Source organism: Dipodomys merriami, unplaced genomic scaffold (genome assembly GCF_024711535.1).
Source record: "Dipodomys merriami isolate MVZ:Mamm:240054 unplaced genomic scaffold, mDipMer1.0.p SCAF_37, whole genome shotgun sequence".
In the NCBI taxonomy this organism is placed as follows: Eukaryota; Metazoa; Chordata; class Mammalia; order Rodentia; family Heteromyidae; genus Dipodomys; species Dipodomys merriami.
In genome coordinates, this window is record NW_027205270.1 from 10294653 (window position 1) to 10366741 (window position 72089).

At 34.5% G+C, this 72089-nt stretch overlaps 1 protein-coding gene across 1 annotated transcript; it reads left to right on the forward strand.

Moving 5' to 3' along the window:
* Positions 1-2123: 2123 nt before the first annotated feature.
* Positions 2124-52236, forward strand: LOC138804604 (NADH dehydrogenase [ubiquinone] 1 alpha subcomplex assembly factor 4-like). The gene is given in 3 exon segments (XM_069988913.1): positions 2124-2259; positions 51708-51869; positions 51872-52236. Coding segments are annotated over 3 exon segments (663 nt in total).
* The last annotated feature ends 19853 nt before the right edge of the window (positions 52237-72089 follow it).

The window sequence follows — 72089 nt, forward strand, 5'->3', positions numbered from 1 at the left end:
ATTCATGACAATTAGTGAGAGTTATAAAGAAAATGTATCTCTAGTCATTGTATTAATAAATACTAACAAAATATTTTCTTCATTTAGGTTTAATATTATTTAATACAAATGGTTTAATCATTAATTTTTCTATGGTAATCTCATTGTTTTAGCTCCAAGTTTCATAAAATTAGAATAATTATACTATTTAAAAATCCAAGTAAATATAATCTTTGTTCAAATTGTAAATGGAATATGGAAAGAGTAAATGTAAATGTAAAATGTAAAGAGTCGTAAGCTCACTAGTTCACATATGTAACTGTAACCCCTCTGTATATCATCTTGACAATAAAATATTTTTTAAAAGAATGTGAAAATGCCAATTTGGAAATTGTCAATGTTAACACAAATAGCCATTTACATTTCATAGTCTGTCCATCAGTGTGTCTTCAGAAAGGAAAAGAAAAGCAGTTTTAAAGAGCTACCTCTTTAAGGACACAGATTCAAGCACTCCTGGTCTATGATTGCAGCAGTGGATGCGTCTGCTGCTGCTCAACACATGTCAACAGACAAAGCCCGGGACAAAGGCTCCAGAGATGTTTACTCACTGCCAGCAAGAATCAACAAGGAGCAGAAATATTCATTTTCTCGGCCACAGAGAGTAGCAGACTGTAGACATTGACAGCCTGGAAACCAAAGGAAAGCTGTGAGTACACCCAAGACATCACAGGAAGCAGAGGTGTGAAGGTAGCCCCTCCCCTACCACTGGATAAAAACTCCATCTTTGATATTGACACAGATCTAGCTAGAGCAGCTAGTGTAACTCATGCCTGGGAAGAAGACAATAGAAGCCATTCAACAGGTCAAAACAATTTGACATGTGGCAAGGCTCAGCTCCACCTTTGGGGAGAGTTGCCCTTCCCAAGCAGATGCAGCTCCCCATGGGTGGGCAGACTCTCCATAGGGGGTAAACAGAGCCAGAGGCTACCTTACCTAGCTGCTGCACAGGAAACAACTCCAGCCCTACAGCAATTGGAAACTTGTTACATATGAATCTTAGATTGGATCCAGGCTGGGCTGCTTGAGTCCCTCAGGAGCTAGCCTATCAGGATAAAGCTACTTATTGCTGACAGACCACAGACCTACCTACAATCTAACACCTGTCACAGCAACTCGATACTCAAAATAGATTGTCCTCCCACTGAACAGCCTGCAAGGAAGGACATAAACTCCTGGGTAAGGCAGAGCTTCCTTCAGCCTGCTCAAATAAACTGATTTAAGAAACAAAGCAAGCCACGGGACAACCAAACATCACAAACAAACCAGAGAATCCACCACCAAGAGAATGGTTATAGACACAGGGGAGACACAAGATCACCCCCCCAAAAAAAAAATTAGGTATTTTTTTCTATTTTTTTCATTTTTATTTTAGGTTTGTTTTTTGTTTTTGTTGTTGTTCTTTTTTCTAAATATTCTCTTTATACTCTTTTCCCTTTTGTTTTTTGTTTTTTGTTTTTTGTTTTGCCTTACTTAATTGCTGTTCTGTTCATCTGCAGTTATATACCTGTCTTCAGTTATGAGACCTTGTCCTTCATTTTGAGCACATTTAATTCAGATATTGATTACTCAATACACAAACTCCCAGCCATAACTCCATTAATTTTAGAATTATTTCTTTATACTTATATATATATATTGTGTTTCATTTTAAATGCTTTATTTTTTATGTTTTATTTTTTTCTCTCTTCTACTTTCCTGCTCTCCCTGTCCTTTCTCTGAATCACTCTCTCACTTTCCCTTCCTACATTGATCTAATCTTATTTTCTCCTCAAAATTCTCCCTAAACCTATTAATTAAGGGGACTGCTTACCCCTTCCTTGATTTTTCTTGGTCCATTGATACCTGGCTGTTTGTTATTGAACTTAGATTGCATCTGTTGAACTAGATTGTATTTGTACTGGTTGATGCTTGCCTTATAGCTTGAAATCTGTTTGGCTATCATACCCAAATGGGCAGACAAGCAGAAAGACAAGAAAAATGGCAAGTCCAGTTATTTCAACTGTTGCTCCTGACAATCAGGAAACAGAGCAATGAATAACTCAGAGGAGAGTTCCCCAAATGCTCTACAAATATTACTGGCAAACATGCTGAATGAAAAGTTTGAAAGCTGCAAAAGCTGTGAGCGTGATAGGGAAATGAATGAGTGTGATGAGGCTAACCAAAGATTAATACAGGAATTTCATGAGTGTGAGGTCAATGAACAATTAATAGAGGAATTGTGTAAGCTGGAAGAGAATAGACAAAGATTAATGGAGGCACTCTTAGGATCCACAACAGACAGTTCGAGGAATCCAGCGAGGCCACAAAGGGAATGCTGAATGAACCCCAACAGGAAAATAGGGAGTCCAATGAAACTATAGCCAGTCAATTAAGGATTTGAGAATGAACACCAAAAACAAAATTAAGTGAAAGAGTCCAGAGAAGATCTACAGCAAATCTCCAACAAAGAATTTGAAGCCATCAAAGCTGACCAATTAGAAGAAAATGAAATAAAATCCAAAGTAGTCTTGACAGTAGGTTAGATCATGCAGAAGATCAAATTTCTGGGATTGAAGAAAGCCTAGATATTATAGACAAGAACAGACCACTATTCAAGACAAAGCCAAGAAATATGATAGATCTATGCAACATATAGAATACACCATCAGAAGGCCTAATCTGAGGATAATGGGTGTAGAGGAGCACCTAGAGACAGAAGTTAATGGTCTAGGAAATTTAACAGTATCCTAGCAGAGAACTTCACAAACATGCAAAATGATAAGCCTATTCAGATACAAGAAGCTTTTAGAACCCCAAATAGACCACCATCTCATTGTATTCTGCACAGTATCAATTCAGACCAAAGAAAGGATCCTTAAAGCTATCAAGTATAAAAGAACAAACACCTATAAAGGGAAACCCATCAGAATAACCTCAGATTTCTAAGCAGAGACAATTAAAGCAAGAAGAGCCTGGAATGATGTATTCCACTCCCTAAAGAAAAACAACTATCAACCAAGAATAATGTACGCATCTAAACTCTCCTTCATAAGGGAAGGTCAAATAAAAACCTTCCACAGCAATGAGAAATTGAAACAATTTATCTCCAGCAAACCATCCCTACAAAAGATACTTAAAGATGCTCTACACATAGAAAACCAACAAGACCACAACAAAGGCAAAGAAACATCCCCCAAACAGAGAATCCAGGAAGCATAGGAAGAACCCAGTTGTAACAAACCTTAAGAGGGTGGATAACAGGGCAGGAACTACCAAACAACTCTCAGTTCTAACACTCAATATATTTTTTTATTGTGAAAATACTGTACAGAGGACTTACAATTACATGGGCAAGATAATGAGTAAATTTCTTATCAAGCATTGTAACCTCCTCCTTTGTTTCTCCTTCCCATCCCTTCTCACCCTGCCCCCACCCCCTCATCCAACCCTCCCCCCCTCCTCCCCGCACCAAAGTTGTAAAGTTCTTTTTCGATATAACAACTTGTACATCTCATTGCTGCAATGGGTCCAACTTGTATCCCTATTTAGACGATTTGTTTTCCCCTTCCCCTCCACAAATTATACCGACATCAAATAGTCAGATAAGGTGATGTTAGGGAAATGAACCCTAAGATATGTATTCAAATGTTTTTTTTTTCTTTCATGCGATTGTTTCTAACACATTTATGAGATTATTTCTTTGTTGCTTTGTATGTCCCTCCCCTGCAGTATAACCCCTACTTTCACTAATTCTCAATATTAATGGACTTAAATCTCCAAATTAAGTGACAGACTGTCTAGTTGGATTAAAAAGCAAGATCCTTCTATCTGCTGCCTTCAAGAGACACCACACACACACACACACACACACACACACACACACACACACACACACACACACACACACACACACACACACAAACATTCTGAAAATAAAAGGCTGGAATAAAATCTACCAAGCAAACAGAACCCATAAACAGGCAATAGTTGCAATCAGATAAAATAGACTTCAAAATAAAGTTAGTGAGAAGAGATAAAGAAGATCATTACATACATACTAATCAAGGGATCTCTCCTTCAAGAGGATATTACAATTCTAAATATATATTCACCAAATAACAGAAAACCCAAATTTACCCAAGAAACACTTTTTTCCTTAAAATCACACATTGATCAAAAAACATTACGTATTGGGTTATTAACATACCACTATCCCTGCTGGATAGGTCAACCCAGCAAAAACTCAACAGAGAAACCTTAGACATAAACAACTACATAGATCAACTAGACTTAACAGACATCTACTGAATATTTCACCCAGTAGCATCAGAATACACATTCTTCTCAGCAGCACATGGAACATTCTCCAAAATAGTCACATTTTGGGTAACAAAGCAAACTTGTCCAAATTCAGAAATATTCTGAATTCTGTGTTCTCTTACATCACAAGGGAATAAAATTAGAATTCATTACCAAAAGCAACAAAAAAAAATCCTGTAACCCATGGAGGCTGAACAACCTATTGTTGAACCAACAGTAGGTCATATAAGAGATTAGAAAAAAATTCAATGTTCATGATATTACCAAATAAAAAAATAGAGTCTAGAGGAAGAAGGCGGAGGAGAAGCTGAAGGCTAAACAAGCTCTCACATAGAAAGCCGTTTCAGTGTACCAGTGAGCAGTCCTAGACTAGAGAATCACACCAAGAATTGAAAAATCCAGGCAGCTTTATTGAGACAGATCTAAGCCCTTGCCAGTGTCCGTGGCAGTGGATGCTGCCACTGCCGCCATATCAAAAGAGAGAGAGCCCAGGACAAAAGTGACAGATGTGGTGAGCAAGCAGATTCTACTCACCACCAGCAAGAACTGACAAGGAGCAGAAATCTTCATCATGCTGATCACAGACCATAGACAAAAGTGACAGTTGTGGTGAGCAAGCAGATTCTACTCACCACCAGCAAGAACTGAGAAGGAGCAGAAATCTTCATCATGCTGATCACATACAATAAACAGCCAGGAAACAAAGAGGCTGGCATGAGTACACCCAAGACATGCTCACTCCTCCTAGAGCAGTGGGGGGAATGTAACCCCTCCCCACCACCAGAGAAGAACTCTATCTTTGATACTGACAAAGGGCCTGGCCCAAGCAACTAGCTCCAACTCAGTCCTTTGAAAAAAAACAACAGGAGCTATTCAACAGGCCAGGAAACTGACCTGCCTGGCTCAGCTCCACCCAGAGGAAAGTTGCCCCTCCCCAAGAGGCTTCTCTACCCCCAGAGTAGTGACTTTCTTCACTGGGTAAACAGAACCAGAGGTTGCCCTACCCCACTGTAGGCTAGGCAGCAGACCCAGAAGCATAAGGTGTAAAAGAAAAACAATTGAAACTTAGTAAACAAATCCTGAGAATGGTTCCAGGCTGGGCTCTATGAGTGTCTTAGTAGCCAGCCCTTCAGAGAAAAGCTACTGATTGATGATACCTCAACCTTACTCACAACTTAGCCTCATCACAGCAACTCCAACCTAGAGGAAACAGCCATCTCCCTCTTTTTTGATACTCAAAGCAGATTCCTCCTCTCACTGAACTAGCCTTGGAGCAGGATCACGAAGTCCTGGGTAAGACAGAGCTTCTTTCTGCCTGCTAAAACAAACTGACTTAAGAAACCAATCAAGCCACAGGAAAACCAAACACCACAAGAAAGAGACTCCACCAATGGACTGGTTACAGACACAGGGGAGATACAAGATCCTCCCAAGCCAAAAAAAAAAAAAAAAAAAAAAAAAAGAACTCTTTTTTCTACCTATCTTTTTTTAATTTAAAAAATTGTTTATTTTTTTCTTTCATAATTTTTACTTTAGGTGTCTGTGGTGTGTGTGTGTGTGTGTGTGTGTGTGTGTGTGTGTGTGTGTGTGTGTGTGTGTGTGTGTGTGTGTGTGTTAAATCTCTTTTAAACTTTTGGTCTTTTTTTTGTGGGGGGTGAATTAATTGCTATTCTGTTCAACCTCAAATATATATTTTTTCAAGATTCATCATATATTAGTACTTGATAAAATTGTGAAATTCCCATTGTAGATTATTTTTCTTTGTTTTTAAGTTTTTACTCTTTTCCGCCATACCTTTTGAATGGACCCAAGAGTTTATTGACTGATCACTGCTTATTTCATATTCTCAGAGGATTTAACTGTAAGGTCTGCACAGGAACACATACTTACCTCTTGGCTAAGTTTCCTCCCAGTATTTGTTACCTAGGTAACTGGCAGACCTGGAAGCAGTCACCTTCCCGTCCTGCTAGCTCACATCCTGGGCCACCTCTGGTCTCATGCCTCCCATCTGACCTTAGGAGGGTCCCAGACCCTGAGATCATATGTAGATCCAGTGGGGCCACACCTTTCACTCACCTGGTCACACTTCCTCTTGTCCCTGGCCTAAATAAGTCCTGGCCCAGGAGTTGGTTGCCCCTTCCTTTTTCAGCCAATCCTCTCCACCACAGTGGGGGCAGTAGTTCCATAACTAAACTTTTCTCCTGCCTGAATAGCACGTGGTGTTCTCTTCATCAGCTACCTAATGAAACCTACCTTTTTACTATACCTTACATATGGTGCCATGACTCAGATGGGGTTTTTGAGTTGGAAATGTTAGACTTTCCTAACTACCCCTTTTCTGCGAGCCGAACTGCCTTGAGACACCATGCAAGACTTCACCAATACCATTGCTAACTTTTATATCCATGTCCACACTACTACTCTACTCTGGTGAGTGAAGCTACTCTCTCTACAGTTCTCTGTTGCTCAGTCTCTGTTCAGATGTAGTGCCATGCCAGAGAGCTCCTATGACCTTTATCCAAAAGGCTGGTCATCACCGGAGCTGAGAACACTTAGTTTTGGGGGCTTGGCCATTTCCCTCTAGAGTGCTCTGGGGGAAGTTGGGACGCCCCTTCTGCCAGGTCAGCTCTCCTTTACTCACCAGACTGACTCTCCTACATATTTAATGGGGTGCTGAGAATCACATTCAAGCCGTAAAACACCTTTGAAATGCTTCCTGTGGTTCCTGGAAAGCCAGAGCACCTAATTTTTATGCCATTTTCAGACTTAGACAGTTTTTGCCACTGCAATGGTAAATGGTCAGAAGTCTGTTTACTTTCAGGCTTTCTTTGCTCTTCTTGCTTCTCTTAATATTTGTGTGTAATCAAGTATAAACCTAACAATATATTTGATTATATAATTTTTGAATTTTTTCTGTCAATGATATATCACAAATGCTTAAGAGAAATATAAATTTTGAGTGCATGTGAAGCTAATAAAGATGATCATATTTGTTAATCTTATGACCTAATTGTATGTTAATAATAAGACAACTTGTTGAATAGTATATTAATATGTAATACTCTTCTTTACTCATATTTATTTTCCAATCTAAATGTTCATAGTAACAAAACAGGATATATGAATTTCACAAATAATAAAATATCTTAAAAATTCATAATATTACTCAAACTGGAATAATTTTGAAAGCAAAAAAGTGCTATTAATATTCATACCTGAATAGTTAGGATGAAATGGCTTTATCCTCAGACAAAAAGAATGTAGTCTTGCTCTGTCTGAGTTTCTCTGATAATTTCATTCTGTGTTATTTTTTCTGAAATTTATGTTATTGAAGAGGCTTTCTTTTTTCCACACTATTTTTTGGCTTCCTTATTAATGATTAGGTGGCCATAGGTCTGCAGGTTCATTTCTCGGTCTTCAGCTCTATTCCATTGATCTGTCTGTCTGTTCTTGTGACAGTACCAAGCTGTTTTGATTACTATACCTTTGTAATAGAGTTTGAAGGTTGGTATGGATCTTCCTCCAGAACTTTTCTTTTTGCTAAGGATTGTTTTTGCTTTTCAGTGTTTTTTATTGTCCATATAAATTTTTGAATTGTTTCCTCTACTTCATTAGAGAATGATGTTGGGATATTGATGGATATTGAAATGAAGGTGTAGATAGTTTTTGGCAGTATTTTCATTTTCACAATATTAATCCTCCAAATCTAGGAGCATGGGAGGTTTTTTCACTTCCTGCAATCTGCTTTAATTTCCCTTTTCAGGTTTTTAAAGTTTTCATAAAAAATTAACACTCAAAAATTAGATTGCCATGTGCAAGTGGTGCAAGCATGTAATCCTAGCTACTCAGGAGGATGAGATCTGAGGATTGTGGTTCAAAGCCAGCCCAGTGAAGAAAGTCCATGAGACTCTTATCTCTTGTGGCTCAAGTGATAGAGTGCTCACCTTGAGCTGAAGAGCACAGGGACAGTGCTAAAGACCAGAGTTTAAGCCACACGATGGACAAAAAAAAGGCTTTCATGTATGAAAATAATGAGAATGATTGCATCTGAAATCAGGAAAACAATTCCTTTTGTAACAGCCCGACAAAAAATAAAATACCTAGGAGTTAACTAAAAAAGTGAAGGACCTCTATGATGAAAACTTTAAAATCCTGAAAAAGGAAGTTAAAGCAGAACTTTGAAAGGGGAAAATCCTCCCATGTTCCTGGATTGGGAGGATTAACATCATGAAAATGGCAATACTACCAAAGGCTATCTACAAATTCAATGTGATAACTACTAATATCCCAAATTCATTCCTCAAGGAAATAGAAGCAACCCAAAAATACATATGGAACAATAAAAGACCCTGAATAGCAAAAACAATCTTTAGCAGAAAGAACAGTGCTGGAGGAATATCAATACCAAATTTCAAACTCTACTACAAAGCTACAGAAATCAAAACAGCTTGGTACTGGCACAAGAACAGACGTGAGGACCATTGGAATAGAACTGAAGATCCAGAAAGGAGCCCACAGACATATAGCCACCTAATTTAGACAAGGGATCTAAAGAAATAGAATGGAAGAAAGACAGCCTTTTCAGTAAACGGTTCTGGCAAAATTGGTTAAACACCTGTAGAAAACTAAAGCTAGATCCTTATATATCACCCTGCACCAGAATCAATTCCATATGGATCAAAGACCTCGAAGTCAAAGCAGATACCTGAAAACATTACAGGAAGGAATAGAAGAAAAACTCGGGCTCCTTGACACAGGAGAAAATTTTCTTGATAAAGAACCAGAAACACAATAAATCAAAGAAAGGTTGGACAAATGGGATTGCATAAATCTACAGAGCTTCTGCATGGCAAAGGACATAGCAAGCAAGATCAATAGAAAGCCTACTGATTGAAAGAAGATCTTCACTAGCCATACAATGGACAAGGGTCTCATATCTAAAATATACCTGGAACCCAAACAACTAAATCTCACAACAACAAATCCTCAAAGAAACAAGCTTTGGATTCATAAGTGGGCTAAAGGCTTATAGAGAGACTTTTCTGAAGAAGAAATAAGAATGGCCAATAGACACATGAATAACTAGCTCAACTTCTTTAGCCTTAAAAAATGCAAATCAAAACAACATTGAGATTCCACCTCACTCCAAACAGAATGGCTATGATCAAGAAATCTAATAACAGCAGATGCTGGAGAGGATGGGTACAAAAAGGAACCCTACTTCATTTTTTGAGGGAGTATAAACTTGTTCAACCCCTTTGGAAAGCAGTATGAAGGTTCCTCAAAAGACTCCACATATAGCTCCCCTATGACCCAACAATCCCACTTTTAGGCATTTACCCAAATGATCACAAACAAGACCATACTAAGGCTACCAGCACAACTATGATTATAGCAGCATTATTTACCATAGTTAAGATATGGAACCAACTGAGATGCCCCTCAGTAGATGAATAGATCAAGAAAATGTGATATATATATATATATATATATATACATACATACATACACACACACACACACACACACACACACACACACACACACACACACACACAATGGAATTCTATGCCTCCCTCAGAAAGAATTGCAGTGCACCACTTGTTAAGAAATGGAAAGAGTTCCAAAAAATTATATTAAGTGAAATAAGCCAGAGTCAAAGGAACACAGGTCTCATGGTTTCCCTTATCTGCAGTAACTAGTATATGTCTAGGAGAATCAGAAGAGGTCAAAAGGTATGTACATATGACCATATAAACTGATGGTAAGTGAAATGAGCCCCAAGATAGGGATACAAGAGGCTTTATCTTTTTTGCTGTTCTTTTTAATGTACTTATATTGTACTATGTGATTTTTTGTTTCTTTTTTGTTCTTCCCCCATGGTTCAACCCCTGTTTTCACTGTATTTAATTCCAGTGTCCTGCATCCTGTATGCACATTTTTCTAATTTGGGGAGGGAAAGTGTAATAACAAAATGCCGAAATAAGGATACAGGATGACTCATTGTAACAATGAGAGGTACAAGACACTATGTTGAAAACTACCTTTACAACTTTGTCGGCAGTGGGGGAAGGGTGGGAGAGGGAAGGGAGGAGTTGGGGAGGTGGGGAGGAAAGTGATGGTAAGGGAAAAATAAAGGAGGGTATAGCAATGCTCAATATGAAATGGACTCATTACCTTGCTCATAACTTTAACCCCTCTGTACAGTATCTTTACAATAAAAACATATATGTGAAGAAAAAAAAGAAGTGCAAGTCAAAGCAACATTGAGATTCCACCTCACCCCAGATGGAATTGTGATTATCAAGAAAAATAATATTAACAGATGTTGGTGTGGATATGGTCAAAAAAGAGCAATACTATACTGTTGGTGGGAATGTACAGTTGTTCAACCACTTTGGAAAGCAGTATGGAGATTCATCAAAAAACTAAACATAGAGCTCTCCTGAGATCCAGCAATCCCACTCCTGGGTATTACCATAGCTAAGATGCAATCAACCCCGATGCCCCTCAGCGGATGAATGGATTCAGAAAATGTGGTGTATATACACAATGGAATTGTTTCCATAAGAAAGAAAATGGCATTGCATAAGAAAATAGGAAGACTTGGAAAAAATTATAATAAGTGAATTAAACCAAACCCAAAGAACCATAGGCTTATTACCCTCATTTGTAATAATTAAAACATGTCCAGGATATTCTTAGGAGAGGACTATAATGGCTCAATAACTATGTGTATATGAGCATATTAGATGATGCTTATCAAAATACACTCCAAGAAATGGAAAAAATAAATATTTAGAGCAAAAATAATATGATATCTAGAACTTGCTCTAAATAATTTAGAAAATATCAGTTGAAAGCAAAGTTTAAGGAACTATAATAGTTCATGTTTTACAATAAAGTTCAAATCATATCAACTATTGCTACTTTATGAATGATAGATAATATTCACAGTTATGTTTAAAATTAAAATGGAAGTAAGTAGAATTTGAGTCTATAATTCCAATATATTTTCTTTTATTGATGCTTATTGTTACATTTTATTCATCTGCCTTGACATTCTCTACTTTTTAATCTTCTTTTTTTTACTGTTGTTTATATTTTAATGGGATATGATTAGTGAATTTATTGTTTATTGCCTCATCTTATATTGCTGACATTTTTGATACATGGAGTAGAAAATTATAATGAATTTATCGTTTAAGTTGTTTGTTTCTTCCTTATGCTCTAATTTTCCTTCAATTAGAGTTTAATTAGGGCTTCCCAATTTATCATCTTGACATATTAACCACTCCTTGTTTTATTAAAGCTTTTTTTTAACCCATTCTGGCTATTTTACCTATACAAGCAATTTCTCCCAGTTAACTAGACCTATATTCTAACCTATATTTTTTTCAGTTATATCCAATTTGTATTCTTAGTTTCATTATTAACAATTATAGCTTTTTTAATTGTAGAGGTTATGCATTTTAATCATTTTATTTGCAAATCACTTAATTCCTTTCTCCTCTATGGATTCAATTCAACATCTTATGTTGACCAATTGAGTGTTTGCCATTCTTCAATGAAATTTGGATAGAATTTTGGTTATTCTTGCTCCCCATGAATGTGTGTAGACATTTGTGGTTAGTATACTTTATCAGAGGATGTGCATGTTCAAAAGCACTTTGTGGAAAACTTGGGAGAGCAAGGAAAAATTCTTTCCACTAGGACTTTCATTTTTTTCTTCCAAATAATTGCCATCATATCAGTTTTGGATCATGTATTTAATATCCTGTTTTGAGATCTCTGAGTTAAACATGGTAAATTTGATCAGGAACTAGGAATGACAAAACAAATAGCCTGTAGTGGGGGAAAAAGATTTATTTTCTTGCCTATCTAATAAATAGATGAGTGTGTAGTTTATTTTACCTTCTATATTTTTTGTTGGTATTTTCTCTTAAGAGATTTTCCTGAAATTTTCCATGAACTCAAGTGTGCTTTGAAAATAGGATTTTTTCTGCATTATAAACATATCACATATATCATGTATATTATATCTATATATGTGAATATTTTGTGTATTTATAATACTTTATATTTAATGTACATATGGGGGCATTCAGAATAAGTTGTTTTCTATATGATCTAAAATGTATGTCCTGATTATTTGATTTTGGAGCTCTTCCTAAGCAATAATCAAGGACTAGCAAACTCCTTCATGATCTTTCTTGACTATTGACATATTCCCGATGTAACAAGTAATGTAAGTAAATAACAAAAACATCCAGGATAAGGTTCTGACACAAAGTAGACATTTCCTTTTCTCTTGACCTATAAATAACTGATAAAGTCACTGATAATTAAGTTTATGTTTTTGCCCACAAATATAGAGAAAGGAAGTATCCATTTTTTATGAGGAAGTAAATATGTTAACTCATGAAGAAAAATGTTTTTGGAGAGTAATGAAGAATATTAAAAATATGATAGAACAACACTTCTGTCAAAGCATTGAAGGCTACATGAAGCAATGTTCCATTGCATAATGAGTAAAGCTGAGTTGATGAAAGTAATTATTAATGGAAGACTGTAGGGTATGTCTCTGAAAATGGTAACTGGAAGGAAAGTGCATTGGAGCCCATCCTTTCTTTTTAAAAAAACCAATAAACAAAAAAACAAAAACAAAACAAAACATGACAGGGAAGTACTAGTAAGTAAACTTTTTCTTCATAGCCTCCAAATGTGTACTCTGGACTCCTGGCTGTATGTACTTTTACTACTGACTTTTCACTCTTCAATTTTGTATTCCTCTAATCCTTTCCTGTTTCCTAAAATAGAAAGAACTCTTTTTCCTAGTCCTCATTCCAGATGAGACCAAAATTGTGAAAAGTAAAATTGTGAAAAGTTTAGAATGATAAGTGAATTTCATAGACTTCTAGCAGCTATTTTGGAATTTTTATTGTCAGGATGATGTACAGAAGGTTTACAGTAACGTGAGTGAGCCAGTGATTACATTTTTTGTCTAACTTGTTATCCCTTCCCTAATTTTTCTCCCTCTTTCCCTTCTCCCAATTCCTCCCCACCCCCCCACCAAGTTGTACAGTTCATTTCCAACCTATTGTCTGGTGAGTGTTGCTGATGCATAGGCTTCCCCTTTGCCCTTTGTCTCACCATTTTGTTGTTCCCCTTCCTTTCCCTAGTCATAAAAGCATATATACAAAACCCAGGGTTCCAAAATCAAATACAGTGACAATAGGGGATAAACCATAGGAGAGAGCACAGAAAAAAAGAAATCAGATAGCCCATTGAGAACAACAACAAAGCAAGACCTCTGTGTCCATGTATTGAAGTTCATTTCACTTAGCATCATCTTATATGGTCATAATAGTCATAATGATTGAGCTATTCTGCTCACCTGCTAAGACTTTCCTAGATGTATGCTACTTATGAACTTATGTAACCAGTTAGATGTCTTGGCTCATGTGTTTCTTGGTTCAATTCATCCAAAGAGTTTTGTATTCATCAAATTCTTTGAATAAATAACAAGCTCAATAATATTTAATTAAATTAATTTAAAATAAAATTACTTGATATTAGATTTTTTAGTCAATATTGTTTTTATTTCTTTTGTGAGATATAGTGCTCAGGATTTGATGTAGCTGACATTATTGAACCCTAGTCGCTTCACCCACCACAACCAAAACCTTTTCTGTTTTTAATATAAGTTTAGATATGTTACTTAGCCTACACTTCACACAAGAAAGAATTGTGTGTGTGAGCATATGTGTGTTTTTGTGTTTACGGGTAATGTGAAAATAGATTCTAATTAAATATTACATCAAGCCGGGTGCTGGTGGCTCACGCCTGTAATCCTAGCTACTCAGGAGACTGAGTAGCTAGGGGATTGCAGTTCAAAGCCAGTCCAGGCAGGAAAATCCTTGAGACACTTATCTCCAATAAACCACTAGAAAACCAGAAGTGGTACTATTGCTCAAGTGGTAAAGCTAGCTTTGAGCTGAAGAGCTGAGGGACAGCACCCAGGCCCAGAGTTCAAGCCCCCATGACTGACCAAAAAAATTATATCAGTGATTAATAAGGAGTTTGGAAATGTTTTATATGGTTATAAGCATCAATATGATGATTGAATCAAGTAGAATAACACTGACTGGACTTTTCATTCTGTAAGACTTCAAATCTAGAAAAATGCTAGAAGATGGTCACTTTTATTCTTCCAGTTTATACCAATGGCACATTTTAGGCTTTCTCTTAGCAATCCTGGCATCATGGTTATGTTATTTCTTTAAATATGTCAGTTGGTTTTGTTTTAAAGTTCATTGACAGTAGTTTCCCAAAATGCCCAGTTTTCACTTTGAGACTTCTTATATTTGCTTGGGATCATTTCAAAAATAACTTGTGGCCTCTACAGCAAATGCACTGAACCCCTTGAAGGAGTCCATTAGCTATATACACTCATTTCCCTATAATATTCTATAATGATGAAATGTTGCCAACCTATACTGTGATATTTAGATCTATTAGTTTGCAAACTGCCATCATTTAACCTTTAAAAATATTCACACTATTGAATTATCACGATATCTTTACTAAAACAATTGGTTTCAGTGGTAGTCCTACATCACAAACAAAAAAGTCACCTGAACCTAGAACAAATCATGTTAAGTGTAGTAAGCCAAGAGCAGAGAGACAAATGGCACATGTTTTCTCTCATATTTGGAAACTAGATTTAAAATATATTGGGACATAATAACTTCCATAGTTCTCTAGGCATTCAGACACAGAACAAAATAAGGTACTCTTACAAAAACAGAAAGACACAATGACTATGTGCATCTGACTATACAAAATTATATTTATCAAATTTTATCAAATTGAATTCTAGAAAATGGAAACAATAAGTCTTTAATCTTTTTTTTTTTTTTTTTGCTGTTTTTGCTTTCCTTGTTGCTCTGTTTGCTGGTTTATATGTCTTTGGGAATGTAAAGGGAAGCACAGAAATGAAGGGACAAAGGATAAAAACCACCAATGGTACTCACAGGACACTATGTTGAAAATAAACTATACAACTTGTGGGTAGAGGATAGTAGAGAAAAACTGAGAGAATGAGGGAATAGGTGACATTGTCCAAAAACAAATGTACTTTTTACTAACTTATGTAACTGTAATCTCTTTATACATAACTTTTCAATAATTAAAAATGAAAAAAATATATAAATTAGAGTGAAATTTAAAAAATAGAGACACCTGACACAGCCCTTATAAAACAAATTATTATACAATACATTCAGTCTATAAGCTTTGTCTACTTTTTTCACCTACCATTCTTAATATTTTTCCAAAAGTTTATCCTAACTATACAGATGAAACAAAAATTAAAATGTCCAAGTAGGATCCATTCATGTCTGCCCTGAGAAATGCAGCTTGTGTACAGAAAACTCATCATGTCCAATAACTATTTGAAATTCTAAGTTCTATTACTGATGTTCAGTAGTATATAATGTATATTAACAATATATCATATTGTATATTATCTATATAAATATGTTTATCATTTAGGTGAACTTATCGCCCCAGTGGTTTGGAAGTTTTTCAGGACAGTAAGATCACACCTTTTCTATCACTATGTAAAATTCTGGAGATAAGAAGTACTTCTTTGTGTGAGGAACTAGGTGTTGAACTCAGGGCCTATTGTTTGCTAGGACACAGTTTCATTTACTCATTACCTTTGGAAAAGGGTCTCGCATCCTGCCTGCATTTGTTCCTAGATCACAATCCACACAGTTTAGGTTTGTTTTTTTTTTGGGGGGGGGATTCCGGTCGTGGGTCCTAAACTCTGGGCCTGGACGCTGTCCCTCAGCTCTTCAGCTCAAGGCTAGCTCTCTAACACTTGAGCCACAGCGCCACTTCAGGTTTTTTTTTTTCTTTTTGCTTATGTGGTGCTGAGGAATCAAACCCAGGGCCTCAGGCATGCAAGGCAAGCACTCTACCACTGAGCCACCTTCCCAGCCCTACAGTTTAGCTTTTTAATTGTATTTAGGTGACCAGCATGCACTACCATGATAGTAGGATTACAGTCACTAGTTAAGCCAAAAGGGGTTTTCAATTGCTTTACTAATCTTCAACATTGAATCAGATGTTTATTCAATGGAATCAAATTTACATTAAGAAAACATTGTAGGTAGAATAGGTCCTATTTGAGGCTAGATCCATTTTACAAATGGTATGTTTCTCCACCATGCTCTGATGTGTTTTCAAATAAGTCACCATGATGGTGAAGATTTCAGCTAGAGTCTCAGTTTTCTTTCTGGTCTGGGTCTGATGCCAGTGATTAAATACTTTGATTTAATAAAGGCAAATAAGGGATCTCTGTTACCTCCCTTTTTTTGTCTTAATGTTTTGAATTGGTGCCACTTTCTGTACTGCCATATATCTAATGGTTCACCTGCTTTTAGCCTCATTCCTCTTTTCAGCAGTGCAGATTATATGGGGTGTGTATGTGTGTGTGTGTGTGTGTGTGTGTGTGTGTGTGTGTGTGTGTGTGTGTTGTGTGTGTGTGAGCCATGTGTATATTGTGGGTTAATTTTAGCTGTTAGAAGCTGCTGGCTAGCGTTAGAGAATACTAAAAAACAATTTATGCACCAGCACAGCCTTCACAAATGAATCTCTTTACTTTCTTTTCCATTTCAGTTTATGTGGCTGGGTTATTTATTGAGAAGAGGGCTCTAAGTAAGGTTTTTATAGCACTCAGTTGGAAACTCGCCACTAATCTCCTTTGACATGATAAGCCTATGCCAGTCTCCTTGGTTTTCCATCTTCCCTTTCTATTCTCTCTTTTTTCCTCTTCACTAAATTGAGCCTCACTAAATAAAGGAACAAAACATGTTGATGAATCAAAAATGGTTCTAACTTTAATAATTTACTATGTAATTTCACAGCAAGCCTTTTAATGATGCTTAATTTTCTTAATGCTCTTAATCTTCTATAAGAAAATTGTTGATAATGCTATTCGTTATTATATTTGTGGGAGGATTGTGTTCCTGCAAGTAATTGCTTAATTACTTTAGTGGGTTGTGCACTGCTGGCTTGATATGTCTCTCCATCTGTTTTCTTTAATTTATTGAATCGATGCCATTTGACAAAAGAGCAAATGGAAGTCGCTTGAGACAGAGAAAGAATAGGACAGGCTTAGGGGAATATATGATGCTTTTGAAACCTCAGTCAGCAAGTTCATGTGTAAAAATGAGGAATTCCTATGCTTGAATTTTGCCTTTTGTCATTTACTGTTAAATGAATTCAGGAAATCCTCAGTTTTGTACCTGTGAAATGGGAATGCTAATTCACACAGCTGGCATACAGTGGGTAATTTTCAAGTATAAGTGCTCTTTAATTGATAGATGAAGATAACTGTGAACATGAATGAGTCACAATTTATTCATGTCCTCTTGATTAGATTGTTCTGTGTCCCCAAATCAACTTTTGAGAATCCTTGCCATGGATATTCTGACTTTACTCTTTTTAAAAAACAATTTTAATAAGGTTTTTATTGTGCAAACACTGTACAGAGGGGTTACAGTTACATGAGCAAGATAATGAGTACATTTCTTATCAAGCATTGTTACCTCCTCCTTTGATTTTCCCCTACCATCCCTTCCCTCCCACCTCCACAACTACACTCTCCCCTCCCCCCTCCTCATCCCCACCCCCAAATTGTAAAATTTGTTTTACAACATAGTATCTTGTACATTTCCTTGTTACAGTGGGTCAAATTGTATCCTTATTTAAACATTTTGTTTTTTCCCTTCCCTTCCCCAAATTATACCGACATCAAATAAAGTGAAATGAACCCTAACATAGGGACACAAGCGTTTTTTTTCTTTCTTGCTATTGATCCTAACGTATTTATAAGGAACCATGTGATTTTTTTGTTGCTTTGTATGTTCCTCCCCCCTCCATAACCCCTGTTTTCGCTGACTTTACTCTTTCTTTTTATTTTTTATATTGTGAAAATACTGTACAGAAGGGTTACAATTACATGGGCAAGATAATGAGTACATTTCTTATCAAGCATTGTAGCCTCCTCCTTTGTTTCCCCTTCCCATCCCTTCCCATCCTTCCCCCACCCCCCCACCCAATCCTCCCCACCCAAATGTTGCTGTATTATTCTGCCTTCTATTGACTTCATTAGAATTTAGTGCTTTTAGCTACCTTACCAAAAAAAAAAAAAAAATTGGAATCCGGGCACCGGTGGCTCATGCCTGTAATACTACCTACTCAGGAGGCTGAGATCTGAAGGTCACAGTTCAAAGCCAGCCCGGGCAGAAAAGACAGTGAGACTCTTATCTCAAATAAACCACTAGAAAACTGGAAGTGGCTCTGTGGCTCAAGTGGTAGAGCACTTGCCTTGAGCTGAAGAGCGCAGGGATAGCACTCAGGCCCAGAGTTCAAGCCCCACAATTGACAAAAAAAAAAAATTGGTTGGAGAATTCCTAGATCTAGTGGGATGATTAACAGATTAAGGTTAGAATTGTCTTTAGATTATATACAAACCTGAATATTCTCACTTGTGGTTTACAACCTAACAAAATCTGCAAATGAAATGATGCCCTTCCCTTATAAAATTGGTACAATGACTACTCTCAGCTTCATTTTACATAATGTTCCATGCTCAAAAATAGACTTTACTGAGGTTTGAGTAGGTTTGATTACATTTGATTAAGTTTACAGTCTTTCTGATTCTTATGTAGCCTAACAAAAGCATATGTTACATATAGAGAGATAGAAGTAATTTATGTTGATTAATTTTTGTAGTTTATGGGGATCCAACTCAGGACCTCATGTTCAACCATTGAACAAATCCTAGGGTCTTAAATATATACTTTAGATTAAAACTTGATTTGCTTCAAAAAATAACTCTTCTAAGAAAAAGCTGTATTTTTGGACAAGATGTTTATTAATCCCAAAATTTGTAACTATCTCTGTTATGTTAAGACAATAGTACCTGTCAAATTTGATTGTTTTGAGGACAAAGATATTATTGTATATAAAATGATTCTGATATTTTATTCATAATGACTTTAGGAATTGTTGCTTATTTGAATAGATAGCTCAAATAGAATTAACATGATAATGGTATAATTTATGCACCTAAATTCTTCTTTATTCTTTAAGATATTCATAATTTAATTGAAGATTTAAACCTTAAAAACTTTGTTAACATTGAAATGGCTCATAAGCAATACAGAATGGTTACTGATTTTAAGTATATTCATAAAATTAATCCATAAAGATTTCAGAGGTACTGTGGGAAATCCTGTGGTGTAGCTTGAGAATTTTCAGTTGTAGAAGGAAAAAAAGTTCAGTGCTATTTGGCTAAAAGTTAACAATGGCTATTTTACAATTAAAGAAAATAAGAATGAGGGAGAAATTGATATAAAAAGTAAGATGTAGGGAGGAAAGAAAGATAGTTAGGCAAGATGGAAAAAAGAAACAGTAAAGGAAGACAGTAGAAGATAAGGAGAAGAAAGAGGAGAATTGACACTTGGAAACCAGAATAAACCACCTCTAGTTTATATTGGAAGAACTTTTACCTTTGTTCCGATTCTCCAGTAGTGTCTATGACTCAAGAAAACTAAAAAACAAAAAAACAAAAACAAAAACAAAAAAAAACTCAGTTTAGACTTTTTACGAACCTCCATACTGCTTTGCTATAATCCAGAAATCCCACTCCTTGGCATTTTCCCAAATGATCACAACAAAGAAAGACCACATTAAAGCTACCAGCACGACTATGTTCACGGAAGCACTATTTACCATAGCTAAGATATGGAGCCAATTTAAATGCCCCTCAATAGATGAATGGATCAAGAAAACGTGGTATACATACACAATAAGATTCTAGGTTTCCATGAGAAAAAAATGACATTTGGAAGGAAATGGAAAGCTTTGGAAAAAAATCATATTAAGTGAAGTAAGTCAGAACCAGAAACATAGGCTCCATAGTTTCCCTCATTTGTAATAATTGGTATATGTCTAGAATAGTCCTAGCAGAGGATCACAATAGCTCACTAGCTATGTACATATGACCATGTAAAATGATGCTAATCAAAATGAACTCCACAATATGGAAACAAGAGGGTTTTTTTGTTGTTGTTTTTGACCTTTTTGTCATCAATATACTATATCAAGTTCTTTCTTTTTATTTTCTTTTTTCTTTTTTCCTTTGATTTATCCCTGGTAGTCACTGCTTTTGATTCTGGTACACTGCATCTTGTATATACATTTATCTGATTTGGGAAAGGGAAGGGAAATAACAAAATGATGAAACAAGAAAAAGGGTAAACAAATGCAACAATAATACTCACAAGCTGTACAACTTGGGGTAGGGAAGAATGGAAGTGAGGAGGGATAGTGGGAGTAAAACAGAGTGGGTAACAATGTTTGAAAAGAAATGTACTCATTACCTTACTTACGTAACTGTAATCCCTCTGTACCTTTACAGCACAATAAAAAAATTTAAAAAATAGCTCATTATCAAAATAAAATGCAATCCAAGAGCCAATGGCCAACTGTAGTCATAGCTACTCAGGAGTCTGATCTCTAAGATCACACTTAGTCAGTTGGAGTAGAAACTTCTAAGGAGTTCTATCTCTAAAAAGCCAGAAAAAAAAAACAACAAAAAAAAGAAAACAATTAGAAACAAAATCAAGTGGTACATTACTAGCAGTGATTGAAAAATGTGATACACAGAACCCTATGTTAAAGACCCCATATAGGAAATAATAAACAAATAAGCTCATTATCACAATGGGAATGTTCACTTCACATGCAAACGTACTTAAAATAGTCTCCTATCTTCATAATCTTTTACATTTCACTTTTCCTCACTTGAAAATGAAAGCTTTGACTTTTGAAATTCTGTGTGTATAGCATTCCAATTACTGTGAAAGATTTTCTTTGCTTCTGTCAATCTGAAATATAACTGTCATCCAGTCTCTTTTGTTCTTGAATCTTCTTTCAGATAATTTCAGGCATCTTTACATTTTCCTCATTTAGTAATACACATACCTTCATCTCATTATTTCTTATGCTAGTTAATCAATTGCTGTTCCTGTCATGATTTTTTGTTGTGCATGTCTTCACAAGGAATTGGAGAAACATTAGTCTGTGTCTTTGTAGATGTTGAAAGTTTGTACATTCTCTGTGTGCAAATTTCTGTTTTTAACAAATGTGAATTTTTAAATTACTTTTCTCAAAATTTCCAGGAATTTTTTTACTTTATTTGAATTAATATTCATAATCTTTTTGCTTGTAAGTTGTCACTTCTGTAGAATTTCTTTTATAAACAGTCCTAAGATTTAACAATTGTTAACAGTATTAACAATTATTCATAATAAATAGAGAGTTCTGTATGTTCTCTTATTCCAATGCCAGTTTTTAAATAAATGCTTTATATAAATAGATTATTTCTTTGAGGAATATTTGCCTATTGATTTTAAAGTTGTAAACAATAAAAAATTTTCTTTTCAGATTATGAAATTCAAATATGGGAATTAATTCTTGATTGTGTAGAATATGTATCCAAGATGGAATTTATATTACATCAATATAAATGTTTGAACAAGAATAATAGTTATAAGAAGTGCTGAGAATAAACATAAAGTCTAAACACTGATAAATAAAATATTTCAATGATAGCAAAATAAATAATAAAGTGAATGATGTAAAGCATCCTTTCTTTTTTGAAATTTATTTACTTTGTCTCTTAAATCTGGAATTCTCTAAATAATTATACATGAGAATTATTTGGGTTACCTAGTTTGATTTTTATATATATCCATTAAATTGAAGGGATGGGCATGGTTGTAAGAAATGGAGAAAAATGCTAAAAGTGGTAAAATTGACCAAAGTGCATTTTACTAATGAATTAATATATATCCTGTTGCAATTTACTCAAACTAATGATAAGTAAATAGAAATGATTCATTGAAAACTTCTAGACTGTTATGTCACAAAAAATAATTGCCATATAAAATAACAAACTACATTGCCTAGGAATAATGTCAACATAAAGGATGAGCAACCTGTTCTGTGTAGGCTGCAAACTTAACTGCTCCAAGATAAAAGATGTGATAAATTTGCAATAAACCAGATTTCTTTAGAAGAAACCTATATATTTCAGTGGTGTTTGCTTTTCATAATTAGCCAAAAATTTCTCAAATAACTATTATACTTGTACACTAATATTTTACAAAAATATACATAATCATATTAAAATTGTATTTAGCACTTATTTGATATGTAGAATTAACTTTATCAATTTTACACTATAAAATAATTTAAAAAATTAAAAATTAGGCAGTGTAATAAGGACATTTTACATCTAGCTCTTGAAAAAAGGCAATTGAGATGAACAAATAGTATGAAAATAAAGAAAAGGGTCTATGAAGTATATTATTTATAGAAAATTGACATCTGCAAATAATAACAATATTATTTAAAGAATTAAATTTTAGGAAGTCCATAAAGAGGCATTGAGAAAATTTCCAAAAATATCCATGAATCCTACAAACAAAGACAACAATAGCAAAAACTAAAACTCCACATAAAAGATTGCAATCAAATAAAAATTAAATAAGTTGGACATACCTTACTGAAAATGATATTGACTTCTCAAGGCAAAATGAACAGAGACTGACTAAATGCACAAAAGAACAGAAGTTATAAAATTAGTGAGAGAACCTAATCTCCAAGGACAGAAAACCCCAAGTTCTACAGAGAAAATAACTGAACCCAAACAAATAAAGCTTTGTGGTAATGCTGTGTCCTCACAGGGAAAGATAACGTGGTAAGATTCATCAGGTTAGAGTAACAGCACCAAAGAACTGGTCATAGGTAAGTCCAATGTGTGATATGACAAGGAAATCATCTACAGATAGCAAAATGAAACTTGGCAAGTTTCTCCATCATCAAGTCAATAAATCTTGTTAATACTTGGGCTTTACAGTGAATGTTTGAAGTTACATTGAAATTTTAAGTAGAATAACATTTTAAGTATTATGTAAATATTATATTTTACCATGAAAGTAACTGTGCCATAATTGTACTTTCAAAAAATTGTAAAAAATAATAGATAAAAGGATTTATTGAAACATAAAGTAGAATGCAGTCATTGATGATTATAAAGATTAAAGCAATCAAAAGCCTACCAAATGGATCAATGTAGTTAAGGTCAATGGTATTATAGAAACAAATACAACTTTTCTTATAGAAACAAAACTTTTCCTTCTTTTCCAAGAAAAATTGAAGTAAATTCATATTTAGAATTATGTAGGAGACTGGGTGGAATCAGATTTGGCAAAGAACCTAAAATTTATTTAAGGCTTTAGGCAGAAATGTGTGAAAAATCTCCAGTAACTAGATACTTTTCTAGGAAAATAATATATTCTAAAATTATAATTACATAACACATAAATTCTAGCTTGATTAAATGAAGAGCATTACATATCTATAATATACAAGGTAAATGAATGTTATTCCAAATCTATTTTTAAATTACAGAGACAAATAAAGTGATATTAGCATAAAATTCATATGTGTCAACCAAAGAGGAAAGCTGTATGGAAAAAAGACACATAAAAATGATCAGCTAGTTTTTAACTTAGATAAGGATAGAAGTTACTTAATAGACAGAAGAATGACTTTTTTGTTGGATATTCATATATAAAACATGAATTTTGATCTAATAATTCATATGATATGCAAAACTTAAAAATCAGCCATACAGTGAAATATAAAATATAATGAAAGCATGTTGTAATGATATTTCTGATTTTGAATGAGCCATAATCCACAAATTAAAACAACAAAAAAGACGGTGTCATCCAAATCATATTCAGCCAGGTGATGGTGGTTCATCCCTGTAATCCTAGCTACTGAAGACACAGAAGTCTAGAGGATCATTGTTCTTAACTAACCAAGGCAAAACAGTCCTTGACACTCCATTTGCAGTTAACCACAAAGAAGGCCAAACTGGCAGGCTCCTTATGTAGCAGAGTGCCTTAGCCACTGAGGAAACATGCCCAGGAAAGGAGTGAGGGCTGGAGTTCAAGTCCTAGAACAAATTCCCAAATAAAACACAATTTAAAAAAAGTCACACCCACAGACAGAAATTTCTATAGTGAATAGAATATTTTAAGTCCATGAACTGAATGGAATGCATGATAAGAACATTGTATCTATGCAACCTCAGATTTGGTATTGTTTTGCTCCAGGGTGAATAAACAGTCTTTGTAAATTAAAAACAAAGCAAGCAAAGAAAAGGCAACTAAAAATACAGATACTTAAATTCAATGATGACATTAGAAGAAAATGACAAGCCATAGATTTGTACTTATTTTTCATCATGTTTCTTAAGAAACTAAAGCCAAAGATGTTTAAATAACTGATAAAACTTAAGAACAGGGCTGGGAAGGTGTCTCACTCATACAGTACCTACCTAGCTTCATGCATGAAGCACTGGGTTTGATTCTTTAGTACCACATACACAGAAAGAGCCGCAAGTAGTGCTGTGGCTTAAGTGATAGAGTGCTAGCCTTGAGAAAAAGAGGCTCAGGGACAATGCCCAGGCCCTGAGTTCAAGCCCCAGGACTGACCAAAAAATTAAAAAAAAATTAAGAACAAAGAAAGCACCCTATTCATTTTGCAATGGACTGAATATTTAGAGAATGTAGCCAATAAGATATACATGGTAAATAAGCATGTCCAAAGTGTTCATCTTTAATTTGAAGATGTTCAAATTACAATATCGATGAAATGTTACTTCACACATATGAAATATCTTAAATTCGAAACCTTGGCAATACAAAGAGTGAACAGATCAGCAAGAAACCTGGCCCATTGTCATCACAGATGACAGGAAATGATAAATTTGCTTCAAAAAGCATTTTGGTGATTTCAGAAAATGAGATCATATATCTGCTGTTGGTATGTGGTTAAAAGTATGGGCCTAGCCATTTCCAGATATCGAAGAGCCATAACATAGTCCTTGTAATGAGATACATGTAGATATTAACAGATATGTATTATATCATAAGCAATATCATAGTAATGATTTAATGTGATGTTTAGAAACATTTTTGCATATGATGTGCAATATTTAAAATTGTATGAAGCATATCTATGCTGTCAAACACAGGTGAAAATGTGCTGTCTAACTAGAGATACATTAAGTACATATTGTATGCATTTATTCTTGTAATATTTAGAAAATACAAAACAACTCCCAGAGTTGAAGAACAAATTGACAATTGCCTGTGTGGCTGTCTGATTCTATTTCCTAGATGCCAAGATGTGCTTATGCTGAAACCTCTACAGTTGTAGGCCAGAATACATCATGCCTCTCAAGTTGTTTATGTGAGATATTTTGTCAGCACTACAGAAAACAGTTACCAGAGAGGTGGGAATTCTTGCTGTGAAACATTGACCATGTGCTATGGAACTTGCTGGAGGAGTCTGGAGAGTTTAGAGATATGAGTAAGAAGAGTCCTACAATGCTATAAATGAGAACTACTGGTGGTTGGAGTAAGAGCTCAGAACACTACCACATTGGCAGTAGAAATGCAGATGGTAAAGTCTGTGCTCCCCAAATTTCAGGTAAGAATGAGAACTCTATTGAGAAATGGATTCCCATGGTTTCAATACAAAGTGCTTCTACATCCTGATTTTGCATTGAAGGTTTGATTCCAAGCTGGTAGCATTATTTTTTTTTTTAATTTCTGGATACTTCAGAAGGTTTTGTCTAGTGGAGAAAGTAAGTTCTGGGGAAGCCTGTCTTTGGAGGTTTGGTCTTGTTGAGCTCTGTTCTGTGCCTGTTCTCTAATTCCTGGACACAGCAGTGTTAGTAATTCTATGTAAACTCCCTACCATGATGTAATAAAATCACTGAAATCATGGGCCTTGTCACAACAACAAGAAATCTGCCTAATGCAGCTTTGGAAACAAATGTTTCCTAGGAGAGCTTTAATGTTATTTGAGGCTTTACCTCAAGATTGCACATGCACTTAAAAATAACTATTTCATTTTCTACTTAAGTCCAAATTTCTTATTCCTATTTTCTTTAATTTTTTCCTAATAATGATCACTAACTACACATATTTATTTGATACAGTTTCATATATATACATTATGTATATTAATTAAATGTGGCTAAATCATGTTTTTATTTTTTAGCTTATTTTGTTCTTGGTACACAAACACAAAGAACAGTAGAAGTAAATAACTTGTTTTTAATTATGTTTTAGGACTCATTATCTAATCATACTACATTTTCCTCACCTAACCTCTCCCAGATACTAGGAATCCCTATTCTATATCCAGACCAAATTGCTTCTAGTGATTAAATATGAGACAGATCATGTGGTATATATTTGCTTTTCTGCAATTTTTTAATTTTTTTATTATTTTTACATAGTTGTACAAAGGAAGTACCATTTAACAAAGCAGTTTATGATTACAATGTGTCAGTGTCACGCCTTTCAACATTTTCAGTCTCCTTTGACTCACATCTTCCCTTACTTTTCTTAATTTTGTAGTATATTCAATTAATTCTTGACTACTTTCTCTTCTCTCTTCATTTATCTACCTTTTTCTTCTTGTCCCAATCCCTCCTCTTACAAGTGCCCGTTTCCTGGCACTTATTTTGTTAGGCTTTGGCTTCTCCTTCCTAAAAACTTACACTACTTGAGCTCTCCATAGAGTCTACTAGACTTCAGGTAATCCATTTCTTTCTTTTAAAAAAATAATTTTATATTAAGTGAAGTAAACCAGAACCAAAGAAACATAGGCTGCATAGTTTCCTTCATTTGTTGTATTTAGACTGTGCCTGTAAATCTACAAGTAAACACATTGAATTATTCAAATAAATAAATAGGCTTTGCTTTGGGCTTTAGCCTGAGATCGGGTCATCAGGATTCCCTTTCAATGTTGGAAATACAAATTATGTATCAATTAGATAATGGACATTTAAGATCTGAATAAACATTTCTTTGGCCATGATGAGCAAGTATTCTAAATATTATAATCTAGATTATAGATTCTATCATTTATGAAACATTTTATAATGAGTATGTATCTGTATGAAGAATAAAAAACATAAATTTACTTAAATATCTTTGAGTTTTATTAAATTATACACAAATAAGCATATTCATTTATGAATGCATAATAAATAACCAGTGAAACTTTCAATCCTACTGGATATTTAGAGAAGATTGTTTTAGAGACACGGCTGATTGAATCAAATAGTAATGGTAATTAATGTAAATTTAATTGTTTATATGTTCTTGATTTAATTATATAACTTCTAAAATTGAGTAAAAGATTACAAATTCAAATCATTTATTTTTGCCAAGGACATTACTCATATTGATCAATAGTGAATAAAGAAACATAAATAATTTGAAAAGTAGAACTGAATTTAAAATAAAATGTGAAATTTATATCTAAATTATATTGTGCTGATGAGTATATAAGACTATGTAATTTTGGTTGAAGTAGTACTTTTTAACATTACCTACAATTTTGAGGAGTTATTTTCCAACATTTAGCTTCATTGTTTTAAGTATAATGATGTCAAATAAAATTCATTTTTTGTGTATGTGCGATTGTATCAAATATTATTTTGTACTGAAATACAGTTGCATAAGACCAAGAAAAATATTTTTACAACCTCAGGGTTTATAAAATAATATTTTTACAACCTCAAGGTTTATAAAATATCACTTTTTTCTGTTTTTCGTTAATTTTAGTTTCCTATTTTTACCATCATCTTTTCTCCCTATTCACCATTTTGATGAATAGGGAATTGATACTTACTTTTCCTGATCCTCTACACTGAATTGTTTCTATTGAATTAGTTCTAAAACTCATATTTATTTTCCTTCTACTTTGGATTAATTTTGCTATAATTTATTATTAAATTAATTTATGTCTTCAAGCTGTCTTATGTCTTCTGTTATCACTTGTTTTAATGTGACCATGTTTTTATTTCATGCCTTTTTTTAACACTGGTCCTGGGTCTTGTACTCAAGTCCTGGGCATTGCCTGGAGCATGTTTTGCTTAATTTTAGTACAACTGGAGCCATAGCAGCAATTCCACTTTTTTGTGTGTGTGATTAATTGGAGATAAGAGTTTCATGGACTTTCTTGTCTGGACTGGTTTCAAATCATGATTGTTAGATCTCAGCCACTTAGGAGCCAGTATTACAGATGTAATCCCCTGGTGCTCAGCTTGTTTGATTTCCTTTTTAACAAGTAAGTTGAGGAGTTCTTAGCTGGGTAATTCTTGACCATTCTCTATGACACCAATGCAATGAAATATGTGTTTTTGGTTCCTCTACTCATTGACACTACCATTGCCTCAACTTACTCGGAATATCAGCATCTACATTTATTTAAAGTGCTTATAATTTATCATGATATTTCATAAAAAGTTATGGATAAGAAGTATCTACAACAGTAAAGACTTCTATTGATTAATGTTTTGAATGATGCAATGGGACAGTGTAGATGGATGTCAAAAGGAAATATGCTTACAGTCACAACTGGTATTGTTGGAGTCTATCTTCCATTATATGAATGCAGAAGAATCAAAAAGTACAACATATATGAGCATACCCAATTCAGACTACATTAGCATTTCAAAATGATAATGCTGCATAATATAATACTTTCATTCATTGTTAGATTTATGCTAGCCTTTTCCTATACTTTTCAAATGTAGATTACCTCACATAAATATGATAAATCCTGGCCTATTTCAATTAATTTTTGTCAACAGGTTTAATTAGTTAAAATGTAATATAAAATAGTAAAGGTAACACAAATTTATGATGATTTTAATTTTCTCTCTACACCCTTGTATTCTCAAATTTATAGTCATACACTGAAGAATTTAGTTATGTTTGCATGAGGATGAAAATTTACTACCTAGCTATTTACTTGTTATCAATAAAACAATTCATATATTTTCTCAATTACAACATAGTCAAGTAATAAAATGCATCAATATTAGCATCTTTCTCTTAGCATCATTTGGGGGCATGATAGTATATATAAGATATATCTTCCTACAAGTCCGAGGTTTCAGTAGTTCAAAATTATTTCTCCTAAAAGATGACACTGCAGTTTTTCAGGGCCCAAGTTTGATAGTAGGAGTTTTGTGCAATGGAAAATGACTTTTCAGAGTTTGATTTTGATTTCTTACACTACTTTAGTCAATACTGTGAAATCATCAAAGACACTAAAACATCAGTTATGAGTACAATATTTGACTCTTGGGTGGAGAAGGAATAAATATAAAACACATTAAATCATTTCATCAAAAAAAGTCAAGTATAACTTAATTATGCTCAAGGAATCTAGAAATTTATTTGCAGAATCCAGAAAAAAGTAATTCTGCTGCTATACAATTACTGCTATACAATTACTCATATATTCTATACATCCTGTATTGTACACATTTATACTTAATTTTAACTTTTGATGCTCGTTGAATCTATCAATATTAAATTATAATTGTTGATAGTTCAAAGAAAAATGATTAGCTTATGGATATGACTATTTCATCCTGAAATTTTGCTTTAAAATCACATTGTTTTGCTTTTTGGTGTGGTTAGTTGTTTGGTATTTTCAACGTAGACAATCATGTCCTCTAGAAACAAAAGCAGTTTCATTTTTGCTTACAAATCGGTACTTCCTCAACAGACACACCACCATATTCAGAATGATTTATAAATATAAACATAAAATATACATTACATATAATATATATGAAGGTATAATATATAGTTATCAAAAATTCCAATTAATGTATCCATTACATTTCAAAATTATTAGTATTAAATGGTGATTACACAGGAGAACATCAGGAATTTCATTTAGAAAACATTATAACTATATTATAGTTACCATTCTAACTGGTAAGCAATTAGATTTCAGTAAATTATTCCTACTAAATCTTTCCACTCTTCCATTAACCATACATATATGATATGTGTATATGAGCATATACACATATCATACATATCCATATATCTATATACATATGTATATATGTGTACATACATATATGCAAATATATACCACAATTTCATTTAATCTTTTTATAAATAATTAAATTACTTCCATGCTATCAACTGAGAAATAGACATGGAAATTAAGATATATCTTAGTGATAGTGATTTTGCTTTGTTCAAATGCATATGTACCTGTGATATCTAGATCAAGTGGTGCTACAATTTTCAATTTTTTATGTTCTAGTTTACATTGTATCATTGGATCAAGGATTGGCTTTCTCCATATCCTTATCAGCACTTATCATATAGTTTATTTATTTATACTTACCATTCTAAAAGGTATGAGGTGAAATCTCCTTGCAGCTTTGGGTTGTATTTTCCTCATGATCAATGAAAAGGATTACATATTTATGTATTCACTGGCCATTTTTATGGCTTTTGAACAGCCTTTATACATTTTTGGCCTGTTTTAAACAGGGTTATTTGGTTCATCTTTATATACCTTGTGTAGTATCTCCAAATCCCTTATGTTTTCAGATAATTCCTCTAATTCTGAAAAGTGCCCTTTTAGTGTCTTGACATTTTGTTTTACAGATTTCAAGTTTGTAATATCTCTCTTATCTAATTTTTACTTTTGTTTCTGTGTGTGTATGTGTGTGTGTGTATGCGTGTTTGTGTGTGTCAGGGTAGGTGTGTAATGCCAGTTTGGGGGCTTGAACTAAGTGTCTGAAAGCTTTTTCTGAGCTTTTCCCTCAAGACTAGTGCTCTATCACTTGAGCCTCAGCTCCACTTCTGGTTTTTGGTGGTCAATGGTTAATTGGAGGCAAGCATTTTGGGACAACCCTGCCTGGGCTGGACTTGGAACTGTGATCCTCAGATCGCAACCTCCTGAGTTACAATATATGAACTACAGGTGCCTAGAATTTTAGTTTATGCATTTAGTTTATGATATGCATTTCAGATTCTATCCAACAAACCTTTGTCAAGATATATGATACAGTTGGCTTATTTTTTTCCTGAACATTTTTGTAGTATTTTTTATCTGTCTTCAATTCATGCTGCCATGATTTTTGTACACATTTGGACATTTGAACAATGTTTTTTCTTCTGCATATGAAACTCCAGATTTCCTATTACCACTTATAAAATAATCACCCTTGACAGTGTGTATGTATATGGATGTCTTGTTAAAAATTATTTATGTATGGATTTACTTTTGGAATCTCTCTGCTCTTCTATTGACTCATAAATCTGTTTTCATGCTAGTACTATATTGTGTGTGTGTTGCTGAAAACATAATTCTTTAAGTCTCTTGTGTTTCTATATGAGTTTTAAGAAATTTTCTTATTTCTGTAGAGAGTACAACTTGAATTTTCAAAAGAAATTCAGTACTCAATTTATAAACCACATTACATGGTATGGACATTATCACAATATTATTCTTTCAAATCATAAACACAGAATGTCATTATTTTCTCTGTCTTTCTAAATATCATAATCAGTAATTATAACTGTACAACTGATTCAGTTCTTTGGTTAAACTTAATTCTAAGTATTTTATATTTGTGGCTAATGTGAATAATATTGATTTTTTATATTTCTAGGTCATAATTCATAAACCTATTGAAACAGATTATTTGAAAAGTTTCTTAAAGAGTTTTATTTAAATGCTAAATATTTTTAAGTCATCTGACTTTATGTGTCTGGAGCATAGACTTCATGAAATTCTAATTGCTTTCAATGCATTAAGCTATTATTTATGCATCAGAATATAGTATATCCATAAAAACTGAAGAAAAATCATCATTCTGTTGTTGAATAAAATATATACATACTGATAAATCCCTGTGATTAATGGTATGGTTTATTTCAACAGAATTTTCTTATTGATTTTCTGTCTCATATATCTATAATTTTCTGAAATAAGAATGTTGAACTCTCCTGATATAACACAGTTTTTTTTCCATTCAGGTTCATCAGGTTTTGCCTCATGTATTTTGATGCTCTGATATTAAAGCACGCCTGCCAAGTGTTTTTTTCTGAAATGCCTCCTTTTTGTTTTTAAAAACCCTGTTTTATTGCAGATAATTTCTATTACAGTGACATATATTTTGTCTGACATTAGTATAGCTATTACAGTAGTTTTCTTTGCTAGTATTAGCATATGTCTTTCTCCATTTCTCTACTTTTACTCTGTGCATTTTTATGTTTAAATTTGGAATTTTTGTAATTTAATTTTATGTTAAAGATGATGTACAGAGGGGTAACAATTACATGCACAAGGTAATGGCAAACATTCTTACTACCTCCCTTGTTTTTCTCTCACTTTCCTTCCCCTCATACATCCCACCCAAGTTGTAAAGTTTATTTCCAATATAGTGTTTTGTATTATTGTTGTATTGGTTCACCCCTTTGTCCAATATTTTATTGTTCCCCTTTCTTTCTCCAAATCAGATGAACATATATACAAGACATAAGGTACCTAAGTGAAAAACAGTGACAACAGAGGATAAACCAAAGGGGGGAATGAAAGAAAAAATAAACAACTTCACATAGTACATTAAAAACAACAACAAAGAAAAACCTCTTGTTTCCATATCTTGGAGTTCATTTTGAATAACATCATTTTATATGGTCATATGTACATAGCTACTGAGCTATTGTGATTCTCTGCAAGGACTATTCTAGACATACTTTTTTTTTTTCTGTTCCTGGGGCTAGAACTCAGGACCTTGGCACTGACCTTGAGCCTCTTTGTGGTCAAGGCTAGCACTCTATGACTATAGCCGCAGCACCGCTTCTGGATTTTTCTGAGTAGTTTACTGGACTCTTAAGGACTTTTCTGCTGGGGCTGGCTTCAAAACATGATTCTCAGATCTCAGTCTCCTGAGTAGCTAGAATTACAGGTATGAGCCATTGGCATCCAACTTAAATTGGGATTCTTATGGGCATATGGCATCATCTTTCTCTGTGATTTTTATTTTCTACCTTGAGAATCTCTATCTTTAATTTGGTTCAATGTAGTTCTGATTATAAAATTTCAATTTCTCTTCTTACATCACATAATTCTTCTTGCATTTGTCAACTTTGTTCTATTGAAGACATGAACATATTAATTAGAGTTTGGATAAATTTCTTATTTTGTTATTTCCTTATAATTATGTGAGCTGATTCGTTATCTTTTCAAGCTGAAATTTGTTATTAATTTTGTGTTGCTGGTGTTTTTTTTTTAATTCAGGGAGGAAGAAGAGTTTGTTTATTTTACTGAACAGCTTGCTCTCACTGTGCATGGTGGAGACCACATGGCTGAATAGGAGTGGGATGAGGTCCAGCCTGTGTTCAAGTAGGAAGGGGTAGGGGAGAACGTGCCGCCAGGTCAGGGAACATGTGGACACACTAGATGTAGATGTGACCTCAGGGCTTAGGACCTTCCCCCCAATTAGATGAGAGGCTTGACCTGAGGCAGCCCAGAATGAGACCTTAGGGGTGGTAGAGCCTGCCTCTAGGTATTCCAGTTACCTAGGTGACACAGCAATTGGGTGCAGACTTAGTCATGAGGAGGAAAGAACAGGAGATTTTCTGCTCAGGCTTGCTTGAACTGCAATCCTAAGATCCAACAAGTCTTTGCCATGAGATCCCTTTTTATTTCTACTTAAAGCAACAAAGAAACCAACAGAAATAATGAGCCGAGCTTACCTGTAATTTGATAAGAATCGACCAACATTACTTATCACAGTTATTTTTCTGTGTGTCTGGTTAGATACTGCAAGGAGGAATGTCTGTAACAAAAAAATTCAGTGGACATGATGAGAGTTTTACTTACATTGAGACAAAATTAAATTAAATGATCTTTAGTCCAGAGGGGGGGAGAGAGAGGGAGAGAGAGAGAAAGAGAGAGACAGAGAGAGAGAGTGAGAGAGAAGAGCAAGCGAGAGCGAGAGGGGGGAGGGAGGGAGAGAGAGAAAGAGACAGAGAGAGAGAGAGAGAGAGAGAGAGAGAGAGAGAGAGAGAGAGAGAGAGAGAGAGAGAGAGAGAGAGAGAGAGAGAGAGAGAGCCTAGAATAGCTAGCCTATGAGAAGGAACCTAGCTAGAAGGGGGTCCTCGAGACCAAGCTTGAGTCACACTCTTGTGGAAACAATCCAAAAGGATGGAGAAAAATAAGAGGGAGAGAGCAAAGAAGAACCTGAAATTAAACATACTCTGACCATTACAATTGCAGTGACAAACACTGTATTTCTGAGAATATTTTGACCAGGCCTCATTGAAATTGTGTGAGTCATTCAAACTGAGTGTGCCAGCTCAGGTGTGACTTTCAGCACCCATTAAAAGTATGGGAGAGAGTCAGTCTGGTGAGTGAAGGAGACTGGACAGGTGCAGCATAAAACCAGAGAACCTGTAGAGTTAACTCACCAGAGTAGAGAAGTATGTGGATGTGGATATGAAGACTATCAATGCTATTGGTGGAAAGTTTTGCATAGTGTCTCAAGGCAGTTCATGGAAAAGGAATGTTCAGGCAATTCTAACATTCCTGACTCAAAAACTCTTCCTGGGAAGTAGATTTAATTAGGTAGCCAATAAGCCATGACCTATTTAGCGAGGAAAAGAAGTTTATTTTAGATATGAGAACTTGTCCATTGTATGGCTAGTGAAGATCATCGCCCAGTCCGTGGGCTTTCTATTGATCTTGCTAGCTATGTCTTTTGCCATGTAGAAACTCTGCAGTTTCATGCAATCCCATTTGTCCAGCCTTTCTTTGATTTGTTGTGCTTCTGGGTCTTTATTAAGAAAATTTCAGCCTGTGCCAAGTAGACCTAGGGTTTCTCCTATTCCATCCTGTAATGTTTTCAGAGTGTCTGCTTTGACTTCGAGGTCTTTGATCCATTTGGAGTTGATTCTAGTGCAGGGTGATATATAAGGATCTAGCTTTAATTTTCTACAAGTAATTAACCAATTTTGTCCAGCACCATTGTATTTTTTAGCTCCCTTGTTGAAAGTTAGGTGGCCATAAGTCTGTGGGTTCATTTCTGGGTCTTCAGTTCTATTCCATTGGTCCTCAGGTCTGTTCTTGGGCCAGTTCCAAGCTGTTTTGATTACAATGGCTTTGTAGTAGAGTTAAAATTTGGTATTTATATTCCTCCAACACTTTTCTTTTGGCTGAGGCTTGTTTTTGTTTTAAGGGGTCTTTTATAGTTCCATATGAATTTTTGAGTTGCTTCTTCTATTTCATGGAAGACTGAATTTAGAACTCAAAAAACTAAATGCCCCAACAAGAAATCCTCAAGGCAACAACTGCCTGATAAATAAGCGGGCTAAAGGCTTAAAGAGTAACTTCTCTGCAGAGGAAATAAGATTGAACAATAAACACATGAAGAAATGCTCAATTTCTCTAGCCATAAAAGAAATGCAAATCAAAACAACATTGAGATTCCACCTCAGCCCAATTAGAATGGCTATAATCAAGAACTCTAATAAACAGATGTTGGAGGGGATGTGGCCAAAAGGGAACCCTACTGCATTGTTGGTGAGAATGTAAACTTGTTCAACCACTTTGGAAAGCAGTATGGAGGTTCCTCAAAAGACTACAAATAGATTTCCCCTATGAGCCAGCAATCTCACTCTTGGGCATTTATCCAAACGATCACAAAAAGGCTATAATAAAGCTACCAGACAGCTATGTTTATCGCAGCATTATTTACCATAGCTAAGATATGAACCAACCCGGATACCCCTCAGTAGATGAATGGATCAAGAAAATGTATGTCTTTACAATGGAATTCTATACCTCCATCAGAAAAAATGACATTGCCCATTTGTTAGGAAATGGAAAGATTTGGAAAAAATTATATTAAGTGAAGTAATCCAGGCTCAAAGAAATATAGGTCCCATGGTTTCCGTTATTTGCAATAAGTAGTAAAAGTCTAGGACAAACAGAGAAGGTCAAAAGCAATGTGCATGTGACCAGATAAGATGATAAGTAAAATGAACCCCAAGATAGGGACACAAGTGGTTTTTCTTTCTTGTTATTGTTTTTAACATATTTAAAATGTACTATGTGATTTTTGTTTCTCTTGTATGTTCCTCCCCCACTGTAAAACCCCTGTTTTTACTGTATTTGATTCTGGTACCCTGCATCTTGCATATACATTTTTCTAAATTAAGGAAGGGAAGGGAAATAACACAATGCTGAAATAAGGATACAGGTTGATCCATTGTAACAATGAGTTGTACAAGACACTATGTTGAAAATGAACTTTAGAACTTAAGGAGGGAAGGTGGAGGAGTTGGGGAGGTTGGAGGGAAGGGATCATAGGGGAAAAACAAAGGAGGAGGTAAAAATGCTTGTTAGGAAATGTACTAATTACCTTACTCATATAACTGTAACCCCACTGTACGGTATTTTTACAATAAAAATATGTTTATTAGAAAAAACTTTATTTTACCTAACTTATTTCGCCTTCCATGCATGGTGATGCATGGCTGAAAAAGGGGTGGTTATCTTTTTATATATCCTATATTTTTGGTATTACTGCTCTCAGACTCTTTTGTGGTTGTTATGAAGGCAATCTTCCCTTCAACTACATACCCAGGCTTTGGCTTATACATTTTATTGAATATTGGCCATAATTTTTAAACTTCATTTTTTTCCAATTTTCTTTTTTAATTTTCCTCAGGTATATTAGTGCCTTTTTCCCCTAAGAACTTTCTTAAATGCAGGTAGGCTTTATAGTTCCTTTATTAGTAACCACTATTATTTAATGAACTACTCTGGATGATGAGACAATTGGTCGAGGAGGTTATTTAGTATTTAAATGGGGCTCAATTTTTGGAATTTAACTAGAATTTTTCTTTCTTTAATTTTTGTTAGTTCTGCATGGCTTAAGGAGATGGAATTGGCTAATTAACTTTCCCTCTGTATTTAAGGTATTGGACTATGTATGTTGGGAAGGGGGTTTTGTTTAGGAAAAACTTCTGGGTCTAATATAAGAAGATTATTCATCCATTCTAAGTGCTTGAAACAGTAAGAAAATTTTCTTGGCTTGTTACAGTGAGGACTTATGGTGCTCCTGGAAATAAAACTCACAAAATTGTGGAGTGTCACAACACTGAGGCTATCTCAAGCTAATTTACACTTAACTTCCACTCCATTTTTTAAAAAAAAAAAATTGCTGGTGTTTCACACCTATAATCCTAGCTATTCAGGAGGCCAGATTTGAAGATCATACCTTGAAGCCAACCAGGCAGGAAAAGTCCATGAGACTCATTTCCATCTAACCACCAAAAAACCCAGAAGTGGAGGTGTGGCTCAAAGTGGTAGAGTACTACCCTGGATCAAAAATGCTCCAGGACAACACTCAGGCCCTGAGTTCAAGTCTTAAAACAGACAAAAAAAAAGGGCTCACAATGCATATAAGGTCAGCAGAGGTTCCTAGGCTGAACTCAGTGGATGCTTTCTGTATTTTGTAATATCTTTACATTTCAGGATATGGTTTTGCTCCCTCACTTTATAGTTAAAAGAAAACTTGATTTTCAATGTTTTTGCAGTATCATCTCTTAAGAATAATAGTGACAATTTTATAGTCTGCTCATATCATAGCTTAAACCAGCTGTCTCCAAGTTTCCCAAAGTTTTTAGTTTTGTGAAGCTTAAGGTTTAATGTTTCACTTAATGGTTAATGCTATTACATAATCATACATGTGAAATATTCCTGTACAGCAATGTCTTTAAAACTTAATAAATACAGAATAATAATGTTCTTTATATCCTGATGGAAAGACAATATAAGCAAATAGAAATGGTTGTGATTTGAAATTGCTTTGACCTACCCTATTAAAGTCTGTTTTTTATTTCAGCCCATTCATTCTTTAAAATATTGTATTTCATCTATGGCTTTTTTTATAGTTACCAGAAAAAAAATACATCCTCATTTCATATAGTATTACCATTGTGACTTAAACTTTCCTACTTTTTCAGTAGCTTTCTCTTTTTTTCTTTCTAAAAACCAACACAGTTTATTTCAAAATAAAGTGCAATGCACAGATATTATTTCATGCACCTTACCTTATATTTCCAGACCAGACTTGTTTTTAACCTGAAATCTCAACTTTCCTATCCTCAAAAAGTTTTTTAAAAAATAATACCTATCCTCTTCAGAGAAGTTTCGCTTTAAGTCTTTAGCCCACTTATGTATTGGGCAGTTGTTTCTTTGAGGATTTATTGTAGGGGGATTTAATTTTTTGAGTTCCAGCTATATTTTAGATATGAGACCCTTGTCCATTGTATGGCTAGTGAAGATCTTCTCCAAATCCGTGGGGTTTCTATTGATCTTGCTAGCTATGTCCTTTGCCATGCAGAAGCTCTGCAATTTTATGTAATCCCATTTGTACAACCTTTCTTTGATTTGTTGTGTTTCCGGGTCTCTATTAAGAAAATTTCGGCCTGCACCAAGGAGACCTAGGGTTTCTCCTATTCCATCCTATAATGTTTTCAGAGTGACTGCTTTGACTCTGAGGTCTTTGATCCATTTGGAGTTGATTCTGGTGCAAGGTGATACATAAGGATCTAGCATTAGTTTTCAACAAGCAGTTAACCAATTTTGCCAGCACCATTTACTGAAGAGGCTTTCTTCCATTCTATGTTTTTAGCTCCCTTATCGAAGATTAGATGGCTATAGGTCTTCAGGTTAATTTCTGGGTTTTCAAGTCTATTCCATTGGTCCTGAGGTCTATTCTTGTTCCAGTACCAAGCTGTTACGATTATTATAGCTTTGTAGTAGAGTTTGAAACATGGTATTGATATTACTCCCGCACTGTAGTTTCTGCTAAGGATCGTTTTTGCTATTCAGAGTCTTTTATTGTTCCGTGTGAATTTTTGGATTGCCTCTTCTCTTTCCTTGAAGAATGAGGTTGTAATACTGATAGATATCTCATTGAATTTGTAGATAGCCTAGGGAAGTATTGCCATTTTCACGATGTTGATCTTTTCAATCCAGGAGCATGGAAGTTTTTGCCACTTTCTAAGTTCTGTTTTGATTTTCTTTTTCAGGTTTTTAAAGTTTTCATCATAGAGGTCCTTCACTTCTTTGGTTAAGTTAATTCCTAGGTATTTTATTTTTTGTGGGGCTATTACAACTGGAGTTGCTTTCCTGATTTCAGCCACACTTTTCTCAATGTTGGCATATAGAAAAGCCATTGATGTTTGAAGGTTAATTTTATACCCTGCTACTTTGCCAAAGTTTTGAATCATCTTGAGTAATTTGGGAGCGGAGTCCATAGGATTCTTTAAATACAAGATCATGTCAATGTCATCTGTAAATAGGGAGAGTTTTACTTCTTTTTTTCCCTATTTGGATCCCCTTTATGTTTGCATCTTGTTTTATTGCTGTAGCTAGGCATTCTAATACTAGATTGAAGAGCAGTGGAGAGAGTGGGCATCCTTGTCTCGTTCCTGAGTTTATAAGAAATGGCTTTAGTTTTTCCCCATTGAGTATAATACTGGCTGTAGGTTTGTCATATACAGGCTTTATTGTATTGAGGAAGATTCCATCGATTGCTAGTTTTTCCAAAGAACCTTCATCATAAAGGGGTGTTGAATCTTGTCAAATGCTTTTTCTGCATCTATTGAGATAACCATGTGGTTCTTATCCTTGCTCTTGTTGATTTGATGAATTATGTTTAGTGATTTGCATATATTGAAAGAAGGATGACCAACAGACACATGAAGAAATGCTCAACCTCTCTAGCCATAAAAGAAATGCAAATCAAAACAACACTGAGACACCACCTCAGCCCAGTTAGAATGGCTATAATCAAGAACTCTACTAACAACAGATGCTGGAGGGGATACGGACAGAAGGGAACCTTACTGCATCGAGGGAGTGTACACTTTTCAACCACTTTGGAAAGCAGTATGGAGGTTCCTCAAAAGACTCCACATAGAGCTCCCCTGTGGACTGGCACTTTTTTCCATTTACCCAAATGATCACAAAGAAGACCACACTAAAGTTACCAGCACAACTATGTTTATTGTAGCATTATTTACCATAGCTAAGATATAGAACCAACTCAGATGGACATCAGTAGATGAATGGATCAAGAAAACGTGGTATATATGCACAATGGAATTCTTTGCCTCCATCAGAAAGAATGACATTTCCACATTTGTTAGGAAATGGAAGGACTTGGAAAAAATTATATTAAGTGACTAAGCCAGGCCCAAAGAAACATAGGTCCCATGGTTTCCCTTATTTGCAATAACTAGTTTATGTCTGAGTTAAGCAGAAAAGGGCAGATAAGTTGATGTTAGTGGAATGAACCCCAAGATAAGTATTAAAATGTTTTTTTCCTTTCTTTAATGCAATTGTTTCTATCATATTTATAAGATGATATCTATGTTGACTTGTATGTCCCTCCCCCACATTATAACCCATACTTTCAATGTATTTGATGTTGTTATAATTTGTTGGGGGGAAGGGGAAAAAAACAAATCGTTTAACTAGGGATAGAGTTGGACCCATTGCAACAATGAGATGTATAAGTCATTATGTCGAAAAACGAACTTAACAACTTTGGTGGGGGGGTGGGGGGGAGGATCAGGTGGGGAGAAGGGAGGAGTATGGGAAGGGACGGGAAGGGGACACAACGAGGAGGCAACAGTGCTTGATAAGAAATATACTCGTTATCTTGCCCAATTTTAACTCCTCTGTATGGTATTCTCATAAAAAAAAAAAAGAAAAAAAGAAAAAGTAATACCTATCTCATGTCTGTAATTCCAGCTACTTAGGAGGCTGAAAGTGAGATTGCTATTCAAATCCAATCTGGATAGAAAAGTCTATGAGAGTCCACCTCTAATTAAACTTAGGATCAAGTGGTAAGGCACCAATAGTTAGTGAGAGTGTAAGACTCTGAGTTTAAGTTCTAGTATACTGAAAAAAATTCATCTTAAGCTAATTTAAATTATATAATTTCACTTAAGCAGGTCTAAAAAATAAGGGCTCCAATTTACTCAGAATCAAAACTGTCTTACAGAAATCTAAAAGTTATTATCCATTGTAAACTGATATTTTTTTCTGACTTCAGTAATTGACATAGCATGACATTATGATTCAGAATAACAGTAAAAAAAGAGAAACTACTTGTTTAGGATTTTCAGTAATATATTTAAAAGATAGTTTCCAGCTGTTCCTTATAAGGAATTCTGAATAACATTTTCAGCTGAGGGACAAACATATGGCTATAGAAGGAATACAATCAGGAATACCTAGTTTTGTATTTACTCACTAATAGAAACAAATATAACTTAACTTTAACTGCCACAAATAAAATGTAGATCTGTTAGTCAAAAGTATGATATCTCTTAAATCAATCTCTTTAAATGGTGTCAATTCTTTTCCATTTGATATCAGTCATCTATATTTTGAGACAAATACCTGCAATACAGTAAAATTAAGACCTTTAACAGTATTCTTAATAAAGCATGAACATCCTGTTTGAAAGTACAATTATTTAGGCAAAAGTCTCTATTTAATACTAAATGAAAATCAACATAAAATACTTTTAAATGAAAATTTATTTAAAAACCTCCTTCAAAATTGAATGATTATTTTTCTGTAAAGGCTACAAACAAATATTCTACTTTCTAAAGGCCAAATTTTCTTATCAGTTGCTGTGAGAGCACTTTACCTTGCTTTGAGATTTGGTCCTTTGATCAACAAGACCAATACTATTTATTTCCTTAAAATTCGATATCTTTCTCAATTGCTTGGATTTTTTCATTTTAAAGACTGTCTTTTTAAAAATTTAATATCACATTAATAGCATTTTCCAAGGAATGTTCATAGCAAGGAATATTAAGAAATACTAAAGGAAGAATTTTGAGGATCCAGTATTTTTCTGTGGTCTGAGATGGAAAAAGTGAATATATTCGTTTCTATAATAACATTTCTCTTACTTTGCATATGATCTATTCCTCATAAAGAAAACTTTATTCAGAGCTATAACAGGCCTGGAAAATGTTTAGATTTATTTGAGTTTTTAATATTGAAATCCCTAGGCTTCTTTTATAAAAGATTTGCAGTGATAATTTTCAAAATGTAAATAAAATTTTATCTTATATGGATATATATTACACTCATTTCTGAAGGATTAGCAAAATATTACTTTTTCTTTTACTTTGTTTAAATGCCTTTTCAGAACAATGAAGCAGAAAACAGAAAAGGTTTCAGAAGTTAGGAAAGAAACTATTCAGAATAATTTTCATATTGCAATAGTCCCTGTAGAAGTGTGCAATACTTCGAATCTTGAAGTTCTTTATGTATCTCAGTTTGTATTCATGTCAAACCCACAACCTGACAGTTAATAATTGTTCAACTTCTTTAATTATGCGTTCTGTGATGCAAATCATATCGGAGTAACTCAGGGCCCTACAATAGCACAAACAAAATAATTTCTGTGTGGTCCACCTTTATCCCAAGTTTTAAATCAAAGCAGTATTAAGATAAAATTTGTCTTAAATTGTGATAGCATTTTATAAGGCAAAAATGAACAATATGAAGAAATGTAAATATAAGACAATAAACACAGACTCATGAAAAGATAATAGTCTCAAAACTACAAAGTCTGGTGATTTTTCTGATTAAAGGAATGTGGAGGAGGTGACTAGAAATACTACTGAAGAAATAAGGAATTAGCAAATGCCTTAGAATATTGCTGAATGGTTTGATGACTTCCATTTCTCCTCGCCAGATTCTGTCCTTTCCTCTTCCTCCAACTTTTCCTCCTTATCCTCCTTTGTCCTACTTTTCCTTCTTTCCTTTTTCCTCCTCCCTCCTCCCTCCTCTTCCTCTTCCCCTCATCATACATCTCTCCTCCTCTTTCTCTGTGTTTTCCCCCTCATTTAAAAACATTCTGTCTTCTTATATTTTACCATTCCATGAAAAACGTTGAAGAAACAGAGAATAAATAATACATTTTTTTTCAAAAACAAGATCATGAAAAGTAAAAAGGAGAAGTCTAGAGTGATTTGAGGAGAAGCCATAGGGGTATAAGAATAATAAAGGGGTATAAATATGATCAAGACACATTGTATTCATGAATGAATTAGTCTGATAAAAACATTTACTAAGGACAACCTATTATACACCAATAAAATTAATTCATTAAGTTTGTATTTCTATTTTGCCACAATTAAATCAACTCTTGGTAGGAAAAATATATGCCATGCATTCTATCAATCAATAACAAAATATAAGTAACTTATTTAAAAGTAATCAAATTTAGGTAGGTAGAGACAGACAGATAGAGAGATAGATAGATAGATGACATCCTGATCTTACCACTGTATTGATGCAATTCATTTTCATGTGCAGAACTTCTCCTTGCCACAAAGCCATCTCCCAGAGTCCTTCATCATGAAACAATTCTGAAGACTCTCTTCCTCCATTAACTATAATTTAGAAGACAGAAATTACTGAAGTTGAAAATAGCTGAAGTATACCTAAGCTGTTTCCAAAGATTTTGTTCTAATCATCCAACGAGGACAATGAGTTGACAAAAGAGAAGTTGGAAGAAAATTTTATCTAATCAAAGCAAGATATGTCAAAGTCTAAGTAAGAATTCTGCATGGTCTGGCATCAGTTACAGGGCTGCATGGCCTCTGCAATTTGGTGCAACTGTCAACTGCTTTGATGAAGCATCTGCTCACCTGACAGCTTCTCTCAGTACATTTGCTGCTGGCTGTGAGTTTGAGTAGCTAGGAAGAGAAAACCTTTTATCCTGTATTGTTATAAATGACTTTTGTGCAAGTCAGTAAATCCTCAAGGTTTTAATTTTGTATTCACTCGTAATGTCTTTGATCTCCAAGGATGTTCATACATTGCCTAGCTCTAAATTAGACATGGACACTTTAACAAAGTAAAGCTTGGTCTTGAAAGTGAGCTGGTTATTATCTCTCTGTTTCTAAGGGACATTCATGTGAAGAGAATCCAGGTAGTCATTTCTGGCTGTTGTGTTTGAAATTGTAAGTGTAATATGGAAAGATGCCTATTACAAACCAGTCATAGATTCCGTTTCAACATTATTTAGACATAAGCTTTTAATTTGGTTTATCACTGCAGAAAGTTGGGTTATTATTTTTATAAAAGAACATTAAAAGATAGAGTACTAAGAATCCCAATCCCTTCTCCTTCAGGAAGGCTTAAAATGTCTCTGTAAATGCCTTCTCAAATCTCAAAGCTAAGCTTACAAAGTTCCTGTGAGATGGTAGCCATTTTCAAGTTACAGTTAGGTTTTATCTTATACCAGGAAGTGTGAAGAGATTACCAGATATTTTTGAATGTAAGAATCATACCATCAAACATTATAATAGCCATTTTAGCATGTCCCAGGTAAAGGAAGCCTGAAACCAAAACTCCAAGCTTAGTCTTTTTTTTCTTTATTGTTATTGTAAAGGTGATGCACAGTGGGTCTATGGTAACATAAGTCAGATAAAGAGTACATTGTCCTTTATCAGAGCATAGTAATATTTGTTTTCTTTTCCTGTCTATTATGGAGGCTGAGCGCTCTGATGATCTTTGTTTGGCACAAGCTGGGCAGACCAACCCACAGGTTCTTATCTCTAATTAACTGGCAAAATTTACTGGGTTCTGTTTTTGTAGAGTGCCAGCTGTGAAGAAAATAGAGTACTAGCCATGAGCAAAATGTATAGAGCCATCTGCGAGAAACAAAACCCAAGCTAGAGCCCTAGGCCTTGATTTCAAGCCCTAAACTTACATATACAAAGGTGCATGTATGCATGTGCATGCACAGACACACACATGCACCATACAAACACAAGCAGATAAATATTTTGCTGTTGATCTCATGGTTTTCATTAGTAATGAAGTTGTTCAAGAGTGAAGCTTGCAAATTCCACTAATTGGCTTCAAAATATAAATAATGTCAGGGATTCATGGAGAAGAGAAAAATGACTTTATAATTTCCTTATATAAAGTGCTTCAAATATTGAAGTTATTTACAATAGTTTGTATTCATCTTTATCCATTAGTGTTCCATTGGCAATCATTTCATCTTGGATTTTCTAAAGAATCTTAACAGTATTGTGCTATAAATTTGTAGGGAATTTATTTATCATGTTAGAAATTATTCAACAATTATAGTAAGAGCTGCATGGTACAATATGCCAATCATAGGAAACTATAAAGAGAAATAACAAACTTCATAAAAGAAAATAATGGATAATATATAAATGTTACTTTGACTCTTGTTCCTTTTATTGCTTTCCCTTATTAATAGAAAACAAAAAGTAAGTGAGAGTATAGGACCTGGGGCAGTGTCCTAATTTACTGGCTCATAAATAATAAAGTTTTCTTAAAACCCACTGGGTCACAGAAGTAGATAATTCAGTAATAATAAAAAATGATTTAGACAAAAAGTCTTAGAAAATTATATAAACTTTGGGAGAAAATCAGAAATACGTGGTGCTTGTATTTAAAGAAAGTAATACTATTAGCATCGTAAAGAAATTATCAAAAAGAGAGCAATTTAAGAAGAAAAATAACAAAAATGAATTAATAGCAAGAGATCTCATTTTTCTCCAGACTTAATTCTAAAATCAATGAGAATTAAATAAACAACTCAGCAGTTTTTAGCTAAATTTTCAAGTACAGTATAATAGTCTTACAAATGATTAAAAGGTGAAAGAAGATTTAAGATCTTGAGCAAAGAAGTAAAGTACTGAAATTATCCTACTAACTGTCAAAGCTTATTTTTAAGCCCAATGAAACTTTTTTCTTTTTTAATACGTTCTTTTTTTGTGAAAATACTGTACAGAGGAGTATAGTTACATGAACAAGGGAATGAGTACATTACCTATCAAGCAATGTTTCCTCCTTTGTTTTTCCCCTCCCATTCTTTCCCTCCCAACTCCACAACTACACTCCCCACCCCACTGACCCTGCCCCCCCATCTAAATTGTACAGTTTGTTTTTCAACATAGTGTCTTGTACATCTCATTGTTACAGTTGGTTAACCTGTATCCCTATTTAAGCATTTTGTTTTTTCCCATCCCCTCCCCAAATTAGAGAAGAGTATATAAAAGATGCAGGGAACCAGAATCAAATACAGTGAAAACAGGTGTTATACCATGGGGGAAAAAGATGCAAAGAAACAAAAAATCACATGGTACATTATAAATAAATTGGAATCACGGATTGGGATAAGATCTTCACTAGTCAAACAACAGACAATGGTCTCATATCTAAAATATACCTAGAACTCAAAAAATTAAATCCCCCAACAACAAATCCTCAAGAAACAACTGCCCAATAAATAAGTGGGCTAAAGGCTTAAAGAGAAACTTCTCTGAAGAGGAAAGAAGGATGGCCAATAGGGGAGCTATATGTGGAGTCCTTTGAGGAACTTCCATAAAGTTTTCCAAATGCTCAAGCTTTCTAGCCATAAAAGAAATGAAAATCAAAACAACATTGAGATTCCACCTCACCCCAGTTAGAATGGCTATAATCAAGAAATCTAATAACAGTTTCTGGAGAGGATATCCCCAGAAAGGAACCATCCTGCATTGTTGGTGGGAGTGTAAACTTGTTCAAGCCCAATGTAAGCACTTCTAATAAGGAATTCACTAGGTTAGTTCCACATATGTATCTAACATGTTTGATTAAAATCACTGCTTCTATTACTCAAATATATATTTTTGAATTGATTTATTTAATAATATACTAATAACAGTTGAAGAATATTTTAGTTACAAATGTGTTTTTTGTCAAATGGCATTATATGATTTTTTTGCCTTTTAGAAAATGTAACAAAAATTGGCATGAATTGGATTCTAAGAAAAGCACATTTATCTTATTCTAATAGTAATGTCAAATAGTAATGGAATTCTTCTTATAAATTTGTAAGATATTTACTTTCTAAACCTCTATTACTTTTCAATTTTCCTTTTTCTGTTTTTTTTTCTTTCTACAGGAAAATAATTGTTAGTTTCCTTGGTTGTTGTCTTCTAGTTCAAAGAGATAAAATGATATTCCTTTGATGATCCTTGCATCTGCCAACAGATATATTTATAAAGATCTATTTTACACTATCTATACCTTTTGAACCTTTAATTTCAACTTCTGATTCTCTTCACTCAGAAAAAAATAAATCTATTTATGTTCATAAAATAACATTTACTTTGGTAGAAAATACATTTTTTTACTTGTTTATTTGAATTTGAGATAGACTCTGTATGTAAATAACCCAATTTAACCTGGGACTGTAGATGTTCCTGCTTCAGCTTCCTGAGGGCTGGAATTACAAGTATGCTTTTATCCTAACGAGCAAATTTCTCACTATTGTTGACTGTATCAATAATTTTTGCTAAGATTCAGTATAGTCATATTATTAAAATATTGTTGTCATCAACTTATTATAAGATTTGGTGTAAAATTTGCATAAAATGGTTACAAATCTCTTTATAAATACTATAGTATAGAACACAGGGAAGTAGATGGGATAAATCTAAAATCTGAAGGCTTACATGAAATGAGTTAAATTTCTGCCTATATTTTTCTAATTTCTATACTGAGAATGTTTTACACATACATATGTATATAATTTTGCATACGTTTAAATAAATGATAGATTCCAAATACTTTACAACTAACAAAATACACAACTGTTTATGAAACAATCCTGAAGTTAATTCTTAAATTCTGAATTCTGGTACATTTAGGAGCTTTCCATCACTGTATACATTCATGGTTGACCTGTTTTATAGAGAATTCTTCAAGATACTAGAGGATTGGATAAATAGACAGTTGGAAAGATCAGGAGGTGTACTACAGTGATCCGGATGATATTTCTTTCTGTACTTATGTAGATCAAATGACTGGACCTTGTCTATGAGGAAAACAAAAACCCCTATACCCATCAATGGCGGATCTTGTGGATACCCTTTGTTCATACTTTGCCTAATAACCTTCTCAGTCTGCATAGATGAGAGCAATGCATTCTGAAAAGATGGAATTGCAGAATAGAAGTTTGGATCCCTGAGTTATTACTTGAATGAGAATACTTTAAAAAGTTGTATTAAGGGGGCTGGGAAGGTGGCTCAGTGGTAGAGCGCTTGCCTTGCATGCCTGAGGCCCTGGGTTCGATTCTTCAGCATCACATAAGCAAAAAGCCAAAAGCCAGAAGTGGCACTTTGGCTCAAGTGGTAGAGTGATAGCCTTGAGCTGAAGAGCCGAAGGATAGCGCCCAGGCCCAAAGTTTAGGCTCCACGACCAGACCAAAAAAAAAAAAAAAAGTTGTATTAAATGGGCCCTGGACAACAAATAAGCATTTTGTGTGTGTGTGTGTGTGTGTGTGTGTGTGTGTGTGTGTGTGTGTGTGTGTGTGTGTGTCTCTGTGTGTGTGTGTCTGTGCCTGTGTGTGTGTCTGTGTGTCTGTGTGTGCATGTCTATGTTATATAAGGTGTACTGTAGCTAAATATCCAGTCACTTTAAATATTCAATAGCATTTATGTTAATGTATGACAGTATTGAAATAGTGACAATTTATATTTTAACTTCATAGATAGTTCCAATAATTTTATTTCATGGTAGTTCAAATAATTTCTAGTTTTGTTCAGGAACCTGGCCAAGAAAATGTTAATAAGAGATGTTTTTACACAACCTGAGCTCTTATCTACTAATGTCTGAAGGATTATGTTCATTTGCAAAACCAAATCAACACTATAATCTCAATTAGAGAAGAGACTTCTTAATTTTTGTTATTTTCTAAGTAGGCTTCTCTCAATATCTAAAAATAAAACATTTTTTAAACAAGCCAATGTAGATTAGCAAATTATTGAGTAATATAATTCTGAAAATCAAGAGAAGTATCAGTTGTAAAATAGAAATTGAGTGGTAATTAGTAAAACTATTCCTAAGCAAATTAGAACCTTAAATTACAATTTGGTAAAGGATATTTTAGCAAGATAATGATAAAGAATAAGGAAAATATGTGGTTCCTTTTTTCTGAGCACTATACACCATAAGCAAAATACAGAAGCATTATATTCAATTTCTCATTGTTATCTATCTCTCAAGAATCTGGAATTGCAAGCATGTTCCTCATGCCTAGCCAGTATTTCAAGTTTGTGTTCAGTTTACTAATACAGGTTTTTCTACTTTTTGATACTTTTATGGATGTTACTTTGTTTCACTTGAAAATATAAGCTTAGTTAATAGGTCAATCTCTCATATCATTTCCAGTCCAAATTTTTCTTCTGTCCTTTACTACTTATAGTTACAATTAAGGCCCTTCTTTTCTATTGTAATTAACAATATTGGTTAAAGAAACAGAGAAAGATCAAATTATCTATCTATGGCCAGTGAATGGGGAGAACCATAGCTGCTTGCCCTCAAAAAACTTATTATTATAATAGGGCATAGATTTTCATATTTTCTTTGGAATAATTATGATACCAGAAGAACCATGTCCAAGAAATTAGCTGTAATCTTATTATAGGAATTTAATGAGTAGCTAGCTCATCAGCTCATTAATAGGAAGAATCAGTATATGTCCCAGTACATTTATTTCTTGACCTCACAACTAGGACTTGCTGTTCCTCAAACAATATACGATTATATTATTATCAATCCCAAATTAAATAAATTCAGAAACAAAATAACTTAAACTGGACTTAATAACTTCTAGAGCAGACCATGATAGTTTATACTAGCATATTGTATATTCAAAATTAGCTAAAAGCTGAGCTCTATTGTCTTGCATTTATAATCCTAGTTACTCAGGAGGATGATATCTGGAAGACTATACTTCAAATCTATCCTGGAAAGTTTCAGAGACTTCATTTCCAGCTACTCAGCAAAATATCAGCCTGGAGGACTAGCTCAAGTAGTACAGTGCCAGCTATGCCAGCAAGTTAAGACAAGCCTAGTAAACAGAAATCTCTGAGTTGAAACCCTAGTATAAACAAAAATAAAAGAGAAAAGAAAATTTACTGGAATACAAATATTAATTATTGTTATAAATAAAAATATGAACTGTTAGATATATTGATTCTTTGACATTTATTTTGCAAGTTATATGTCAAATCTCAAGTTGTATGCCATATTTATTAATTACAATCCAATAAAGTTGAAAACAGAATCTTGATACATTAACTTGTCCTTTCCATTAGGAAACACTTAAAAATCCTATGGAGACTATATTCTCTCTCCTGAGGTAAAATTAAGCCATTGTATGTCTTACATGAACATAAGACTAGGACTAGCTGAAGAGTAAGCACATGTAACACATAACTTTCCTTCTCAAATACTAATTCAGGAAAGAAAAATATATTAAAGATTAAATAAACCTGGAAACACACCTTAGTAAATGGAATCAAATTAATAAAAGTGGAAGTGAAAAAAGCTGAATTAATTCACATTAGGTTACTCATTATTTTTACAGTACTTTCCATAAGAATCAACAGGTTATTTGAATTCAAATATTTATCACATCAATTGTTTCAAGCATTTTCTTTTCTTCTGAAGTAACCTAGCTCAATTATCTTTTTAAGCTGAGTTATGACAAAGATATTCTGTTACCATTTTTGCAAAATATGAATAAAGTAATATGCAGTTTTGCAATTTCTCTTCACAGAAGATAAAAGTAGAGAGAACAGGGTAGGTTATAAGAAAACATTGTGAAATTTTGAACAAAATAATAGTTCTTCTTTGTTGGATTCTGCCACGAAGAGTTCTGAAAGAGTAAGAGGGAGAATAGCTTAATACTGCACAAAATCATGGAATTTAGACTTGTCTGTGCTTTGTGAAGTTAGCAGTGTTCCTCAGTGCTAGGGAAGGTCTAAGAAATTCACCTATCACCAAATTAAATGTGAGGAAAATATATAAACACTAGGTGAGTTAAAAGAAATCAGGAAACAAGACAGAAAATGTTACACTTATTTTGTCTAATATAACACAAGCTATGACAGCATTGAACCAGTATTTTTAATGAATTCCCTAAACAGAAGAATATACTACCAAAGCGGGTAATTACCAGAAAAATAAATTCAATTAAAATGTGTAAAAATGGAGTATCACATTTCTCACAAAACGAGTTATTTTTCTGAAGCAGTGGAAAGGATTTGCAAATTGGCTGCTTAGGATTATTGTTGTTGAGAACATCAGCTTTACTGAGCTATAATTCTTACATTAAACGTTCAATTTGATATTTTTGTATGTTCACTAAGTTATACAACCATCACCATAATGAATTTTTGAGATATTTATATCACTCTGGATGCTCTGAAGAGATGGGGCTTTGGTGTTCTGCACCCTAAAGAATTTCAACCTTGAGAACCAGGCAGAATGGGAGATCATCAAGAGGAATTCCTCTTCAGCTCCCAAAAACCCTTCCACCAAGAAGCTCCTGCTGGAGCAGATGAGCCATCATCCAGAAATTGAATGAGAAGTTACTAAAAAGATAACAAGCTGCTGTCAGTTTTGAAAGATATAAACGTTGATTCCAGAGATCCCGTGTCTTCCCTGAAGGTAAAAAATGTTCAACCAAAGCCAGTGCCAAAGGAGTTCAGAAGGCTGAAAGACCATCACTCAGAAATGAATGTCCACAGCATTCCTAAAGGCAAAATTTCCTTTGTAGAAGCACTGATACTTCTCAATAATCATAAAATTTATCCAGAAATGTGGACTGCTGAGAAAATAGCACAAGAATACTACTTACAACTGAATGATGTTAATTCCATTCTCAAATATTTTCTTATTTTTGAAGTCTTCTCTCCTGAATATAAGAAAGCAACCAAAATGAAGAACATCACAAAATGACTTTTCAAAGCTCTATGCTGTTTACTACTTCTGTTCAGCATACTAAATTATACCAGTCACTGTGTGTCTCATGCTTCCAAGTATGAGAACACACTATCTATTGAGTTCAGGGTTTCTAGGATTTGTTCATAGGATATATTTTGTTATAAATGTTAATTTTATTTATGAACTGGTCCTATGTACATATTAGCATGGCTAATCACATCTATAAATTACTGTAAATTAAAGAGAATTTGTCATTTTAGGCATATTGTATCAAATCAAGTAGCCAGAATTCCACATTTAAAATTCCTTCCAATTAAGGTGATTAATACTTTGTTGTAGAGTTTTAAAATGAGAGCTTTCTAGACTCTAGGACAGACGTAATGTTTTCTTGTTAGGGAAAGAACCTTCAACAGTGAGAAAGAACAATATAACTTCCCCCCAAAAAGACAATGAGGATACTAGATAGAAAACATATTTTGTACTTCTACTTGGGAATCAGAATTAACAAGGATTTATTTTACTTTGAATTGGTTAGGAGCATGGAAGAACATTTTAAAGTTAAATTGGCATTTCTAAAATAAAAGCAGGGAGGTCCAGAGGAAGATGGCAAAGGAGAAGCTGGGGCTAACCAAGCTCTCACATAGAAACTAGTTTTAGTAGTCCAGTGAAAAGTCCAAGGCTAAAGAGTCACACCAAGTGTGTCCTCATAGTACAGAGAGTTTGACCAGAGAGGAAAAATCCAGGCAGCTTGGTTAAGAAGACAGATTTGAGCACTTGTAGGTGTCTGAGGTGGCAGCAACATGGTTGCTTCCACCACCATATCAACAGAGAGAGCCTAGGACAAAGGTGCCAGAGTGGTGTGTAAGCGGATTCTACTCACCACCAGCAAGAACTGACAAGGAGCGGAGATCTTTATCCTGCTGAACACAGACAGTTACAGACCATGGACAGCCCGGAAACCAAGGGAAATGCATGAGTACCCCCAAGACATCCTCACTAGTTCTCACAGAGCAGCAGTGGGAGAACTCCATCTTTGATACTGACAAGGACCTATCCAGAGAAGCTAGCACATAACTCAGGCCTTGAAAGAAGACAATAGGAGCCATTTAACAGGACACGGGAACCTCACCTGGGTGGCTAACCTAACCCAGGGGAAATTTGCCCATCCAAGGCAGAGAAAGTTCCACCCAGGGAAGAGTGACTTTCTTCGCAGACCCAGAGGCTGACACTCCCCACTGGATCATAGGCAGCAGACTGAGGCAGAAGGAGTAAAATAAAAACAATTGAAACTCAGTAAACATAAATACTGAGAATGGTTCTAGGCTGGGCTCTGTGACTGTCTCAGGAGGTAGCCCCTCATGGAAAAGATATTGATTGCTAACAGGCCTCAACCCTACCAACAATCTAGCCCCATCACAGCAACTCCAAGCTAGAGGAAACAGACATCTCCCTCTCAAAGCAGATCTCCCTCCCACTGAAATACCTTGGAGGAGGGTCATAAAGTCTCTGGTAAGACAGAGCTTTCTCTGCCTCCTAAAATTAATTTAAGAAACCAATCAAGCCACAGGAAAACCAAAAGCTACAAACAAACTAGAAACTCAAACAAGAGACTGGTTATGGACACTGGGAAGACACAAGCGCCCCCCCCCCACAAAAAAATGAGCACATTAAAAACTTTTTCACCAGGGCGTTAATGGCTCACTCCTGTAATGCTAGCTACTCAGGAGGCTGAAATCTTGAGGATCAAGGTTCAAAACATTCTAGGCACAAAAATCTGTGTCTTCTATCTCTAATTAAAACCAGCAAAAGCTATAAGTGGAGCTATAGTGATAGTGCTAGCCTTAAATGAATAAGCTCAGGCCCTTAGTTGAACTTTCAGTAAAGCACTAAAAAAAGAAGAAGAAAAAACACATACACAAAACACCCCAGGATAAGTGAAATCAGGTGGGTGGTCAAATAATATATTTTCTGATTTTGATTCTAATTAGAATAATGGGCAAGTAAAGGCTTAAAATACCTTTAGAGGGTACTGGGAATTTACAGATCTTCATTCACTTAAACTGCAGATCCAAGTATAAACCCATGCTGGGACCTTGAGTTAGACTATATGAGTTTAGCTCAGTGTATTACTAACTATAAAATCTGGCTAGGTTTTCTAACCTCTTTGGGACTGAATTTCTAAGAAACGAACGTAATGCTCTTTTACCTAAGGGTAATATTACCGCGAAATTAAATATTAAAGAATGGCAAAGGACCCAAAAAATATGAAATTTTTTGGACTGAATTAATTTCTGCAATAAATGGCCCAGAATTTAGATTTGAAAAAAATAGATATTTATATCACTCTGAAAGGAAGTCCTCTCCATCAGCCAGTAACTCACAGACATTCCATTCCCAACATAAAATAACCAGTAGTCACCCAGGTGAGGTTCCTGTGTCCTGTTAAATGGCTCCTATTGTCTTCTTTCAAGGCCTGAGTTATGTGCTAGCTTCTCTGGATAGGTCCTTGTCAGTATCAAAGATGGAGTTCTCCCACTGCTGCTCTGTGAGAACTAGTGAGGATGTCTTGGGGGTACTCATGCATTTCCCTTGGTTTCCGGGCTGTCCATGGTCTGTAACTGTCTGTGTTCAGCAGGATAAAGATCTCCGCTCCTTGTCAGTTCTTGCTGGTGGTGAGTAGAATCCGCTTACACACCACTCTGGCACCTTTGTCCTAGGCTCTCTCTGTTGATATGGTGGCCGAAGCAACCATGTTGCTTACTTTTTTCCACATAGTGTCTCATCAGATTCAGTTTGTATCATTGATCACAACTTTGTTTGTTTGTGGATAATTGATATTTCATTGTGTGACTATGAAACATTTTATTTAAACATTCATGAGATTACACATTATTATTATTATTACTGCAATGAAGGTTTGAATTCAGGTCCTCACACTTAGTAGGAAAGCACTTACTACTAGAGCCATGCCCCTAGTTTTTTCATCTTTTAATTTGTTTTAAGACAGTTTCACATTATTGCCAAATCTAGATTTTGACCACAATCCTTTTGTATCTACATACCAAGTAGCCCGGATGGCAGTTAGGTTCCACCTTTTTTCCATAATCATGTGCTTCTCAATGAGTATAAAGAATATTTGGAATACATTATGTATAAGATAAACCATTCTTCTTTTTTGAATTATTTCTAAATGTTTCCAGTATGTAAATCTATACAGGAGAGGTTATTTTCTGCATTGTTATTATCCATTTTTTTTATTGTGTTGCTGGAGATTCTGAATTGGACACTTAAGTCATCCCAAAGCTAATTTAGTCATAAGTAGATGTGGTATGTGTGTGTGTGTGTGTGTGTGTGTGTGTGTGTGTGTGTGTGTGTGTGTGTATTTATATGCTTTGTACAGGATAAAGGCTGGTGTATACTATTTTGCTATTGTCACACTTAAGCAAATCTTGAATGGATAATTCCTCTCTTAGCCAGTTCAGGAAGCCATAGCAAATAAATCAAGATTTATTTCTTACATTTCTGGATATTGGGAAGTCTAATAAAATTTCAACATGGCTGTTATCTGGTTATGGCTTACTGTTTGATGGACAAAGTCTTTTCATTATTTGTCAGTACTACAGACTGAATTTACAGCCACTTCACACTCGCAAGTTAGGCACTCTAATGCAAACTCATTCCCCATAATTTCCAGTTGTATACAGGTTGCATTATTGATCAAACTTTCATTCTATGACAATTACATTTCATTGTATGGATACAAAACCTTTTTAAGTATTCATCAGATGACAACTTATATATTTATTATTATTAGGGTCCTGCTTCCTGGCAGGACCTGGACCATAATCTGTTTATTTTCAGCTTCTCACCACTATTGACATCACAACAAGATCATGCTACTTCATCAGCTATCCTTTGTTGAAATGTACACTAACAGACATTTTTTCCCAGGCTGGCTTGGAATTTATTTGCTGCCTTCTATATACCTTAGGATGTGAAGTACAAGCCACTGTGTCCACTGTAGTTTGAGATTGTATCTTGTGATCTTTTATGCCTGAGTTTTCCTGAAATAATAAGTCTCCCACTTTCAGCCATTTTTGAGTAGCTAAGATTTTAGGCATGAGCCATCAGTGCCTAACTTGTAGATGGTTTTCTTCTCCTGATATTCTCATGTAGCCAATAAAATATTCCTTGTATTCTTGTGTAGACAGAAATTGTCTCTCATATACTCTTCTTATAGGATTACAAATTCTGTATATGAGGGCTCTATTTTCATGACCTAGTCACCTTCTGAAACTTCTGTCTCCTCATTCCATCATGTTTGGAGTCAGTGTTCAATATAAAATTTTTATTTTCTTTTATTTTTAATAAGTTTTTTATTGTGAGAATACTATACAGAGGACAGGTTACAGTTACATGAGCAAGGTAATGAGTACATTTCTTATCAAGCATTGTTATCTCCCCAAACATCTAGTCCATAACATCATCAATTGCTAAATAGATGACCATAATGTCTCCATATCTTTTCCAAATATATTTTGAGTACCTTGATTTTATGAGGAAGCACAATAAAAACTAACAAGGATTCATGAAGAAGAAATGGCAGGTATTTTTATGTAAAAATGTGAATCATAAGCAAGGTGGGGAAGGTTAGACTTCCAGGGTGACTGTGTGTATTCACAAGGTAAATACACCTAGTAGACCAACCGATTTCAGCATGTGCGGATGCATTATCTACATGTATTTTTAAATTTAATTTTATCGTAAAGGTGATGCACAGAGGGGTTACACTTACATAAGTAAGGTAATGAGTACATTTCTTGTCAAACTTAGTTACCTTCTCCCATGTTTTCTCCCACTTTCCTTCCCTCTACCCCGACTCCCATCCCAAAGTTGTAAAGTTCATTTCAAACACAGTGTCTTTTGAGTATCACTGTTGCACTGGTTTGCCCTTTGTCCTTTGTCTTGTTGTAAGATGAGTCATCCCAGAAGCCACATTCTTTGTAGGTGGAATATTGGAGCCTTTATTATACAGTTAGCAGGCCAACAAAATAGGAAACAGGCTAAAGAAGAAAGAAAGAACAAAAACAATACCAACAAGAAAGAAAGAACAAGAACTATACCAACAATCCAATTCAGCACCAATGGAGAGAGCTGGATTGGGATGCCAAGATGACTGGACACTAGCCAGGAGACAGGACACAGGAGATGGTCATGGAGACACGTGGCATGCATAATGGTGGCTAGGCTGGTCCGGGCCTAAATAGAGTCTGGACCTAAGTAGGGTCCGGGCTTATAAAGGTTCCCAGCAGGGGGCAAATCCACAGGAAATTCCCAATCTCAAGCACTGGACTAACAGATTCAGTAACTGTCAGCCAAGTGCTCACCCTTGTCTCCAGTGTTCCAGCATGCCTATCACCTGGGGGCAGGTAATGGGTGTGGGTGTTGCCCTCCCCCAGCATGAAGACTAGAAGTCTGACCCAATCATCCACCAAGTGGCCAATATAGCGCCGGCCACACCTGACCTCCTTAGTTAAGTCTTACCATTTTGTTGCTCCCCTTCCCTTCCCCAAATCAGATTATCATATATACAAGGCACAGGGTACCAAAATCAAAAACAGTGATGACAGGAGATAAACCAAAGGGGAAAAACAAAGAAAGAAAAAATAAATAACTTCACACATTAAAAATTAAAAATAACAAAGAAAAAACTCTTGTTTCCATATTTTGGATCATTTCGATTAGCATTATTTTATATGCTCACATGTAGCTATTGGGCTATTGTGGTCCTCTGTTAAGACTATCCTAGACATATACGAATTCATTTTGGGATTCAAATTGCATTAAATGCATAGCAGATAAAGAATGAAAAGTTAAGAAAAATAGCCACAAATAACACTGTAATAGGGACTCATTATAACAAGGGTGTTAGGAGTTAGTCCTTTTTTTTTTTTTTTTTTTTTTTTTTGGTCGGTCGTGGGGTTTGAACTCTGGGCTTGGGTGCTGTCCCTGTGCTCTTCAGCTCAAGGCAAGCGCTCTACCGCTTGAGTCACAGCACCACTTCGGATTTCGAGTGGTTTATTGGAGAGAAGAGTCTCACAGACTTTCCTGCCCAGGCTGGCTTGGAACTGCAATCCTCAGATCTCAACCTCCTGAGTAGCTAGGATTACAGGCGTGAGCCACCACCACTTGGCTAGGAGTTGGTCTTTTTGTTTGTTGTTTGTTCAAAAACTCAAGGCACATAGGATTGATTGAGAATAATTATTTTTATCTTTTGTTAACAAACTTAAGCATCATAAAGTTCATTGAGAACATTTGTGGGCTGGAATACTTAGTTTAAATGAGCAAGAAAAAGTGAGGCCTGGAAGCATGCTATATAATTATTAATTAAAGGTGAGGGCAAATTCGCTCCTGCTGAGAATACTGTGATTGGAATGATGGTGAGAGAAAAACATGGCACATTGTCATGTACTAGTGGGAAGCATACATAGGAGCAACTCTCTGTCTTTAGAAGCTTTATTCTTTATAGATGTTAGATTTTTTTTTCTTGTCTTAAGAGGAATGAATTTACAGAACCTCAAAATAAATTGAACATCACATTGCCTTTGACAATTCATACAGCAGATTCTCTGAACTACTATATATCATGTCCTGTCAAATATAAATTATGTTTTGGTCTTCTATGTGATGAGTTTAATAAGCATTCTTTCCATCCCTTTCTTCTCTTCTCTTCTCTTCCTTGAACTCCTATTCCCCCCGCCCTTATATATTTATGCTTTGGAAATAGAATGGGCAAACTGTCAAAAGAAGCATGTGAACAAAGAGGAAAGCTGAGAGATCTACTTTGGGCAAAAGTGAAGTCTTAATATATGTAAATGAATAGCAAGACACAAATAGGAGTAATAGAAAATATCCATGTTGGGATAAAATAGCTGAGTCATTATATGAAATGGATCTAGGAGGATTCACCTTGCTACTTTTCCAAAGTATGTAAAAGTGAAGTTGGAAATATGTGTTCTATTTATCCATCCTGATACGATCCTCATTACAAAAATCTATTCAGGTATTGTTATTTTTCTTTTTTTGGGGGGGTCCGGTCGTGGACCCTGAACTCTGGGCCTGGGCGCTGTCCCTCAACTTTTCAGCTCAAGACTAGTGCTCTACCACTTGAGCCACAGTGCCACTTCTGGCTTTTTTCTTTTTGCTTATGTGGTGCTGAGGAATCGAACCCAGGGCCTCAGGCATGCAAGGCAAGCGCTCTACCACTGAACCACCTTCCCAACTCTTATTTTTCTGCAGTAGTATATTTAAGAATATTTTTCTGGAAGAGAAACGTGTTTTAATTGCTTCTTAAAGTTTATTATATTAAATTATGTGAGCCACATTAGAACATTAATTTAACTAATTATGTAACTAAATAAACAGCTTTCTCTATGAGCAGAAAGATGTGTAAAAGGCAAAAGAGGATAAATACCAAAAATATTGGCCTAATCCAACTTTTATGAAGCTATACAATAAAGTGCTTCCACCTTTTTAAAATTACTTTTCTTAATTTTGTACTCAAATTATTACACATTACCATATGTCAATATATGAGCTCTTCTCAGAAAAAGATGTCAGTTTTGTTTGTTTTTTGTTTTTTGTCAGTCATGGGGCTTGAATTCTGGGCTTGGGTGCTGTCCTTGCACTCTTCAACTCAAGGCGAGCATTCTACCACTCAAGCCACAGCACCACTTCCAAAGGTGTCAGTTTTAAAATGCATTTTATTCATAAACTGTAATTTCCAATCCATAATTATTGACATGAGTTAGATTCCTTACACACATAAAAGGCTTTACATAATGGAATTTTATGCCTCCATCAGAAAGAATGACATTGCCCCATTTGTTAGGAAATGGAAAGACTTGGAAAAAAATTATATTAATATGAAGTAAGCCAGGCCCAAAGAAACATAGTTCCCATGGTTTCCCTTATTTGCAATTACTAGTATATGTCTGAGACCAGCAGAAAAAGTCAGGTAAGTTGATGTTAGGCAAAATGAACCCTAAGATAAGGACTCAAATGGTTTTTCTTTCTTGCTGTTGTTTCGAACATATTTATAAATTGATAAGATGATTTCTTTGTTGCTTTGTATGTCCCTCCCCCACGGTATAACCCCTGCTTTCACTGTATTTGATGTTGATATAATTTGTGAAGGGGAAGGGAAAAAAAACCAAATCATTTAAATAGGGATACAGGGGGACCCATTACAACTATGAGATGTATAAGTCGTTATGTTGAAAAACGAACTTTAAAACTTTGGTGTGGTGGGGGAGGATTGGGTGGAGGGGTGGGGAAAGATGGGAAGGGATGGGAAGAGGAAACAAAGGAGGAGGCAACAATGCTTGATAAGAAATGTGCACATTACCTTGCCCATGTAATTGTAACCCCTCTGTACAATATTTTCACAATAAAAAAAGAAACACACAAAAATAAAGTTTTATAACAAAATAATTAAACCAGTTAAGTGTGTATAAACTTTCTGATGTTGTCTAATATTCAAAAGTACTAATTCTCCTAAACTTACTGAAAATTACTATTCATTAGAGGTCTCAATGAGAAGTTGAAACAAAGAAGCATTTTTTTTTCAAAAAAAAATGATGAGACTACGGTACAGAGGAGTTACAATTACATGGGCAAGATAATGAGTACATTTCTTATCAAGCATTGTTGCCTCCTCTTTGTTTCCCCTTCCCATCCCTTCCCATACTCCCCCCATCCCCATCCGATCCTCCCCCCACCCCTCACCAAACTTGTAAAGTTCGTTTTTCGACATAAGGACTTGTACATCTCATTGTTGCAATGGGTTTACCTGTAAGAGACATTCTTCTATTAAAATGTATGTGACTTGTGGGAATGTACTCCGAAAATGAAGGATCACTTTAGGGCAAGATGACAAGTACATCTGTATTACTTATTAACTTACTTACTTACATGGTATATGCTTTCTGTGGGCCTTTTGAAAGGCTCTTTGTAAGAGCAACCTGAATTTAATATGTGAAACAGGAAAAGTCAGTAGAAAGCTGTCCTCCTGTTGTAATGGGGCTCTAGGCATTAGCATTCCTACAGGTTATTCCGTAGTGGGGGTGAGAATGGACAATCTGCAGAACTCTGAAACAAGGAGGAGGACTTCTAGTTGTATACTTCCTGGCTTTGGATTCATATTTCGTATTAATTGTGACCCTGCTGTGAATATAAGGATACAGATTGCAATTTCTCTCTACCAAGTTAACTTATTTTTTCATATGTATATATACACATAATATATATATACACATATATTTCCTCTTAATATAGATAAGAACATGTTTCCCTAGATTGAAACTTGATGCTTTATTTTGTCAGTTGTGCAAGTTGACCTCTGGGCCTGGGTGCTGTCCCTCACCTCTTCAGCTCAAGGTTAGTGCCTACCACTTGAACCACAGCACCACTTCCAGCTTTTTTCTGCTTATGTGGTGATGAAGAATCGAACCCAAGGCCTTATGCATATGAGGCAAGCACTCTACCAACTTCCCAGCCCTGAAAATTGGTGCATATTTAAAAGCTACCTGATCGATAATTTTGAGAAACAGTACTTAAGGACAATAAGTACCTGGAAATTGTTGTTTTCTCATCTAATACAGGCTTACAATTCAGAAAGAATAAACTTTAATGAAAAGAGATTTAAGGTGATTGATGGTCATGCTTGTTTGTCACTTTATAATTTCACAGAATTTGTAGGTAGTATAGGGGTAATTAATTTGATATTTGAGTCACAAAATAGGACGTATGTGTACTTGTCACTGTTTTTAACTGTTCTGATTTATAAGGATGCTGGCCCATGCTATATGTATAAATCTAGGTTGATAGGTAGACATACATGTATATCTGCATGTATGTATGAGTCAGTGTTCATTGATTGATAGAACAGAAATATTTGTTAACTTACTTGAAATTTTGTTTGGTTGCTTAAACAGTGTATATACACATGCTAAATGTTGCCTTAAACAAAATCCATCATATATAATTTTTAATTTATTTTATTCATTGATTTAAACCTCTTGTACCAAATTAGCAAAGCAACAATACCATAGATAGTTTAGTTAGAAAATTAATAAAAGCATGCTTGCTAAAATATTCTTCTAAAACAGATTCTAGAAAAGACTTCAATTCTACACTTTTTTTGCTGTTAGTAAAGTGTAATAAAAGAACAGGGGATATAGAAGATACATCTTAAAAAGCATTATAAATGTCAGGCCTAGTGGCAAATGCCCTGAGAATTGGTAGGATGATCACAGTATGTACCACTCTCTGAAAAATAACTACTAAAAAGAAAAAGTTCTGGGCATGGCTTTAATTGTAGAGCTTCTGCCTAGCAAGTGTAGAACATTGAGCTTAAACTTGAAGGCATTATATGAAATGTCCAAAAGGAATTGATTAATGTCTTTTTTTTTCCTTGTCAGTCCTTGGGTTTAAACTCAAGGCCTGGGGGCTATCCCTAAGCTCTTTGTGCTCAAGGCAAGTGCTCTACCACTTGAGCCACAGGGACACTTCTGGTCATAGACTTTCTACCCAGACTAAATTTTACACTGAGAACCTCAGATCTCAGCCTCCTGAGTAGCTAGGATTATAGGCATTGAGTCACCAGTGCCTGTCTAATGTCTATTTTTTATATAGGAATATTATTAGCCAGGTTCTTGGAAAACATGTAGAAATATCTTAATATATAATTCTGAAGATAGAATAATGATTACTACATATGTACATTTAAAATCCTTTTATCAGATTAGTGTCATATATTGCTTTTCAAGATGTACTTTGTGCATTTAATAGTTAAATATGAAGCATATTCTTTGGTATCTATGGCAGTTATTGCTGTATATGATTATTTGAGTTTGTATATTATTAGTTAGGTGTATATATCATAAGACGATCTTTCCGTGATAATATTGCAGAAAATATGAACTTTTTTGAACAATATCATATTTAGAGTTGGGTGGACTTGTAGAAAAGTGAGAGGAAGCTGTTATCATGAAGAAAGGAAAAATGTACAGAAAACAAAATGGAAGGTTAGGTCATGGGTCCCTAAGATAAAATTTAGTACCTAAGATTTCCCAGCTCACAGGTGATCTCAGCCGTGCAGACTGGTCCTAAGGACAAGGATGTCCCAGCTAATCTCAAGTACAGAAATGGCTATTGATTTTGCCCATTTTAATTCTATAGAAACTGACTTGTAAAGAGCATGTGAACTTTTTGTTTTGTTTTGTTTTACTGGGTTTATGTGAGTAAATTGAAAGTAAGGACGACAAAAAAAGAAAAAGAAACTTGGCATCTCTGCCACCATTTTGTATTGTTTTTTACTGTAAGCCACTCTACAGTCACTTTGCATCACTTTGGGTTCTGGAAAGATAAGACTAGTCAATAACATCTTTTAAATGGGACTGAAACTAATCCTAATAAACAGCAGCGCCTTGGAGGATAAACCCTCACAAGAGAGGACAGTTACCAATAATGATAGTGCCCAGGTCATGGGGCCTGAACTCTGGGCCTGGGCACTGTCCCTCAGATCTTCAGTTCAAGACTAGTGCTCTACCACTTCAGCCATAGTTCCACTTCTGGCTTTTTCTGTTTATATGGTGCTCAAGAATCGAACCCAGGGCAAGGCAAGCACTCTTCCACTGAGCCACCTTCCCAGTCCTACAGCTATCTTATTATAGGAACAGGACTGTTCCTCTCAAATTATGACAGCAATAACAGCTTCTCTGGATCCCAGAAGAACCAGAATTGAAATAATGACCAACCGGGCCACTCTTATAACTTAGATTCTTACTTTTACCTCAACCCTTAATTCTTCCTATATTTATAACTTTTTCTCAGCTATATAACCCAAAGTAGGCAGAAGACAAACTGAAATAACATGTTCCAGTAGCATTATACCACATAGAAAACTCTCAGAAACACAACAAATCAAAAAAAGTTGATTTGTAATTTTTTCCTAAAAAATTTTCCAATCACTTACACTATATTTCTTGTCTTATCTGAGTTATTCTCTTACTAGATACAAGGACTGTGGTTGATATATATGCTGACATTTTAGTGACATAAAAAGATTTTATTGATAAATCTTATTAAGAAAATAGGTAATTGCTATTTTGCAAGTGTAAGGTAAATGATTGCTACAATATAATTTTGTTGATTGTGCAGAGGATATTCTAAATGGCTTTGTATTAATGACTTTATAAATACAGAAAAAAATTTTTAAAGTGACATTTGGGACAATCAGCCTAAGTGTAGAAAGAGTTCTGTAAGGATGCTAGGTCTTAGTCCATGTGAGAATATGAGGCTATAATTCTAATTTGAGGGATTCAAGGTAGGGTTAGTTGCAATTGAAAAATAAAATTTCTAGTCAGCATGAATTCACAAAATTAATGGATTGATGATGGATATTTCTTGGCATTTTATGAATGATTTCTAAGGTTAAATATTTTATTATCTAATTTTCAGTATATGCTGATATATAAATATCTATGAAATTATGAAAATATAACAAGTATTGTTTGCAGAAATCAATACTAGATTTATATTCTCTCTGTTAATTAGATCGTTGGATCAGACTTTATGTTGTGGCAAAAGTACTAATAGATATTATTATGACATATGCAGTCTAATGCAACATAACTATCTACATATAGTAATCTATGCAATGTTATAATATATTGAGTCTCTGAAAGTTGCAATATGCTGACAAACACAATGGACATTTTCATTCATTTTTAAAATGAATTCTTTGTACAACAGAAAATTCTTCTACCTTATCAAATACTGTTGTGTATAAAGATTTCTGAAACAAAAGCATTTAAAAATATGATTAACTTTACAACTTAGTGGGGAGGGGAATCAAAGGGAAGGGAAAGCAGGAAAAAACAAAGAAAAGGGTAAGAATGTTCAGCAATATTTGTACTCATTTCCTTACTGACTGTAACCCCTCAGTACATAGCTTTAACAATAAAAATTTAAAAGTACGCAATTCTTGCATCTGTAAATGTTATTGATATATTTATTTGGAATCTATATGGTCTATATAATCTCTCTATATAAATATTTAAACAAATATTTAGAAATTATAAATTAGTTTAGTGCTATGTTTAGATATAAACTCTAAAGAGGTTATGATTAAAATAAACTTAAAGACATGTTCTGAAAATTCTTCAACTCAAGAAATGTAATTATATTTGGTCTTATCTTTCTTTTTACTTAAGCCTAAAAAATGGAAAGATATAGGATGTTTTTTTGAGCCACATCTATGTTTTTTTTCCGATTTCTAGGATGGTATCATTTATAGTAATGCATGAATTATGTAAGTTTATTTTTTGTAGCTAAAAAACTAAATTAGTTAAGAAAGTTTTACCTCACAGCAGGAGTTTTATGCAAGATAAATTCTATGATAATATATGTAGACCAACATTTAAATTTCATCAACAGACAGCAAAATAAAGTTTATACTTAACTAAAATATTTACTGTAAAAATCAACATGAATAGAAATTGAATTAAATTCAAGCTTCAATATAGAACTTTCTAGTTCATTTTATATAGCTTGCTTACTTCAAATAATGATTGGTTCTGTAATATTTACTAATTTTAAGAATAAACATTTCCCTAATATCAGGGTAATTTCTTGTCTTCGTGCTGGTAGAGTTTTAATTGCTTCAGAAAAACTCTTGAGGAAGTTAATATTTAAATCTCTATGTAAAAGTCAATTGAATGAAGTCTAATTTGTAATAGATTAAAAGAACTATCAATTTATAATATATATAGTACATACAAATTTTATAAATTTGAAAAGTCTCTTGATACTAATATTTTTCTCTCTATTGAGCTAATTATGCTATAAAATAATTGAAATTTGGTTGTTGATTTACTAAACTCTATACGTATTTTTATAGAAATTGTAGATTATATTTGTTATGTCCTGTAAGCAAGTGAAGTACAATCTAGCTTTATTCATAAGATCTTAACATAAGATGGATGTAATCCTAGGTATTTGACAGATTTTTTTTAAATTATACTCTGTGAAAAAAAATCATATACCAAAGTAAATTTCAGTTATGATCATTTGTGTATGTGAGATCTAAACTAATAATCGGCAGTACTTAGAACATGACTCAAATTATCCAGCTAATGGTATGTACCTAAGATGCATTCTCTCAAAACATGCTTTGTCATTTAAAATTTGGCAAAAGAGATTTCATTATACATTGTCTCTAATCACCTATCACTTCCCCCTCAAACATTGGATTGACTAAACCCTAGGACAATTATTCAAGGACCAGGACACAAAATGAAGGCCCACAGCACAAAATATTTAATTACCCATGCATTCTGAGGAAAATGTTTGTTGAGAGAAAAAAGTCCAGGAAAAAAATGTATGATAAGGTTAAAATGGAGTTCTTTGCATCAGTCCTACTAAAAGAAAACAACCAAAGCCAAGAAAAGTAATTGTTATAAAAAGTTTCTTCATTGGGGTTCTTCTGCCTCCTATAGTGTATGCAGAATTATTTAAATGTTCTCAAATTCTGAAGGAAAAGGAATGCTTAAATGGACTCTTCTGCAGTCCACGTCTTGTCATAGTTATAAAGCAAAAGTTTACTTTCTGGCTCAAAGAACACATTGCACGGAGGGATAACACCTTGTAGTCATAGAAAGTCCCACGAGCTGCGGCCCCATGTAAAATCTACAATCTGCAATTTTCATTAACTTGACAACTTTGCCTATACATCTAGTGAGTCAGCTCTAACCTGTCTGACAGTATTCCTTCAGCAACATACTTTGCAGCCAAGATTCCTGGAAGACTTTCTCTAGCTCCATTCTCACAATAAAAAACAAAGCTGGCATTGGAAATTTGTTTAGAATGAGAACGGATTTGGTATGTTAGCAGACAATTGTCTGCATTTTCTTTTACAAGAATGCTCTGATTCAGGAGCATATAAAACCTGCTTCATGATCAAACATTGCTATAAATATAGATAGAATTTTAAAAAAGGAAACAAACAACAGTGGCATCAAATTAAAAGGGAAGGGAAAATGAAGGAAGGATAAGAAAAAAATACAGGTAATATACATATATGAAAATGTCTTGATGAAATATCTTACTATACACAAATTAGCACAGGCCAACAAACATTTAAACTTTAAAATTTGGAGGTGTTATTATGCATATTACCTATTTTTTACTTAAGGGGAACTATTAAGTATCTTCTCGCCTTGGCTCCTACTCATATTGTCTCCTGGTATTTCTTTTACAGAGCCACGAGAATGTGGTTTTGTCTCTACCATTCATGTGCCCTTTATGGAATTTGTACATGATTTTAGCAAAAGATGACAGGGAAGCACAAGGCTCTCATCATTCTGTAATGAGTAGGAATAATGAAGAGGCAGATTATAATGGGAGCCTATGGAATGTGCTTGGAGAAATTCCATACTAGTACCAAGGATGGGCAATATGAAAAGCTCTGAAGCCAGAGAAAGATTATCTCCATATTTATTTCTGGTATTTGTCTTGTCTCTCTTTTGTGACAGTGCTATAAGCAAAGGGAGAAGAAAGATTGAAAAATTTCCCTCAGTTTTGACAAAAACCCTAAATAAATTCTTTTTTTTCCCATTCAAATGTAATTTTCCCCTAAGCAGGTGAGCCTTTTGACTTGTGTTATGGCCAACAGATCTTACCACACCATGGAGAAAAAAGTCCTTGATTTTGTTTGGTATTTTATTTTATTTATAATCACTATTTAATATTATGCAACATACATTTTTTATTAACATTAGAATCTCTTTGTATTAACTGTTGAGATTCAAACCTTGTAGTAATATTTGTAATTTAAAGATCCCCAAATAAAAATATCATACTGAGTAAACAAAGCCAGGCCCACAAAGACAAAGGGCACATGTTTATTTTATATGTTCACCTTAGATCCCAAATACATTGTATGTACATGATCAAACTGAATATAGTAAACACAGGAGTAAAACTTCATGGAGTAAACATTTCAAGTAATTAACATGAACAGGCTCAGCTGATTCACAACTATAATCCTAACTATTTAGGATGCTGAGATCTAAGGATCACATTTCAATGCCAGGCCCAGCAGGAAAGTCTGTGAGATTTTTATTTCCAATAAGCCTCCAAAAAGCCAAGAGTGGAACTGTGGTTCAAGTGGTAGAGTGTTAGACTTGAACAATAGTTCAAGGACTGTGATGAGGCCCTGAGTTCAAGACCCAGGATCAGTACACACACACACACACACACACACACACACACACACACACACACACACATTGAATACAAGAAGGTGAAACAAGAATGAATGAATGAAAATGAACAGCTGAAAAATATAGTCAGAGTACTCAATAAACATATGTCATAAAGGAAGTGGGAAATGTGACATGGGTCTGAGGAAAGGAGACAGCATATGCGGGCGACTCTGAGGAGGAACCACTGGACACTTCGATGGACATGTCAAATTGCAAGTCCCTTGTACAACCTTTCAAGGTTTAAACAAGAGAGAAGATCACCAAATAAACATCATTCAAAATTCTTTGTATATTTTTATGAAATATAATAATAAAATCTGTTTAAAACACTACAGGAGAAAAAAAATTAAAGTGGAAGTGTAAGGTGCATAACATTCATTATGATCATAATCTTATTGTATGAATATATAAAAATATAAAAATAACACCCATAATATAAAATTTAAATGTGTAAATAAAGTATGGACATAATATATTCCAATAACATATTTTATTTTATTCTCAAATTTTCCCTAGACCAACATGAACTGAAATACTCCTATTTATGGTTTGCACATGGGTAGGAAGACAGATATGTGCTACAAAAGCCCTCTTCTTTTTATTGGTTGGCATTGGGTCTTGTGAATGTTTGCCAAGGCTGACCTCAAATTTCAGTCCCCCTGATTTTATTCTCATGAGTAAATAAAATTATAGGTATATGCTGCCACAAAAGATTAAAACCTGATGGTATTTTAATAAAGGAAATGAACTAGTGACTAAATAGTATGATATTTATGCATTTATAATTTTTATTCTATGTGTGTATTTTCATTAGTATAATGTTTAATTTTTTTAAGTAAATGTGTGTATGTGAGAGTTCTGGGTCTTGAATGCAGGGCTTGGGCACTGCTACTGAGCTTTTTTGCTCAAGAATATTGCATACTTTAGCCAAAGCTCCATTTCTAGCTCTTTGGTGGTGAGAGATGAGTCTTACTGACTTTCCAGGCTGATCTGACTTTGAACTGCAATTTTCAGATCACAGCCTCCTTAGTAGCTAGGATTACAGGAGTGAGCCACCAAAGTCCAGCTACAGTAAACACTTTCCTCAAGTAAGGCGTATTCTACAAGTTGTAAACAACACTTCAAATTTTTTATCTATTAATAATCATCATATTACATTGGGAATGTGAGTGTAGAATTTTGTTCACCATAGATACTCAGATATGTGAACCTTATTTATATAAAGAAAACAAATATTAAATTTATTAAATAGAAAACAGTGCCTAGTTGTTTACTGGTGAGTCTTTCATCCAATTCCTTCAAAACATTAGTTTATTTATCATCAGAATAATCTCATAAAATTTTAGGGGGCTGGAAAGTTAGCTCAGTAGTAGAGTGCTTACCTTGCATGCATGAGCCCATGGGTTTGATTCCTCAGCACCACATAAGCAGAAAAAGCAGGAAGTGGTGCTTTGGCTCAACTGGTAGAGCACTTGCCTTGAGCTGAAGAGCTCAGGGGGCTCAGAGTTCAGGCCCCATGACTGACAAGAAAAGAAAAATATAGCAATCTTATTGTTGTGATTTGTGGTGAAGTTTTTAAAGCACAGAGGAAGAATTGAGTAGTTCTCAGAAAGTAACACTGCAAGAAAACTGCCATTTATTTGAACAATTAATATGTGCTAGTAAAAAAATTAAAAATATAAATCACATTTTCTGTAGAGGAAGAATAAAGAAGAATTATATATATTTAAATTTGCTAGGTTTTAAAACTTGGACAACCTCACTTAAAGCTTTTTGGTGCTTCATTGGAATTAAGAGTCTCATGGACATTCCTTCCTCACCTGACTTTAAACGATGGTCCTTACTTCTTAGCCGTCGGGATAGGTAAAATTTCAAAAATGTTCTACAAATGCTCAGTAATTGATGTATTTTAAATGTACTTTACTCTAGATGTTGAGTAAGTTGTGTACAGTAACATTTCAGTACCTCAGTAGAATTACCTTTGGTAATTACAAATACTTCACAATTTTTATTCAACAAATTGACTTGAATGCTATTAATTAGCTCCAGAATAAGAATTTGGTCAATAATAATAAACACAAAACAAGAACATGACTTTTTCTTTTTTTGTTGTGGGGCTTGAACTCTGGGCCTGGGTGCTGTCCCTCACCTCTTCAGCTCAAGGCCAGCACTCTACCACTTGAGCCACAGTGACACTTCCGGTTTTCTAATGGTTTATTGGAGATACAGTCTCATGGACTTTCCTGCCCGGGTTGGCTTTGAACCATGATCCTCAGATCTCAGCCTCCTGAATACCTAGGGTTATAGGCATGAGCCACCGGTGCCCGGCCCAAGAACATGATTATTAAAATGAGTATGACAAAAAACATTTGTCCCAGCTATATTTTTTTCAGGCTCCTGGAAATTATTGAGTTGAGTGGTTTAAACTTTGGTTAAGAATTTAATTGATAGCAACTCCACGGAGAACTAGCATTGTTAGAGGTTTTGGCTACTATTCTCTTCACTACATTACTCTCTGTCCACCAGTAAATGGTCAAATTGGTGATACTGGTTTTCACACAAAGGCCTACAGGATGGCATGATATCCGATGTTACAGATCAATGCCTATTATCAGCAAAAAGCACGGACAGGTACTGAACTTTTTCTGACAATGAAAGAAAATACTTGAGATGTATTTTTATTTATTTGGGCTGTCTTTCATGGCTAATATATACTAACGATATGTAAATAAGGTATGTTTATGTGTTTGTGTTTGTTTGTGTATTTGTGTGTTCCAATCTTATATGAAAAATCAATACTGAAGTACAGCATTTTAGATCACAAAAGGAGTAAGAGACAAAAAACAACTTTCTATATTCTTCAATAGAATTATCTATGAGTTTTTTTTTCCCGTGTTAATTCTTTTTCTTTTCTTTTACATCTCATTTGTTTGTTTATCTGGCTTTGTATTAGGGGAAGCACAGAAAGGAAAGGACAATGGGTAAACAAATGTTGCAGTGGTACTCACTAGACACTATATTGAAAATGAACCATACACATTATGGTTTGGGATGGGAGAGAAATACTGTGAGACAAGAGAAGGTATAACATTGTCTAAAAAGCAAAGTAGTCTTTACTTATGTAACTGTAACCCTTCTGTTCACCACCTTTACAATAATAATTTGAAAAATTTTAAAAGAAAAGAAACCCTAGAAAAACAGAATAACATGATGTTTCCTTTTATAGTCAAAACCTAGTACTCAAAGTTGGGAGAAAGATCTATCTAACTGGACTTAGACACTCTCCTATATACATTGTTGAAAGAATAAAATAATCAGGGGTTTAAAAGTATTCATATTATCTACTGGTGGTTCCTCTCTGTAACCCTAGCTACTTGGCCGAAATCTAAGATCTGCAGTTCTAAACCAGGCAGGGAAGACAAATCCAGAATACTCTTATTTCCAATTAATATGTAAGAACCTAGAAGTAAACTGTGGATAAGGTGTTAGAGCACTATCCTTGAATAAAAAAGCTACGGGACAGTGTCTAAGCCCTGAGTT